General features: G+C 38.7%; 1 protein-coding gene and 1 non-coding gene across 2 annotated transcripts; both read right to left on the reverse strand.

Moving 5' to 3' along the window:
* Positions 1–24,819: 24,819 nt before the first annotated feature.
* Positions 24,820–25,556, reverse strand: LOC120865247 (pterin-4-alpha-carbinolamine dehydratase). The gene has a single exon (XM_040242316.1). The coding sequence runs from the start codon at positions 25,484–25,486 to the stop codon at positions 25,172–25,174; it is 315 nt and encodes a 104-aa protein (XP_040098250.1). The 5' UTR covers positions 25,487–25,556; the 3' UTR covers positions 24,820–25,171.
* A 142-nt stretch (positions 25,557–25,698) lies between these two features.
* Positions 25,699–25,803, reverse strand: LOC120865532. The gene has a single exon (XR_005721440.1). It is a non-coding gene; the product is annotated as a U6 spliceosomal RNA (small nuclear RNA).
* Positions 25,804–72,089: the final 46,286 nt, after the last annotated feature.

Raw genomic sequence — 72,089 nt, forward strand, 5'->3', positions numbered from 1 at the left:
CTAGTTAAATTATCCTAGAGTAGCACAAAAAGATATGTATTTATTTGGGATCAAGCCAATAGAAGGAAAACTTGCCTTTCCAAAATGCAGCGAGTCAAAGGGAAGGGAAGAACTTGGATCAGAACTTGGGTGGTAGCTATGAGAAGGAAAGCATATGAGCCGAATCTTATTCAAATTTAGCTTTTAGTCTATTGGGCACTTTCAACCATAATGGGTGTACAAAGGGAAAAGAAAGGCTATTCTACTCTGGTGTGTTCCTTCTACCCTCCTTTTTTATCACCATTTCCATCTCCTCTGCCAACTCCCAACTCTCTTTTTACAAGAGTTTCTATTTTGCTTTAAAGTCCTGTCCTTTTTCACTTCCAGTGTTTTTGCTCTCAGTGGATGAAAGTTATGGAAGTTCTTTGTTCTCTCTGTTGAACTGATGGTCAGGAAGGCTTCTCAGCCATGTCTCTGTATCTCCTACTAAATTCTCTTTCCAATACAAAATCAGTGAGTCTTGAAACATTTCTTCAAATAATAATGAATGATCTACACTTTTGGAAACAAATCTTTTTTGAAGGTGATAGTGAAAGTGTTATTGCTTAGTTTGTGTCTGACTGTTTGCGACCCTGTGAACTGCTTCTTGACAGGCTCTGTTCATCGGATTCTTCAGGCAAGAATACTCTAGTGGGTTGCTGTGCCCTTCTCCAGAGGATCATCCTGATCCAGGGATTTCTGCTGCATTGCAGGCAGATCCGTTACCATCTGAGCCACCAGGGAAGCCCAATTTTTGAAGATATTTTCAAATATACAAGTATAAATAACCCCCGTGTGTTCATTTCCTGGATTCTACAGGAATCAACATTTTCCCAATCTTTTTTCATCTTCTCCCAACCCTGCTTTTTTTTTCTGAACTATGTTTTTTTCTTTCTTTTTTTTTTTTTAAACATCATTTACAGTATTGCTTTACAGCTTCAGTGAAGTGAATCAGTTGTTGTTCAGTCACACAGTCACGTCTGACTCTTTGCTACCCCATGGACCGCAGCAGGCCAGGGTTCCCTCTCCTTCATCATCTCCCGGAACTGCTCAAACTCATGTCCATTGAGTCGGTGATGCCATCCAACAATCTTGTCCTCTGTCATCCCCTTCTCCTCCTGCCTTCAATCTTTCCCAGCATCAGGGTCTTTTCAGATAAGTCGGCTCTTTGCATCAGATGGCCAAAATATTGGAGCTTCAGCATCAGTCCTTTCAGTGAATATTCAGGACTGATCTCCTTTGGGACAGACTGGTTGGATCTTCTTGCCGTCCAAGGGACTTTCAAGAGTCTTCTCCAACACCCCAGTTCAAAAGCATCAATTCTTTGGTGCTCAGCTTTCTTTATAGTCCCACTCTCACATCCATATATGACTACCGGAAAAACTGTAGCTTTGATTATGCGAACCTTTGTTGGCAAAGTAATGTCTCTGTTCTTTAATATGCTGTCTAGGTTTGTCATAGCTTTTCTTCCAAAGAGCAAGTGTCTTTTAATTTCACAGCTGCAGTCACCATCTACACTGAGTTTGGAGCCCAAGAAAATAATCTGTCACTGTTTCCATTGTTTCCCCATTTATTTGCCATGAAGTGATTGGAATCAGCTATATGTATGCATATATCCCCTCCCTCTTGGACCTGCCCCACCATCCCACCCGTGTAGGTCACCACAAAGCACTGAGCTGAGCTCCCTGCACTACACAGCAGGTTCCCACTGGCTATTTTACATATGGTAGTGTATAAATGTCACTCTGATCTCCCAATTCATCCCCCCGCAGTGTCTACACCTCTGTTCTCTACATCTGTGTCTCTATTCCTGCTCTGCAAATGGGTTCATCTGCACCACTTTTCTAGATTCCACATATACGCATTAATATATATTATTTGTTTTCCTCTTTCTGACTTACTTCACTCTTTATGACAGTCTTTAGGTCCATCAGCATCTGTACAGATGACCCAGTTTTGTTCCTTTTAATGGCTGAGTAAAATTCCATTTTTTATATGTACCATATCAGTAAGAAATGAGCTATCATTTATTGTATTACTTTTTTAAGAGGCTGTTTCATAAGGTCTAAATGAATTTATATGTCTAAGTTTGGGACAGAAGACATTACTGAGTTGCAGATTGACTGCTTTATGGAGTCATAGGATGGTTGCAATGGAAAGTGAAAAGGTATTGAAACTAGACAGCGTGGGTGTACATTCAAGCCCAACTATGACTTTGGGCAACTCATGTTACCTCTTTAAAATTCAATTTTAAATGTGGGATGAAATTAAAAATATTCAGCCTCAAAAGAATAGGAGGATGCTTCTTCAGTATCATGAGAACTACCTGTTTTAATTCTGTTGCCAACATCCAACTCATCATATGAGACCCTATAATTTTAATTAAAAAGGCTGAGTGCCTAGAATTTTAATAACAAAGGCTGAGTGCTTTTGTTATTAAAAAGGTTGATGCTTTTGAACTGCAGTACTGGCGAAGACTCCTGAGAATCTCTTGGACAGCAAGGAGATCAAACCAGTGAATCCTAAAGAAAATCAGTCCTGAATATTCATTGGAAGGACTGATGCTGAAGCTGAAGAAGCTCCAAAACTTTGGCCACCTGATGTGAAGAGCCATCTCATTGGAAAAAACTCTGATGCTGGGAAAGATTGACGGCAAGAGGAGAAGGGGACAGCAGAGGATGAGATGGTTGGATGGCATCACCGACTCAGTGGATATGCGTTTGAGCGAGCTCTGGGAGACGGTGAAGGACAGAGAAGCCTGGCTTCCTGTGCTGAGTCTGTGGAGTCACAGAGAGTTTGACACGACTGAGTGACTGGACAACAGCTAGAATTTTAATATGTTAATCAGTTAAACGACAAGGATATTTGTGCTCATCATGACTTTTAAACATTTTTTGGAAAGTTTTGTGCTTTGTGTCATGGTACGACATATCAAAGAGAGAGAGAGAGAGCATGAGAATGAATTATGGGAAGAAAAGAGCATCCTAAGAGTGACTGAAATGAGAAGTGGGTTGGGCCTATGTAGAGAAACAAACAGGTGAGGATAGGCAAGAAAATGTAGAAAAAGAGGTTGGAGATACTTCTCCTATTAAATACTATGTGTTGTTTCAAATTTACACTGTGAGACCAAGAAGTGACAGATAAATCAGAGGAAGAAAAATAGCCCTGAATCTGATGTTCATCCACTGACTTGTGGAGCACATGTGCTGTGTTACCCTGAAGTAAGTGCTTTCTGTAAGTTTTCTAGCTTAATCCTTACAACAAAACTGTGAGACAGATAGTGTTTTCTCTTTTTACTTTTAAGGAAAAATAAGATTCAGGGTGAACAACGCTTATTCTGAACATTAGAGCTCAAATTGTACCTCAAAGCAGCTACTCTCACAGTGAATCTTGTACAAGTGACCTGGGAAGGAATGAATGATTTTTACTCTGGTGTTGGGGGGAAGGGCTGGGAGGGGGGGTCATCAGAAATCACAGAAGTACTTGCCTCATGCCATAGCTACAATAAATTCTACACAGGTTAAAAAAACAAAAAAGGAACCAAGGGTAAAATGTGATAGACAGCAGAGCTGAAGGACAAGTAAAAGAAAATGTAAGTAGTTATTTCATTGAGATTGAAACTTTGAAAGTGGGGAACTTTCTAAGCATAGAACCCATGGAAGAAACCACCAAAGAAATGATTGATATGATTGGTTACATAAAATTTCAATCTCTGTGCATCAAAAACCATTGTAAGTCAAACCTAAATGCAGAAAATGAGCTGGGAAGGTGAATGAAAATGGGTGTACAATTGTGTTACACAAATGATTAATACCTTTATTGTCTAAGGAGCTCTTACAAATCAATAAGAAAACCGCAAATTTCCTAAGTTAAAAATAGTCAAAAGTAGTAACTGGAGAACTTCTGTAAATTTTAAAAATTTTGTGGGGAGGGGGGTGGGAGGGGGGTTCATGTTTGGGAACGCATGTACACCTGTGGTGGATTCATGTCAATCTATGCCAAAACCAATACAGAATTGTAAAGTAAAAATTAAAAATAAATAAATAAATTAATTAAAAAAAAATTAAAAAATGAAAATTACTTAGAATAGTGATAAGAAGAAATAACTAAAATTAAAGCAGATATTATTTCTGCTATGAAATAAAACTTTTATAAAGTGTTAGGGCTTATCTGTGAACATTTTTAGAAATGGGAACTCAGCTACTCATTGTCCTTTAGGTGGGCAGTCTATAGATTTTTATCTTTTGGGTGTGCAAATTATGGAAAAAGTTTATGCCTTTTCTTCAGAAATTCTATTTTTGTGAATTTCACTTGCAAAAATTAGCCAATATAATGTCAAGATTTTTATGCAAGGGTATCGTTGCAGTATTAGATGTACTAGACAAAAAGAAAAACAAGATGATTTAAATAATAAATATCAGAAAATATTTGAACAAAGTTTGTGAATATGAATATTCAAATGCACAATCTGTTAAGACTGTGTGTGTGTGTGTGTGTGTATTTTAGCCAAGTGGCATGTGGAATCTTAGTTCCTGACCAGAGATCTAACCTGTACCCTATTGTGTGAGCATAGAGTCTTAACAACTGGACCACTAGGGAAGTCCCCAAGATGGTTTTTAAAGACTGTTTTATATATATAAATGATTCGTTGCTAAGGGAAAAAGGTAAGACATACTGTATATGCAGTATAATCCTAAATCTTGTTTAAATTCCATGTGTGTGACTTTGTATGTTGAAAGGGAGCATCAAGGAACCACAGAAGATGTTAATTTCCTTCTAAATGGTGTAGTCATGATTTGTTTTTATTTTCTGCATTTTGCCTGTTTTCTACAATGAATATAATATTGCTTTTATAATTATAAAATGTTACTAACATTTTAGAAGTTGTAAAGATTAAATTTTAAAATATGGCTAAGGATAACGTTTTAGGAATGTTAATTTTATTTTCCTTAAATGGAACCTCAGAAACTTAAAATTTCAGATTTGATTCTTTATGATTTAATAGTGGATTTTTAAAAGCTGACAGATTAATCTTTGTGGTATCATTTTTTATAGGGTTGAATTAACTAATACAAGTGTCATTAGAGCTAAAGGTCCAAAGCAGAATGTTCCTTTCTTTGTGTTCTATGTATATAACCTTTGATTTTTGTTAGAATAGTTTTCATCTTACACATTACAATATCCTAATAGGAAATGAGCTAAGATCTTTTCCCTTGATGGAATAAAGTTAGCATTTTGTAAAAGCAGAAAGTCAATAGTAACCTTCATTTTGGAGTACCTGTATTCAGAGTGGATCCTTAGTTTTCTCTTTTGAGTTTGTAATAATATTATAGGAGCCATGCCATCTTTTGCATAATCAGGCTTTTGGCCTTTACATGCCTCGTTATTCTGGTTCTTGGTAAACAATATTTGGAGTAATAAAGTTTGAGAGAGAAAATGGGTTTCTCATAATAGCTCTGAAGGAAAATGGTATGGGAAAATGTTCCACTATGCCAGTGTTTTCACATAGAGGAACTTTTTTTTGCATTATCTTATTATCACTGTCAAACTTATGTCTCATGGGCATATTCATTTTAAATTCAGGGTCATACTTTTTTTGTGCATTTTGCCCAACTTCATCTCTAAAAATTCTTTTTGGATTATTGATGCCATTGATTGGGTGCATATACTTTGGAGCTCTTCTTGATTGCACAGTTTATCTAAGCATTTTCAGCAGACATCTTTCCTGTAATCCATCATATTTCCTCTGTTTTTCTTTGTGTCCCCTTTTAAGGCACTTTCTTTGTTTTTAAGTCCGTTATTAATAAGTATTTGTTAACTACTGTCCTGATAAATACATGAAATTCTTTCCTATTTGCTAAATGTTGGTTTCTTTGTTTTTAGGGTGACTGTGGATCCTACTATTCGCAGAGCTCTAGAAAGGTGAGCAAAATGAACACTGACTTCAACAGATACAGTATTTTTGGTTTGCTTTCTTTGTTGTAATTGAACACATGAACTCACATGAATTTTTAATGAGATGCTGCTTTTAACTAGTTTATTGCTTTTTAAAAATTAGAGAATAAATTGAAAGCTCTTTATAGTTTGCCTAGTGGGTTACCTGGACATGTGTTCAGACTAAGATGGTACCTTGAAGGTGTTCACTGTGTTCCACATTTGGTCCTCAGCTCTGCAGTCTTGAGGTCTGAGTTTATGGCATGTGAGAGCAGCCATGTCCCCTGGAGACTGATACAGTATCAGTTTCTCTATTTATGGTTCCATGAAAGCCAAATGCTGGGCTTACTTCATTAATATATTCTCTCTCTCCTGTTTAAAAAGCCTGCATGGGAGGCCAGCTATGGTCAGTCATTTGCTCCTAGATCTGGAATTAGAATGAGGAGAGAGGACAGCCATTTTGAAGATTTAGTAGTGAAAGACTTGCTAGCCATGATAACCTGCTGTGTATGTCTGACCCAGAGGCATGTTCTGCTCAGTGGGCTGTGCGGGTACCTTTTCCCCATACGGTGATGAGTACCACACACATTACTTTATTGCACTTCACTTTACTGGGCTTCCCAGATGTTGCCTTTTGTTTTTGTTCTGCTTTTTGGTTGTTTACAAACTGAAGATTTGCGGCAAGTCTGCCCTGAGCAAGTCTCTTGGCGTCATTTTTCCAACAGCGATTGCTCACTTTGTGTCTCTGTGTCACAGTTCAGGAATTCTTACAACACTTCATACATTTTCCTTACTTTCATTGTGGTGATCTGTGTTCACTGATCTTTCGTGTTACTCTGGCCATTGTTTTGGTGCACCACCAATCTTGGCTGCATAAGATGCTGAACTTAGTAAATGTACATGTTGACTGTTCCACTGACCAGCCTTTCCCACTATTTCTCCCTTTCCTCGGGCCTTCCTATTCCCTGAGAACAACAGTACTGAAATTAGGCTAATTAATAAGTTTATAATGACCTCTAAGTGTTCAAGTGAGAGGACGCGTCGACATCTCTCACTTTAAATCAAAAGCTAGAAATGATGAGGCTTAGTGAGGAAGGCATGTAGAAAGTTGAGATAACCGAAATCAAGGCCTCTTGCTCCAAACAGCTGAGTTGTGAATGTAAAGGAAAAATTCTTGGAGGAAATTAAAAGTGCCACTCCAGTGAATACGCAAATGATAAGAAAGCAAAACAGCCTTATTGCAGATCTGGAGAAAGTTTTAGTGGTCTGAATAGAAGATGAAACCAGCCACTACATGCCCTTCAGCCAAAGCCTAATCTTGAGCAAGGCCCTAACTCTCTTCAGTTCTGTGAAGGTTGAGAGAGGTGAAGAAGCTGCAGAAGAAAAGTCTGAAGCTAGCAGGGGTTGGCTGATGCAGTTTGAGGAATGAAGTCATCACCATAACATAAAAACTAAGTGAAGAAGAAGCACGTGCTGATGTCGAAGCTGCAGCAGACTATCCAGATCTTACTAAAATGAGTAAGGCAGTTGGCCACACTGAGAAACCTATTTTTAATGTAGACAAAACAGCCTTTTATTGAAAGCAGATGCCACCAAGGACTTTCATAGCTAGAGAGGAGAAGTCAGTGCTTGGTTTCAAAATTTCAAAGGACAGGCCGAATCTCTTGTTAGGGTCTAATGCTGCTTTTGACTCGAGTTGACAACAGTGTTCACTTACCTTTTCAAAAATGACAGGGGCCTTAAAAATTATACTAGATCTAGTCCGCCTCTGCTCCATAAATAAAACAGCAAAGCCTGGATGACAGCACCTCTGTTGGCAATATGGTTTACTGAATATTTTAAGCCTACTGTTGAGATCTACTGCTCAGAAAACAAACGAAAAAAACCACATTTCTTTTAAATTACTATTGTTCATTGACAAAGTACTTGGTCACCCAAAAGCTCTGATGAAGATGCAATGAGATTAATGACGTTTTCATGCCTGCTAACACAACATCCATTCGGCAGCCCATGAATCAAAGAATAATGTTAACTTTCAAGTTTCATTATTTAAAAACTATATTTTATAAGGCTATAGATGCCATAGATAGGGATTCCTCTGATGGATCAAGGGAAAGTAAATTAAAGACACTTCTATAAAGGATTCACCATTCTAGGTGCCATTGAGAACATTCTTGACTCATAGGAAGAGACCAAAGTATCAGTGTTACTGGGAGTTTGGAATAAGTTGATTCCAGCCCTGATGGATGACTTGGAGGTGTTCACAACTACAATGGAGAATGTAACTGTAGATGTAGTAGAACCAGCAAGAGAACTAGAAATTGAGTCTGAAGATGTGACTGAATTGCTGCAATCTTGTGATAAAACTTGAATGAATGAGGAGTTACTTCTTATGGGTGAACAAAGAAAGTGGTTTCTTGAGATGGAATCTATTCCTGGTGAAGATGCTGTAAAGATTGTTGAAATGACCATAAAGGATTTACAATATTACAGAGACTTAGTTGATAAAGCAATGGCAGGGTTTGGGAGAATTGACTCCAATTTTGAGAGGGTTCTGTGGGTAAAATGCTACCAAATAGTATTGCCTGTTACAGAGAAATCATTCATAAAAGGAAGAGTCCATAAGGGACTTCCCTCGCAGTCCAGTGGTTAAGATTTCATGCTTCCAATGTAGAGGGAAGGCACAGGTTTGATCTCTGGTTGGGGAACGAAGATTCCATATGTCACATAATGCAGTCAAAAAAAAAAAAAATAAAGTAAGAGGAGTCCATCGACGCAGTAAACTTCATTGCTGTCTTATTTTAAGAAATTGTCATCTTTAGCAACCACTTCCCTGATCCATCAGCAGCCATCAGCATCAAGGTAAGACCCTCTACCAGCAAAAAGATTACTGATTCACTAAGGCACAGATGATGGAGAGCATTTTTTAGCGATGGAGTATTTTTAAATAAAGGCATGTACATTGTTTATTTTAGGCATGAAGATATCACACATTTAATAGACTAGAATGTAGTGTAAACATAGCTTTTGTATGTGCTGAGAAACCAAAAACTTGGTGTGACTTGCTTCATTGTAATATTTGCTTTATTGCTATGGTCTGGAACCAAACCCACACTATCTCTGAGGTCTGCCTATAAAAGCTGAGGTTTCCCTCTCAGCTGCCCATCTTTCTCAGTTTCCACCACTGATCTTTCCACATACTCATAACGTCCACTAGTCTTTCTGTTTTTAGTCTGGGAGGTATCATTCTCTCCAACTGTCAAGCAGAGGCAAAAGTCAGAGTTGTATTTGAATGTCAACTCTACTTGGCTCTAGGCTCTTGCACAAGGTCCTGAATGTTTCATTTCCCTTATTTGAAAACATATTAGTAAGAGTCCCTATATCATAGACTTGTTGAGAGATGAAACATTTAACTCAGTGATGTAATAAGAGCTCAGTAAATATCAAACAGTATTATCATGGCTTAGTGTTTATTCTAAGGTGAATTCTGCACACATATGTATAGATTTTATTAGGTTGAACCGTGTGAAATTGCCATTTTGGCATGTCAGAACACCAGCTATTCATATGGCTAAACCCAATAATAACTTCTAATTCTTGTCTATAGAACCTTTAGTTATTTTGCTTAATACATGTCATTATCCTAATTGAATATAAATGCACTTGAATTATCTTTTTAATTCATGTCATTTTGTTGTTGTTCAGTGAAATGGCAGAATAATACTGATTTTGGGGTGTCATGAACTAGTCATCATAATGATAATATTGTCTATTGAGATTTTTCCAAGTCAATCTGTTTCTCAAATGGGCTCATCTTTAAGAAAAAAACTGAAGTATAGTTGCTTTACAATGTTGTGTTAGTTTCTATTGTACAGCAACGTGAATTGGAGGGTATATATTAGGATATATACATATATCCCCTTTCTTTTGGATTTCCTTCCCATTTAGGTCACCGCAGAGCACTGAGTAGAGTTCTCTGTGCTAAACAGTAGGTTCTCATTAGTTATCTATTTTATACACAATATCAATAATGTATATATGTCAATCCAAATCTCTCAATTCATCCCATCTCCCCATCTGCCTTGACATCCATATGTTTGTTCTCTATATCTATGTCTCTATTTCTGCTTTATAAATAAGACTGCTAATACTCATTTTTTTTTCAGATTCCACATATGTGTGTTAATATATGGTGTTTGTTTTTCTCTTTGTGACTAACTTCACTCTGTATGACCATCACTAGGTCCATCCATGTCTCTACAAGTGACTCATTTTCATTCCTTTATATATATATGCTACATTTTCTTAATCCATTCCTCTGTTGGATAGCAATGTTAATAATTGATACCATTTTCAGAATGAGCGAAACACAAATTTTACCAATACTCTGTGAAAGAACAAAAGTATGTGTTGTTATGTTTCAGGATTGAAATATTTTTGTTGATCTTAAATCTTTTATGAAAATGAAACAACTACTCATGAATGGATTGAAAACTTTCTTGCTCTACTTGCTTTACTCTATTTCTTGCTTTACGTAATGCTTATGTATTTGTGCACAGACTGACCTCCTTAATTTAGCCTTTAGCCCTTTAAACAGCTTCTGAAATGAATGTGTGATCAGGCTAACCTTCTGTAGCAATCTTTTACACATGGTTTAAATGTTGCCATTACTGAAGTCCTGACTTTGTACCAGGGATGGTATAAACCAAGCCCTGAGGCAGCTATTGGGAATTTCAGGCTGAAATGATTTCTCTAGAGGCTCCAACAGCATCAGGAATTCAGTTAGGTGAGTGCTCAAAACTGACTGGGGCAAAAAGAGGTTCAGAGTTGATGCCTTGTATGCCCAAAGTGAAGGATTTCTTCTGCTTTACATTTTTGGAATCTTGCGAGTTTCTCTTCTGGCCTTTGGTTTTAGTATGAATTCAACCATCTTGGTGCTTTGGAACCTAACTGGCCTGTCAGCTAAGTTTCAAAGAACATACCAGGAATCAAAGATCTGAACTCTGAAGATGAAGAGGGCCCTCATTACTTGGTATCCACTCCAGCGCCTTCCTTTCTTGCACTCCATGTTCAGCTCACTCAGCCAGCCAGCAGGGGCCCCCAGGAGGCAACATAGGATCCTTATTTTTTTGTTGTTATTGAATCTTCTCACCCAGTTAAAATATCAAAATCTTCCTGAGATTAGAGAATGAGGAAATACGATTTCATGGTACATAAATTGAAAGGGTGGCCTGGGTGAATTCTGAGTTTGAGATAAAAAAAAATGCATCAGTAAAAATGAAAGGAAACTCAATTAATTATGTCTTATTGGACTCTTTCTTACTCCTCCCCCCATTACTTTGATAATGTATTTTTGTGGAATGTGAATCAAATGGCAGCATTTAAGAATCCAAGGTCACTTTAAATCTTGTCTGCCAAAGACTTGCCTAGACAGGCCTTTGATTTAGATGCTTGTAGATGTGACTTGACATCATAGCTAGGTGCGCTGTCAGAACGTTCAATTTACTTAATAGAAAGGCTAGAGTAAAGCTTGAGCCTCTCTGATAGGACTCTCTTGTCTTTGAACTGAGGAGTATGAGTAATCAGGAACAATGCTCCCTGGTGGCAGGTGAAGAATGCATTCTGAGGACGCAGTTCTAAGAACTGTCAGAATTGACTCATGCCCGCTTTAATGGTATGGGTTACAATGAGGCTGACTAAAAATATCTGGATGATTGGTGGTGTTTGCGAGAAAGTGTGTCTTCCTCCTACATTCAGAACAGATTAGAGCTGCCACCATGCAGATGCCCAACTGCCCTGAAGGTCTTTTCAGGGAGAGACTGATTGACATGAGGTTCAGATGTGAAAGCGCTCTGGCTGTTCCTGCTTGTCACTTCCCTTAATTCAGGACTGATCTGAAGGCTCAGACATGTCTCTCCTCTTTGCTCCTTCAAGTGAGCCCTTCTTGAAGGTGTGTGGTCAGTAGGAAGGAAAGATTGGTTTTCAGTCCCAAAACACTTTTTTTGACATTTGAGAAAGAAATGTTTGCTTTGATTACTGTTCTAAAGAGAGTGCTATTGTTGGGCCTTTAAAAAATGTGTCAGGGATATATATGTGTGTGTGTGTGTGTTTGAGAGAGAGAGAAAGAATGTGATAGGGAGAGAGATGGAGGGGTTGTAGAGAATGAAAGGGGGGATTTGGAAGATTAAAAAAATCATATCTCTTATTCAGAATAGTTATAAATATTTATAATTTACCTGTGTTAGAAATCATCTCACAAATGACAAGTCATTAGTTAATACAGAAAAGGCAATGGCACCCCACTCCAGTACTCTTGCCTGGAAAATCCATGAATGGAGGAGCCTGGTAGGCTGCAGTCCATGGGGTTGCTAAGAGTCAGACATGGCTGAGCGACTTCACTTTCACTTTTTACTTTCATGCACTGGAGAAGGAAATGGCAAACCACTCCAGTGTTCTTGCCTGGAGAATCCCAGGGATGGGGAAGCCTGATGGGCTGCTGTCTCTGGGGTCGCACAGAGTCGGACACGACTGAAGCGACTTAGCAGCAGCAGCAGCAGCAGCAGCATTAGTTAATAATGAGTTACCACATACGGGTAACTTATGCAAGTTCAGAATCTAAGAGTTTAGAATCCTGGTATAGCAGATCAGAGTCAATAACCAAAATTTATTAATTTTATGGTTTCACAAAATGATCTTCTCTAGGATCCTTCTACACTATAAGAAAATCCAGTATTTCAGTTGACCCTCAGTTTTCCAGTACCCCACTTCAGAGCTGCTAAAGATTTCAGAAATGATGTCTAATATCACAGTATTTTCTCCCAGACTTCTGATGCTGTCTATTTACTTTCCCTTTGAGGTGCAGGGAATAATCTATATTATTTTTTTCCTGCAGGTTTATTATGCTTTGCTCAAGTCAGTGGGGAAGGTGTCATATTTGCCTTGTAAAAGGACTTAACATATGATGGTGATACTACTAGTCTGGATTGGTTACCAGATTCGAGATTTCGGCAGTTGATAAAAGTTTCATTTCTAAAAATACAATATTATAAAAGAATCTTTCCACAAAGAGGCCTCATCCTTTTTTTTTTTTTCATGCTTAATAAATATTGTTTCATTTTAGTGAGTGAGTTCTTTTCTGAATTGTCTATCCTTGTCTTTGGGTATTATTGTGTTAGAGTATTAATTTTCTTGTCAATTCATACGAGCTTTTTATATATTCATATTCTTAGTCCTTTCACTCTATTTTGGTGGCCAGTAGTTTTCTAGAGTTCCTTTGCCTTCTGTTCTCTTTGTATTCTATTTAACTTGCTAAGTTTAATTTAAAAACTTAGTAAATAAGCTTGTATTTTCCAACTATGGTGTAACTGCTAACTGTAGAATTGTTTTCAAATATGCTAATTTTTAGAAAATGTCATAGTTTGGGGTCATATTTTTGATCTGAAAATTAAAAGAAAGGATAGTGAATGTGGCTGAAAAGATACAGTCATGTTCAGGGCTTTGAATTCTCAGCTAAGGAGGTCATTCTAGTGTTGATGTGCTTTATATCAAATTGGATGCAGTTGTGACCATGATATGGGACAGTATTGAATAGTTAATCTCTTTAAAGCATTGGTGTAAATTCTAAGCCACCTGGACACTAGCTTATTAGTTCATCCTTTTTTTTTTTAAACTCTCATGAATGTCCCTTTGTTACAGACCTTTTTATGGATATTGCGTCTAGATCCATGATGACATCTGAAATGTGATTAATATGTGGATATTAATCCAATATGTGGGTTTAGTACTAATATGTCAAATTGGTACCATGAATTCTAAGGTGAATTCTTACCCTGCAGCTCTCATCTTTATGATGAAAAGTGTGGTCCTAGCTTGGGTAATGGTTTGGTTCCTAATCACAAACCACCTTCTTCCAAAGCACCAAATAATGTACTGGTTCAAGTCTGGCAGACTAGTTATTAGTTAGAAATTGTGAACAAGTGACTTGACTGCTTATATTCCTAATTTTTCTCATTTCCGAAGGGGAATAATTGGGCTTCTCAGGTGACTCGGTGGTAGAGAATCCGCCTCAGTGCAGGAGACACAGGTGATGCGGGCTTGACCCCTGGGTTGGGAAGGTCCTCTGGAGGAGGAAATGGCAATCCGCTCCACTCTTCTTGCTGGGATAGTCTCATGGACAGGGGAGCCACAGTCCATGGAGGAGGGCTACAGTCCGTGGGGGTCACAGAGAGTCAGACACGACTGAGCGACTGAGCGTAAGCAAGAAAGGGGAATAATAACAGACCCATACCTTATAGCATTATTATGAAAATAAAATGAAAACTTACCCTTCTCAAAAAAGTTCTTGGTACATTTTAGTGAAAATCGCTGTCATGTCCAACTCTTTGTGACCCATGGACTGTATAGTTCATGGAATTCTCCAGGCTGGACTACTGGGGTGGGTGGGGACCCTTTCCCTTCTCCGGGGATCTTCCCAACCCACGGATCGAACCTAGGTCTCCCACATTTCAGGCAGACTCTTTACCAGCTGAGCCACAAGGGAAGCCCATGGTACATTTTATGTGTTTGCTAAATGTTAAATATCATCACTATTGACATGTAGATGCTATATCCTCCTTCATTTTCCTCAATTGATGGCGTTCAAAGCCAGTTTTAAGAGAGTGATGGTAATTCCCAGAAAATTATGAGGACTTAACATTTTTAATAGGGTAGTAATGAGACAGCAGGCAAGAAGTTGGTGATAGATCCAGAAAATGATGCTTTAAAAGGCAATTTCAAAATGATCAAAGTGTCTTCCTGTGGATGTTTCCCTGGCCCACATGTCATACACCTCCACATCCATTTGTGATATTCTAAAAGTTGGATCAAAATAGATGAACAGGATTTGAGAATGTTAATCTCATTATGGTCTTTATGATAAATGTTTATCAGTGTCTGTATCTATCTACCTACCTACCTGTCAATATATTATGTATATTATCAGTATATATATATTACTATACTTTATATATGTATGTATATTTAGAGATGTTTATTTGTACACACACAGTCTGTATTTGTATAATGTATATAGTAATGTAAGTTCAAGCTCTAAAAAGCCTTCATGATTCCAGATTCTTGCTGAGCCTCTTGATAAGAGTTATTCTCCTAATTCATCCAGAAGGAGGACCTGGGGAGGAGCCTCAGTGTGATAAATACTGTTTACTCCGAGCTACAATGATGGGTTCCTTTCTTCATGATAGTGTGTAACGCATATCATCCACTGCTCCGTCTGTAATTCCAACTCAAAAATGATTCTGTCTCAGGCTAGAAAGAAAGTAGGACACATATGTGTTCTTTCTCAAAAAATTCTTTTCCATTATGGTTTATCCCAGGATGTTGAATATAGTTTCCTGTGCTACACAGTAGGAACTTGTTGTCCATCCATTTGATGTGTAATAGTTGACATCTACTAACTACAAAGACCCAGTCTATCCTTCTTTGATGAATATCCCAACATATTCATTCTTAGTGTCACAGAAGAGAAAATGACTTCCTGATGTAGTTGGTTGTAGTTTGTCTTTTGCATTGATAAGCGTTTGTTGATACTTTATGACTTCAAATGGTGCAGTAAAGGAAAAGTAAAGGGACTAACATGTATTGGGTGGCCATGATGTGCTACATGATATTAACATTTGATTCTCCCATAAATATGTTAGGCTGGTTTAATTGCCCTTGATTTATTGATAACAAGATGAAACTGTTGGTAATTAGGAGAGCTCTGATCTGATCAGAGGGCTATGCTGTCTGCTGATACATTAGATTCTGAATAGGAGGCCAAGAAAATCGTTCTGTTTCCTGTGTATGATGTTTCAAGTAGTGGCCCTGGCTGGCCACACTCGGAGAAGTTGGTGGGTAGCTGCTGATTGTACGAGCTGTGTGGTGCGGGTTCCTCCTCCCCACAACTCCTCCCTCTCTCTGTTCTCTCCAGCTGCTCTCAGGTTTGGGAGATACAGCCTTGCTTGTCATTCCTCACCTTGGCGCTCTGGCTTCTAACCTACCTCCTCCCTCCCACCAAAGTTTTGATATTCACTAGACTCCTAACTGGTAAAGCTATATTGGTGAATGCTATTTAAGTGAAGTGAAAGTTGCTCAGTTGTGTCCGATTCTTTGTGACCCCATGGACTATACAGTCCATGGAATTCTTCAGGCAAGAATACTGGAGTGGGTAGCCTTTCCCTTCTCCAGGGGATCTTCCCAACCCAGGGATCGAACCCAGGTCTCCAACACTGCAGGCAGATTCTTTACCAGCTGAGCCACCAGGGAAGCCTATTTACTTCACTTATTTATCTCAACTCTGTGTTTTGAATAACCAGGTATAATATGAGGCATGTATCACCTCCTGAGAAGAGTCAGCAATTAAGATGTCAGCCTTGTCAGGATTCCTGAGCATTGTGCTGATAGGTACTTGGAAATGGTATAGATAGAACATATGCTGAAACCTTCTGCCATGTAAATATGTTGCTCTTTATCAGAAAGTTTCCAGAATTCAATAGGGAGCCTTTTGCATTGATTTAGGTATTCTGGTTTGTATTCAGCCCTTCTTATTAATATATTTTTTTCAATAGAAAGGGAGGATTTGTGTGGTGTGGATATGGAGGTGAGCTTGAGTCTGATTGATGTGGACTCAAATTTTAGTCCCATCTCTCACTGCCTGAGTGCCCCCAGATAAATCACTTGTTTTACTTTCTGGCGCTCTGACTACCCATCTGTAAATTGGATGTGATACCTACCTCCTGGACCTCCTATGACACCCAGTATGGGCCCTAACACAGAGCTCTACTGAGAAAATATTAGTTCTTTGTATCTTGACCTGGAAGGTAATGCTTTCGTAAAATTCTTACCTTCAGTGAATGGATATATTTATATGGAGGAAAGACTGATTCAGTAAGTCTTTCCTCTCCTAAAGACTATTTCCTTTACAGTTCTGTATCTGTTCCATTTCAAATAAAGGTTTTAAGCTCTCTCATTTCCCTGACACCTCTGCATGAAATAAGAAGTGAACTCAACATACAACAGCTTGTTGGGTGTATTCCATACATCTGTTCTGTGCAAGTGTTCTTCCTGCCGGATCCAAAGTGCAGGGAGTCGAGAGTCACATTCCCTAGTAGACTTAGCTATTGATGATTCCAGCACATTTATCATGACGTAGGTGATGCTTTGGAGACTGTGCAGGAAGCTGAAATGAGTAATGTGACAGGTCAAGGCTTACAGCCATAGAAGAAAATGCTTCTCGCTGTGTATTGACTGTTTCCCATCTCAGATTCCTCTTCTCTCTTCTGTGAATTCTGTGCTCCCTGCTAAAGACTAGCCTTTCCCACCTGCTTTTGGTATTAGTAAACTCAACAGTTTCTGCAAATGATGTTATTAATATGCCTAAACAATGGTCAACGGTTCATGAGTACACCCTTAGTAAGGTTTCACCTTAAAATAATCAGCTCTTAGATACTCTCCAGTATCCAAATTTAAAATTGACAACACTTTTTTCATTTTTAATTCAATATCTCCAAGGCATAATTTTTCATGAAAAAGTAAATATTTTTAGTCACCCAACAAGGGAAGACTTTTTACAGAAATACATATTTAAGAAAGAATGATGTGTACTTTTTCTAAGTCATCTCTTGAGACCAATTACTTTGACTAATCAGAAGCTTCTAAATTATTTTTAGTTTTGTACTGTTATCAGTGTTCCAAAGAAAAATGTTCCTCAGTGCAGCTTACATTTGTTTTTGCTTTTGTACTTATTCAACCATCAAAAATTTGAGACATGCATCATTTTTTAAATTCAGGAAATAATAGGAAATTGAAGAATGATAAGAATGATTATCTCTTTTTATCTTTCTTTTTAGCTGCACTGTGAATCTTGTACATCCCTGACCAGGGACTGAACCTGGGCCCTTGGTAGTGAAAATGTGGAGTCTTCATCACTGAACTGCTAGGGAATATCCAAATGATTACCTTTTATTTTTTATGTTCCTTTTCTAGCTTTTAGTATTGCTGCCCATCAATAGCTAACACTGTATTTTCTGCTGGCTTATAGTCAAATGATAAATTTATATTTTTATTTTCCCAAGCACTACTTTATAGACAGAAGTAAGCTGAATTACGTTGCCATCTACTAATAACTGGATCTCTGGAGATAGTCAGTACCAGCATGATACTCCTACAACATAACTTGAGGAAGCAGGAAGTGTTGTATAAAGTGAGAAAGAATATTTAGAAGTTGTGTGTGCTTCCTGTTACATTATTTTAATTGATTTTTTTTAGACAATCCTTATATGAAATGGACTTTTTGATATAACTATGTAAACAAATGTAAGCTCAGCTTTTAAGATTTACACAAATCCTTTAGTTGGTCCAGTGCTTTGTTCTATTGCCACTGACTCATTTATTAAAAGACGATAAGCTCCCATTCACATCACTTTCCTATGAGAAGCAGGCATGCCCTGTTCCTTGGTGACCTGGACATTAAACATGAATGGATAGAATCTGTAACTAAGACACTAACACCAGTCCACCAATGAATAAGAACCATTCTGTGTCTCTGCTTTTCTCTTCTCTATGAACATCTGGGTCTGTACTCATCACATCTGGAAATGCGTGTTGTTTGTTTTTTCCTCTTTGGAACCAAGATGGAGACAGACGTTTAGCTGGTCTGTGTCTATCGTTTATGCTGATGTCAGTAAGTTTACTGATTATGTTTACCAGGCTCAAGCTTTTAAGATGAGTCTCTGTGGAAATAAATTGCTTATTTTATGGATTGTCTAGTGCTGTGATCAGCCATAATCAAGGATGGTGGAAGATTCTAAGAGAAAGTTATAATAATGTGTTTATTGGAAAACGAAGATAGCAAACTCTAAAATAAATCTTGTTTTGCTGTTCAATAGCAATCTTGGGAACAACCTAGAGTCTACCATGAAGAGTTGTACTTATGGAGTAAAGCTCCACTGTCTACCTTCTACTTCTTGAACTTGGTGGTTTTATTTGATGGAGCTTGGTTGTTTTGTTTCAGCAATGGGAAACACTTCCTATGGGTGTTGGGGCTTTCCTTCCCAATATGGCAGTTGTCCACTTAGAGTATAGGTGATGAGGAATTACCTTAGAAGGGCTCAAAGTATTGTTAGAGGACCTCCTTCTAGGTCTTGCTGTAGAAACCCCAAGGGCACTTATTCTGTCTTCCTTTTTTCTTTTGCAAACATGGGTAACCTTGAGAAATAGTGGAGTAGTTAGCACTGATTTCCACAGCTCTGGCTTGGAAATTTCTTACAGTCTCAAGCTGCTGCTTAGACTGGTTGCTAAGCAACCAGGAGAAGAGTTCACAAGCTTTGTCATAAGCCAGCAATCAAATGAGAGACAGTATTTTCTTTTGATTATTATTTTTTTTGTCAGCTCTTATTTTTGGTGTTGTGTGTTTACATCCTTTGGGGAGTATTATTTCTAGAAACGCCTTTTCCAAAGAAGCTTTGTTTGTTAAAAGCATTTTGGTTTGATCCTTTTGTATAAAAAGGTGAGCAGTAGGCGTAGAAATTAGGCCTTGAGGCAGATGAAATAGTTTTATGAACCATGATGGAGTCACATACTGCTTTAGCCTCTCCTTTTTGAGAAAACATACATGAAGCTTTCCATTCTTCCACTTCTGGTTTTCTGTTATTGTGCACTTCTATGACATAAATCAGTGACTTTGAATCAGTGGTACCTTCAGCTCTTCTGTCCTTGAAGGTCACCGCTGAATAGAAAATCATTTAATCCTTTGTAAGCAGGATTTATTCTGACAATTTTTGGAGCCATTTTTCATGTAATTTCAAAAATATCTGTATCCTTTATTTTTTTTAATGAACTATAATTAACTTACAGTGGGCTTCCCTGGAGACTCAGGAGATGCAGGTTCGATCCCTGGGTTGGGAAGAGACCGTGGAGTAGGAAATGGCAACCCACTTACAGTATTCTTGTTGCAAAAATCCCATGGACAAAGAAGCCTTGTGGGTTACAGGTCATGGGGCTGCAAAGAGTCGGACACGACTGAGTGACTGAACACTCACTAGCTTACAATGTTATATTAGTTTCAGATGTACAACAGTGATTTGATATATTTATGCATTATGAAATGATCACCATAATATATCTAATAGCCATTTGTCATCATTCAAAGTTATTATGATATTATTGACTATATTCCCTTTCCTGTACGTTACATCCTTGTGACTCATTTACTTTAAAACTGGAAGTTTGTGCCTCTTAACCCCCTTCACTTATTTTGCCCATTTCCCTGCCCTCACCCCCAGTATAAATCCTTGACCCTTACAGATTTTGCCTCTCAAACACTAATGAGCCGTCTTTTAAACAAATGCTTAGGTACGTGTTTGTAACTGTTGTTTGTGTTTTTAATTATACATTGATGTTTAATCAGTGAGTCTGAGTAGTGTGCCTCAAAACAGTAATCTTACAGTTAGTGAAAACGAGATGAGGAGACTGAGATGATATAGATCTTCTGCCTCAGTCCCAAAGGAGGAAGAGATTGTAGAAACTGCATATCAATGAGCATGATGCTGATATCTGGCCAGATAGTACCTTGGGTTATTGAACTAATAGCTTGTGATGACTGTGAAGAACCGAAGATAATTAGGAGCCTAAATGATATCACTCAGAAAAACTCATGTGAAGTTAAACTTGTTTTCTTTCTGATGATTTTAGTGTGCTGGTGATTCATGTTAGTGTATAGCCACTGGATATAGATTTTAGTAACATGTTTGATTATATGTCTTGAGATAATCAGCATTTCATTAATACAACCCGTAGCTTTTATGCTTTAAAATAGCACTTAGCAATTTTTTTTCTGCAGATGCTTCCCTATGTAAATTATTTGAAGAAATGAGACAGGATATTAAAACTGATATAAATGTTTTTGAAATTCATGGATGTAATATTTGCATATAAACATTACTACTTGCATTTTCCCTTGTAATTTGGTCTACTATGGAAAAGATTCTATTTATTTTTTACAATCAGTAATGAGTGTTTTATTGAATGAGGCCATGCCCTAAAATGTGGATTTTAGGACAGAGTAATTGAAAGCATTTAGGATGAGCTTATGTTTACCATTCATTCACTCCCAAAGCAGGTGGGATTCTAGCTCAGCCTTGGTCACTGCCAGGGTTTTGTGTATGAAGTGTCAGTGTATCAGTGACTATCAGAAAAAGCACTGATGCCTTGTCTTAGTTCTATAATAGATATACTTATTAATGCATTAAGTAATAAGGTCTAGCAGACAGTTTACTATCAGCTGTATTTTTCAAATCATGATGAATTTAAGAAATAGATCACAATAAACTGTGGAAAATTATGAAAGAGGTGGGAATACCAGAGCACCTGGCCTGCCTCTTGAGAAACCTATATGCAAGTCAGGAAGCAACAGTTAGAACTGGACATGAAACAACAGACTGGTTCCAAATAGGAAAAGCAGTACATCAAGGCTGTATATTGTCACCCTGCTTATTTAAATTCTATGCAGAGTACATCATGAGAAACACTGGGCTGGAAGAAGCACAAGCTGGAATCAAGATTGCAGGGAGAAATATCAATAACCTCAGATATACAGATGACACCACCCTTATGGCAGAAAGTGAAGAGGAACTAAAAAGCCTCTTGATGAAAGTGAAAGAGGAGAGTGAAAAAGTTGGTTTAAAGCTCAACATTCAGAAAATGAAGATCATGGCATCTGGTCCCATCACTTCACGGGAAATAGATGGGGAAACAGTGGAAACAGTGTCAGACTTTATTTTGGGGGGCTCCAAAATCACTGCAGATAGTGACTGCAGCCATGAAATTAAAAGATGCTTACTCCTTGGAAGAAAAGTTATGACCAACCTAGATAGCATATTGAAAAACAGAGACATTACTTTGCCAGCAAAGGTCCGTCTAGTCAAGCCTGTGGTTTATGGATGTGAGAGTTGGACTGTGAAGAAAGCTGAGCGCCGAAGAATTGATGCTTTTGAACTGTGGTGTTGGAGAAGACTCTTGAGAGTCCCTTGGACTGCAAGGAGATCCAACCAGTCCATTCTGAAGGAGATCAGCCCTGGGATTTCTTTGGAAGGAATGATGCTAAAGCTGAAACTCCAGTACTTTGGCCACCTCATGCAAAGAGTAGATTCATTGGAAAAGACTCTGATGCTGTGAGGGACTGGGGGCAGGAGGAGAAGGGGACGACAGAGGATGAGATGGCTGGATGGCATCACGACTCGATGGCCGTGAGTCTGAGTGAACTCCAGGAGTTGGTGATGGACAGGGAGGCCTGGCGTGCTGTGATTAATGGAGTTGCAAAGAGTCGGACACGACTGAGCGACTGAACTGAACTGAACAGGTGTAATATCTGCCTAACTATAGTGTGTGATAGAAAGTAATTGTTAATTTCTAAAAGTTGCAGGTACTGTTAATACTCTGTGGCTTGTACATGTCTTTATTTATAATGCATGGAGATACCAGATTTCAGTTAGATATTCATGAAAATAAAGATAAGCTTTTCCCTATTCACGAATCCATAGGTCCTTAATGGAGGGGCAGGGTGTCCATATAACCCTATATAAAAAAAAATCCTGTTTACATGTTTACTATTAATTGTATCATAAAACTAGTCTTAGAAACAAAGTAAAATATAATATTGATGTAAGATTATGATATATTCTTTCCAGATGGTAAATTCACTGGGATTAAAATCCTTGGGGATATTCCAGTTTATGTATATATCTCAAACTATATTAAGCATGTGTAGCAGCAGAGGCAAATGAATTTCAAACATATATATTCTCCATGTGGCCTAATTATCAATAGAAATAGAATGGCAGATCTTTACAGAAGATGTCAAATTTTGGGGACTTTGCCAGTCTTATGCCAGGAGCATAAGAAATAAAGCCATAGTTTAAATGGAGAATTCTTCTCTATTGCCTGTGAGAGGCCAAGGGGAAATGCATACCTCATTAGTGAATCTTTTGTATAAATAATAGCACTGATTTCGTAGGTATTTGTGAATTAATACATATATAACACTTAAGAGGGAACTTCCCTGGTAGCTCAGTTGGTAAAGTATCTGCCTGCAAAACGCAGGAGACCCCGGTTCGATTCTTGCTTTGGGAAGATCCACTGGAGAATGGTTAGGATACCCACTCCAGTGGCTCAGAGGTTAAAGCGTCTGCCTCCAGTATGGGAGACCTGGGTTCGATCCCTGTGTTGGGAAGATCCCCTGGAGAAGGAAATGGCAACCCACTCCAGTACTCTTGCCTGGGGAATTCCATGGACAGAGGAGCCTGGTGGGCTACAGTCCACGGGGTCGCAAAGAGTCGGGCATGACTGAGCGACTTCACTTTTACTTTCACCCACTCCAGTATTCATGGGCTTCCCTGGTGGCTCAGATGGTAAAGAATCCCCCTGCAATGTGGGTGATCTTGGATCATTCCCTGGGTTGGGAAGATCCCCTGGAGAAGGGAACGGCTACCCACTCCAGTATTTAGCCTGGAGGATTCCTTGGACAGACGTGCCTGGCAGTCCATGGGCTCACAGAGTCGGACACGACTGAGAGACTTTCATACACACACTAACACTTTAGAGTTATTCCTGCCACATTAATACAGTCATTCCTATATTAATGCTTTTATAACTGTTCCAGTATGTTATTACTACTGAGTTCTACAAATTTATTGTGGACGCCATAGAGCTTTATTTCTTATTTAAAACAACTGTACTGACATATACAACAGTGATCATTTAGAGTCTTATCAGCCCTTGACTGTGAGATGATAATAGGGACGTATTTAACTTACTTTTGGAATGGATAATACATGAGTATAAAATCTTAACAATTCTAAAGTGAATATGTAGTGAAAGTAAATCCTTTCTTTTTAAAAACAGTTCAGTTAGTTTTAGCTGTGATGGATCTCTGTTGTTGCGCTGGTTTTTCTCTGGCTGCAGTGAGCTGGGACTACTCTCTAGGTGTGGCTCGAGGGCTTCTCGTTGCTATGGCTTGTCTTATTGCAGAGCATGGGCTCTAGGGCACTCAGGCATCAGCAGCTGTGATGTGTGGGCTCAGCACTTGTGACTCCCGGGCTCTGGAGCACAGGCTCAGTAGTTGTGGCACATGGGTGTAGTTGTGGCACATGGGTTTAGTTGCGCCATGGCATGTGGGGTCTTCCCGGATCAGGAATCAAACCCGTGTCTCCTGCACTGACAGGCAGATTCTGAGTCACCAGGGAAGTCCCCCTTTTGCTTTCCTTTACTCCAGCCATCCCATTCCTCTTCCTATATCTCTGTGTTATATATATATATATAAATTATTGGTTCATCTTTGAAAGGAGATATTATGTATATACAGGTTCGTGCTCACACAGTCTTTTAAATACAGAAATGGTTGCATGCGATACACCTGTACGTCACCCTGAGCATATCAATAAATACTATATCTTTGAGATTGTTCCACATAAAGTCACCTTCACTTTTTTATTTTTTTTTTATTTTTTATTTTTTCAAGTGAAACAACAGTTTTATTGTAGGCATGAGTGCATGGGTTTCTGTCACATAGGCTAAAGATGGCCCTAGGGTTCTAGCTTCTAAGATAAGACTGTTTATCTTAGACACAGCTTTTTTTTTTTTTTTTTTATTTAGAGAATACTTTATTAGTTTCTGTAATCAAACCCATGTAGATAAGACCTTACATATTTAATACAGTGTGTTACCCCTGTACAAATGGAAAAAATTATGTTTAACGTTTCTAGACCAATATGGCTGTTAATTTCTGTACAATGCCAACCCAACACGGTACAACTGGGATACTTTTTCCAAAGTTGACACAGCTTTTTGGGAAGTGAATTAGAAAGTGAGCAAGACACAGCTTGGAAATAAAGTCATTATTTTTGCTGGAGAGTTGTAATGAAAGAGAAGAGCTTATTCAAATCAGTGTACACATCATAGAGCCTCAAGGAAGATGAAAATGATGTGGGGTAAAACCGGTCTGAGTTCCTGGTCTTAGCAGTGATGTTGGCCTCTCCTTCGAACAGCAGGGACTTGCCCCTAAATGGAGGCAGCAAGGTTGATTTGGCAGTTTTGACTACAGTAGCATCTCGGGGCTCCCCCAGCTCCCTCTCTGGATCCCCAGCTCAGCGCCCTCCCTTTCCCGGAAGAGCTGACAGAAGGGCAGGGTCTATGTCATGGACACTGCTACTTGCTCGATGAAGCTGGCCAGGTTTATGTCCCGTTCTGAAAGGCCCGCACACTCGTGAGTGCTCAGGGTGATGTGGACCTTGTTATACACGTTAAACCATTCGGGATGGTGGTCCAATTTCTCAGCCTGCAGAGCCACTCTTGTCATGAAGCCAAAAGCCCGATTAAAGTCTTTAAAATGGAACTGCTTGAAGATGGCATCCCGGCCTTCCAGCTCGTTCCACCCCACGGCCCGCAGGTTTGGCAGCAGCTGGTCCCTTTCCTCAGCACTCAGCCTGTGTGCTTTGCCAGCCATGCCGGACTCGGGGGCAGCAGCAGCAGCAGCAGGTGGCCGCGGAGCCCACCAGCACGACGCCCGGCGCTCTCGGAAGCCGTCGGGCGGGGCCACGCTCGGGCCGCCCCGAGGCGGGAGCGCGGCCCACCTTCACTTTTTTAAAAATTAACTTTTATTGGAATATAGTTGCTTTACAGTGTTGTGTTAGTTTCTATTATACAGCAAAGTGAATCAGAAATATGGAATGCTTCCTGTATTTGTGGGTCATCTTTGTGCAAGAGCCATGCTGATTTCTGTACTGTTGCAGTTTTAGTATAGATGCTACCGAAGCTGAGCATTTGAACTGCCTTGTCCTTGTAAATAACTTTTAATTTTAGAAGAGTGTTACACTAACTGAAAAGTTGCAAAGATAGTACAAAGTTCCTATATACTCCACAGTAGAGTTCCTCTACTCCAGCATCTTATGGAGCTGGCGGGTACATATGTCAATACTAAGGAACTGGCATTGTTCAGTTCAGTTGCTTAGTTGTGTCCAACTCTTTGTGACCCCATGGACTGCAGCACACCAGACTTCCCTGTCCCATCACTAACTCCTGGAGCCTGTTAAACTCATGTCCATTGAGTCAGTGATGCCACCCAACCATCTCATCCTCTGTCATCCCCTTCTTCTTCTGCCTTCAATCTTCCCCAGCAATAGGGCCTTTTCTAGTGAGTCACTTCTTCGCATCAGGTGGCCAAAGTATTGGAGCTTCAGCTTCAGCATCAATCCTTCCAATGAATATTCAGGACTGATTTTTTTTTAGGATGGACTGATTTCATCTCCTTGCAGTCCATGGGACTCTCAAGAGTCGTCTCCAACACCACCGTTCAAAACCATCAATTCTTTAGCACTCAGCTTTCTTTATGGAAAGAAACGCATTGTTACTTTATTATTAACTAAATTCTGCACTCTGTTCAGATTTCACTCGTTTTGCCCCAGTGTCCATTTTTCTATTTCTGGATCCATGTTATAGTCATCATGTCTTTTACAGCCTCCCCTAGCCTGCAGTAGCTTCTCAGATTTTCCTTGTTTTTAACAACTGAGTTTTGAGGAATGCTGGTTAGATAGTTTTTGGAATGCCCCTCTGTTATTGAATTTGTCTTGCATTTTTCTCATGGTTAGATTGGAGTTACGGGCTTGAGGGGAGCGTTACCACAGAGGGGAAGTGCCCTTCTTATCACCAGTATCCACAGTATATGCTATAGACATGGCTTATCAGTGATGATACCTACTTCAGTCACCTGAACAAGGTAATGTCTGCCGGGTTATGCGCTGTAAAGTTACTTTTTCCTCTCTTTTCATATTTCACTTTTTGGAAACAAGTTACTAAGTGCAACCCACACTGGAGTCAGCCTAAAGCCCACTTTCTTGGGAGCAGGATGGCGTGTATGTGTGTTTAATGACTCTGTAATAGGCTCTGGGACTTTACTTGGCATGTGAAAGTCCATTTTTGCCTTTTTCTTCATTCTCTCCAAAGTAAAACTCAGATCTAGAGTTCTCAAAGCTACCTGACCAAATCTATCCTCTCCTTACAGATTTCTTACTTAGGGATACCTCTCCTTAGTTGCCAAGAGACTGCTTTTTGTCTGATTATTTTTCTCTCTCATGCTTGTACAGAGAGCTTAATTCAAAATAAACAATGTGCTACATAATTGATTTTGTTGTTATTCATAGACAATAATTGCTAAGCTACTTACCTGACAACAAATTATTTGCTCCAGGTGACCAAATAAGCAGTTCTCCATAGAGCCACATTTTTGAAATTATTAATATCTAGAGATGTTGCTGTCTTAATCACACGTTGAGTGCATGCATACTGAGCCATATCCAACTCTTTGTGACCTCATGGACTGCAGCCCACCAGGCTCCTCTGTCCATGGGATTTTCCAGGCAAGAATGCTGGAGTGGGTTGCCATTTCCTCTTTCATGGGGCTTCCCGACCCAGGGACCGAACCAGCATCTCCCACGTCTCCTACATTGTTAGGTGGATTCTTTACCTCTGAGCCATGTGGGAAGCCCTATCACAGGTTATGTGTAATTTAAAACTTCAATGAAGAGTCACGTCTTTTAAGATTCTTATTCAGTTAGCAGGCATTTATTGAGCTTCTGCTATGTTTTGGCCATGGTTTGGTGGTGAGTTACACAAATCAGGGGCTTCCCTGATGGCTCAGATGGTAAATAATCCTCCTGCAATGCAGGAGACTCAGGTTCTATCCCTGGGTCAGGAAGAACCCCTGGAAAAGGGAGTGGCTGCCCACTCCAGTGTTCTTGCCTGGAGAAGTCCATGGACAGAGGAGCCTGGTGGGCTACAGTCCACGGAGTGCAAACAGTCGGACATGACTGAGCGGCTAACACTTTCAACTTTCACTTTACACAAATCAGGTGTCTGATGTAAGGCAGATGATGTTTCAAGTAGGTGATACAGACAATAAACACATTAAAAATGAATGGAAAAGGTCATTTTAGAGAGTGATAAGTGCTTTAAAGAAAATAACCAGGGTGAAGTGCTGGCATGTTACTTGGTCATGGTGGTTCCATACATAAGGGTCACTTTCATTTTGTGGCCATGAAATAAGTCCTCAGGAGAAGGCGGTTGAACTGAAGACAGAGAATGCAAGAGGACCAGACATTTGAAAACCTGGAGTTGGGAGGGGTTTGATAAGGTCTAGAAATAAAAAGAAGGCCAAAATTAGTTTAAATGAGGACAGAGTAGAAGAGAAGGACGTGTGGAAGTAGACAGGGCTTCATAGGCCGAGTTCCGTTTTCAAGGAGGTCTCTGGGTGGTTTTAATCAGAAACGTGACATGGTCTGATATCTGTGGTTTAGAAAAGCCTTCTAGTTGCTTTGTGGGAAATGGATTATAGGAGAGAGAAGAGGAAGCAAGAATATAGTATGAGTTAGGAGACCACTGTAAGAGTCCAAGTGGGAGATGGATTGTGGCTTGGACTAGCAATAAGATGTACAAAAGTAGATAGCTTGGGATAAAGTGGGGGGCATAGAACTGCCAGAATTTGTAGTTAAATTGAAATAAATTTTTAACAGCAGATGTGAATCAACAGGAAAGATAAGACGATGATGTGATATAAACTGTCTCAAATACAGATCATATTTTCATGCAAGTCTTTAAAAGAAGAGTGGTATCGAGTATGCACATTAGTGAATTAGGCATAAGTTAGGGAGCCAAGTCCATTATAACCTAATTCACACATCAGGAACAAAAGAGGAAACTTGCTTACCAAGTTAATGCGCTCTTAATACTTTATCTAATAAGTCTGTCATAACTACCAAGCGCAGAACAGTAAAGAGATTGTTTTTAGGGGTTAATAACAAACTTCAGGGGGACTTAATCATCCCATTTACTTGATCATTACTCCTCAGGAAGTTGTAATCTTAGGAATAATATTTTTGATGTAATGGTTACTATGAATCACTTTTATGTCATAATGATTATAATGTTTGGCAAAGCAGAACACATTTCAATCATATATTGATTTTAGCTTTGGAATTATGGAGAAAATATTTCATTTTTGTAGCTATTACTTACATGTAAAATGCCTTTTAATAAAGGGTTTTACAGAGCTTTCTTTGGAATAAATAACTAAATGTAGTCATAGTTTTGATATTTTGACTTTTATATCAAATGCAGCAATTCATTTTATGAGGGCTTGGAATTTAATATTATAACATTTGGTTTGTTCTAAATTTTCAACATATTTTTATCTTATTTTTTATATGAAGAAAACATTGCTTCATAATGTTTAATAAGAATCATATAATAAAAACCTCACTAGTTGGCTCAATTTAGTGTTTTGGGGTAAAGTAGGCAAGATAGGGATGATTTATTTTTATAGTCTAAAAGTAAGGGTTTGCTAAGAAACCGATGAGGTAAAGAGAAGGAATATAGATACCTTCTTAATAAACTTCTAAAAATTGAAATATAGTTGATTTACAATAGTTTCAGGTGCACAGAAAAGTGATTCATATATATATAATATTTTTTCAAACTATTTTTCATTATAGATTACCACAAGATATGAATATAGTTATCTATGATATACAGTAAATCCTTGTTGCTTCTCTATTTTATGTATAGTTAGTTTGTATCCATTAACCCCATGGTGTTCAGTCTCTCTGTTGTGTCTGACTCTTTGTGACCCCATGGACTGCAGCATGCCCAGGCTTCCCTGTCCTTTACCATCTCCTAGAGCTTGCTCAAACTCATGTCCATTGAGTTGGTGATGCCATTCAACCATCTCGTCCTCTGCTGTCCCCTTTTCCTCTTGCCTTCGATCTTTCCCAGCATCAGAGATTCTGTCTTTCCCAGAATTGGAGTCTTTTCCAATGAGTTAGCTCTTAGCATCAGGTGGCCAAAGCATTAGAGCTTCAGCTTCAGCATCAGTCCTTCCAATGAATATTCAGGATTGATTTCCTTTATGATTGACTGGTTTGATCTTCTTGCAGTCCAAGGGACTCTCAAGACTCTTCTCCAACACCACAGTTCAAAAGCATCTGTTCTTCAGCACTCAGCTTTCTTTACGGTCCAACTCTCACATCCATACATGACTACTAGAAAAACCATAGCTTTGACTAGACAGACCTTTGTTGGCAAAGTAATATCTCTGCTTTTTAATATGCTGTCTAGATTGGTCATAGCTTTTCTTTCAAGGAGCAAGCGTCTTTTAATTTCATGGCTGCAGTCACCATCTGCAGTGATTTTGAAGCCCAAGAAAATAAAGTCTGTCACTATTTCCATTGTTTCCCCTTCTATTTACCATGAAGTGATGAGACCAGATGCCATGATCTTAGTTTTCTGAATGTTGAGTTTTAAGCCAGCTTTTCACTCTCCTCTTTCATTTCATCAAGAGGCTCTTCAGTTCCTCTTTGCTTTCTACCGTAAGGGTGATGTCATCTCCATATCTGCGGTTATTGATATTTCTCCCAGCATTCTTGATTCCAGCTTGTGCTTCATCCAGCCCAGCATTTTGCATGATGTATAAGTTAAACAAGCAGGCTTAGAGAATAGATAATCTGGAAAATTAGTTTTGACATAATATAAAAACAGGAGTTTGTTCAAATGGAGTCCATGGTAAGCTAAGGACTGTGAATGAGTTTAGGTCTGTTTCTACATTTGATGAGAACAAGCATTTTTGACAGAAAATATGCCTCATGTTAATGATCATGACAGTGGATTTTGGGGGCAGATTTTAATTTCATCATTGGTATTTCATTACATTGTGTGTTCAGCCACTTCACAGCTTGTTAGAGATCTATTCCAAGCATTTATTTTTCCTTCTGAACAGTTTCCCAGCATCTATTTACTAAGAGGACACGCAGTATATAGAACAAGTTCACATGTGCAAAGCTGACAATCCCACAAATGTTACATTCTCATTTGCATTACGGTTTTATTCATGTTGGGTACAATCCATATATTTCTCTAAGTTTCTCTTCCTTTCCTCACAGAGCCTCTTAGCAGGTATGCAGTACGTGATATTGCAGGCATGCTGTCAGGAATATTAAAAAGGCTAAGAACGTCATGCTGAAGAATTATGTGGAATGAAAAAATTCAGCATGAATTGTCAATCTGTCTTCTCTGGCCTTTAAGGTTCTTTGACTTTCTTGTTGGCAAAATGTGGGGCTCTTTCACTTGCCATTTTAAAAAGCTTGATCTTCTAAGTATTTGTTCGACAGGCCCTATGCTTAATATCAAGGTCTGAACATTTATTTCTTTCTCTAGAATGTTCCATTCTCTCGTATATCAGAGCTTTCAGTGGGTCCTTACCTTGATGGAAGTAGTCACAATCTAAGGAATGCCATTTAGCCAGCATCAGCCTGCAACTGCTAATGATTACCTAAAAGGAGTGATTACCATTCCCTGTAAGGTGATTGCAAAGAAACCAGAGAGCATATGAAAAAAAAAAATTCAGGCAAAATCAAGGACTAACCCTGTAAGCTTCAAAAATGTCATCACCGTGAGGCTATTGCTGTGTCATTGTAGTCCAAACAGAAGTATGCCTGGAATAAAAATAGGCTTGCTGTGAATATGAATTTTCTGCAGATAAAATACAGACCACAAAATGGCAAAGATTTGTTAAAAGTTTTCTCTATTTGCCTTTACTTTTATAGATGTGTCTTTATCACAAGAGGCATATATCCTTATCCTACTAGGTAAAATGCAAAAGGCATGAGAGTGAATAAGTTAGTAACATTGTTTCACAAAATGTGGAATAATGAATGACTTTGAAACATAATTTTGAAAGAATGAGATTAAAACCATGATGGACCCATTGTGATCTATATTTTGGAAGAAGTCAGTAAAGTCTTTAACTGAAAAATGGGTTTATTTTTAAAGAAAGCACTAGAAGGACCAAGCAACATACACTGGATTCCTAAATGCTGCTGAGCCTGGTAGAAGTGAAAGCAGGCATCCAAGAATTAGCCTTAGATTGCACGAGTCTTTCTGTGGCTCTTGCCCCTTCTTTAACTGTCTTCAGATGGAAAGATTGAGAGGATTTTAGGGAAAGAAACAGAAAGGTAGGTAGAAAGTGTTACACAGATAGATGGACAGGAAGAGAGAGAGGGAGAGAGGAGATAAGCAGGTTATTTTAATTATTCTCATGTTTCATATAAAAATGAAACTAGATAATTCCTTGACAAACTTGAGTTATATAAATCTCCTTTGTGGCTTTTGGTCTCTTACCCAATGCCAGGATGTAGGGAAGAAAGCCTCAAAGGGACTATAGCAACATGTGATTTATCCAAATCTGTACTTTATAGAGTATGAGGAAAGTAGATATTGGTTCCAGGTCATTTATCTTTAATGTATAATGTAAAGCACTAAGTAAATGCTTTCACTGTAATAGCCTTTGAGTCAAAGGTTACAGACATTTCACTTACAGAAATCCATGAAAACACTTGCATTTTTTTCAGTATCTAGATTTTATGTCATCAGAAAAATAAAAGGGTTAAAACTTAAGTGAAGAAAGTCTATATAGTTCATGATACTTTCCTTGAGCAAGAGTATTTTTCTTTGCTTTCATCAAAGTTACTTCTAGTACATATTTAATTTTCTTGTAGTAAACCCACATTTGACCAGCCAGCTTTAAAGATCATAAAGGGAATTAATAAACAGTGTTCATGTTTGTGGAAACATGGACAATGGCCAGAAATCAAAAGGAGCCTAAAGAAAAATGGTAAAGCATCTGCCTATGATGCAGGAGACCCAGATTCGATTCCTGGATGGGGAAGATCCCCTGGAGAAGGAAATGGCAACCTACTCCAGTACTCCTGCCTGGAAAATCCCATGGACGGAGGAGCCTGGTGGGCTACAGTCCATGGGGTCGCAAAAAGTCGGACATGACTGAGCGATTTCCCTTTCTTTCTTATATCATTTTCCTTTTTCCTGATTATTGGTTAAAGAATTTTCTTTGTAACATGAAAAAGATTTGGAGCTGTTGTTTGCCCTTTATCTGCATTTTATACTTCTATTGCACCCTCTAGTACTTGATTCTCTCTACAGTGAGATTTTAAAGATTAAGACAAGACATCCTCTGAAAAAACCTAGTAATAATATTTTGCATAAGGCAATAGTTCATATGGTTTGATTAAACATGTTTCTTTTTTACTTCTTGACTGTAAGATAGGCACAAAATGTTTTAAGAGGGTAGGAAAAAAATTTTCATCAATTCCTTAGATTTGGGGGTAACTGTAATGGTGAGAGTTACTTGACAGGTACATAAAACTCCTCAAGATCAGTTGTTGTGTTTACTTAAGTTATCTTTCTAGGCACTGCTGTAGCCATTGGCAACTCTAAAGATTTCTATGTGCTGTTGATCTCAGCAAAGACCGAGGGGTCATGCATATAGGTTGATGAACAGAAATGCCAAGCACTATGGTTTCCAAAGAGAGAGAAACAAAGGGGAAAGAACCCATTTCTTTTCCCTTCACCAAGCCTTTAGCAAGATCAGAGGGTGTTTTCCCTGGGCTGCTTGTAAAATGCTATCTTCAGCCAGAGCTTCTTAGGTCATTTAGCCAGTCAGCCCAGAGAGCCTATCAGAGCTGTTGGAAGGAATGTGTCAGGGGAACACTCTCAAACTCTTGTCTGTCTTGAAGTAGTTCAGTCCAGACTTTGAGTAGCTTGGCTACTCAAGTATTCACTGGACTTCCCTGCAGTCCCTCTGTGCATGCTGACTGAGTACCACGTGCACTCAAACACCATTATGCACACTCATCTTTGTGCTTAACTCTCTAGTTCATAGCCCTATCGATTCTATAATCTAAAAGCATTTAGTACCTTGTTCTTGGTTGCAAACAGCAAACTGATTCTAGTGAACTTCAGGAGAAAAAGAATCTACTGAAAGATGTCAGACAGCTTGCAGAATTGAAAGAAAGAGTGGGCAGCAAGGCTTGGAGTTATGGCAGAAGCCTGGGAATGTGAACAAGCTGAGTGAGACAGCTAGTCATGCCACAGAAAGTGTTCTGGTTAGGACTTAACTAATGGAATTTGCATGATCACTGCTGGACATTAAGCCCTCTCATCCCTTCTGTGACTAACCTGTTCTGCCCCTATCTGTGGCACCCGTGGGGCTTATGAGGCATCCAGGATGACTGCTGGGTCTTCAGGAACTCTCAGTATGCTGTCATCACTGTCATTAACCACTGTAATATCCTGTACCTTGGCAAGATGGTCAGTGGTCTTGAAGACTGAATGTTGGAGCACAATCAGAGAGTAGGGGTGATTCTAGGACAAGGCACTGAAGGTGTTACAGCATCCTTAATAAGTAAGGCAGACTGCTTCTGGTGTTTCTCCTTTTCAGGATTCAGCATTTGCACAGCCAGTGGTTGCCTAGTGGGTTTCAGCGGCTGAATGAGCTTCCTCTGGTTAGCAGACCATGACTGGCATGGTTGACACAGGTCCCTTCACTACCTGCCTAAATCTCAAAATCTGCTGCTGTTGTTCGAGATCCATTTGTTCTCTGCATCAATGTGGACTCCCAGTTCCTGCATCTCTCAGGTCTCTTGTGCTGTTAGAAATCCCTGCCATTCTTTCAGGGATGTTGTATTCCTTTGATTACAGTTTCGATCACTAGGAAACGAAGTTCACAGGACTTCCACTTGGCTGTTCCTCCCAAGATAACCTCAAACTCTTGGTTCAGTGGATTTTCTTCTTACCTGAGAATCTAAGAAATAACCACAGTGTGGATGTGAGGTACCACTGGTCTTCATGGGAGGTAAATTGGGTCAAAACTTCACTTATAACTTGACCCCAGAAAGCTCCACCCTGACTGTTAGACTGTGGTGTTACATGCCAAGAATTAGTTTTGGCTCAGAGCTCGTGCCTAGCACTTCCTAAGGGACCTGGGTGTATTTCCTTCCCCCACATCCATATCTGCTAAACAGCTGCAAGGTCCTTTGAGGAAGACAGAATGAACTATGTTTATGATATTACTGAAGATATATAAAAAATATATATCTTTTGTTAATTACATTCATCACTGTAAAGTTGACCTTAAAAATAGAGTAAGACAGAACCATTGAAATCTGAGATACTCAGTTCCCAGTTTTTTGTGTGAATGGACTGGCATTCCCATTAATCTTGGGAATATCTTGGCCAGTTTTCTTTTCAAATAGTTCTTGACATGAGATCTACTTTCATTGTAGTCTAGGAGATGTTGAAAAGTATAGATGTAATTCTTACTTCCAAACAGGTTGGTGACAATAACCTTCTGGGGGCTTGGGGTCAGGGTGGTGCTTTCCATTTCTAACAAGTGAATAAGAAACCAGTAGTAAAGAAGATGGAAAACTGCCTCACTGTCCCATGGTTAATTCTTTTGAGTTGCGCCTGCACAATGTTGATTTACTGTTTCTTTTGACTTACTTATTATCAGCATACTCAAGCCTTAGACTTGAGATGCAGCATTTCATGTGGCTAAGAACAGGACTGAACCACCTGGCTTTGAACACCAGTTCTGCTGCTCTCTGGCATTCCCTGGTGGCTCAGAGGGTACAAAATCTGCCCAGAATGCAGGAGACCTGGTTTGATCCCTGGGTCAAGAAGATCCCCTGGAGAAGGGAATGGCTACCCACTCCAGAATTCTTGCCTGAGGAATGCCATGGACAGAGGAGCCTCGTGTGCCATAGTCCACGGAGCCGCAAAGAGTCAGACACGACTGAGCAAGTAACACACAGACCTTAGACAAGTCATTTAATGTCTGTAACCCTGTTTCTTCATCTGTGGAGGCAAGCGTGCTTTTGGTAGAGATTTGTTATATGGAGGTAATCAAGTAATTATAACATGTAGTGACCATTGAATAATATTGACATTGACATTGATAAGTCACTCAGTTGTGTCCGACTCTCTGCAATCCTATGGACTGTAGCCTACCAGGCTCCCCCGTCCCTGGGATTTTCCAGGCAAGAGTACTGGAGTGGGGTGCCATTTCCTTCTCCAATGCAAGAAAGTGAAAAGTGAAAGTGAAGTCACTCAGTCCTGTCCAACTCTTAGCAACCCCATGGACTGCAGCCTACCAGGCTTCTCCATCCATGGGATTTTCCAGGCAAGAGTACTGGAGTGGGTTACCACTTCCTTCTCCAGGGGATCTTTCTGACCCAGGGATTGAATCCGGGTCTCCTGCATTGTAGGCAGATGCTTTACTGTCTGAGCCACAAGGGAATCTATCAATAATATTAGCCAGTATATTTTTAAAAGCTTATACAATTTGTAATTATAGAAACAAAGACCCAGTAATACCAAATGTAAATGCTTTTAACCTCCATATTGAATCATTTGTGCTACTCATTTTCCTAAGAGTTCATTTATCTGGTGTCTATTTCTTAAATACCTATACAAGCGAGGCTCCATGCTGATTTTTCCATCATTGTGCCAACCTTGACGGGTTGCTAGTTAACCATTTTCAGAGGGCGCAGAGTAGTGGGAAGCTTTGTTGATACAATGCTGGGGACGTAAAAAGTCATTCTTTTTATTTACTCCCTTCCTACCCTGACTTCCACAATACACTGAGATTTAGCCTATGTAAAATCATCAAACACTATATCAGGATTATTCAGTAGAAATACATTGTAAGCTACAAATGTCATATATATAATTTTAAATTTATGTAGCCACAAATGTCATATATAATTTAAAATTTTCTAGTAATTGCATACAGAGGTAAAATAAATGAGATGAAATTAACTTTAATAATGTGTTTTATTTAGTCTGCCATATCCAGAGTAACATGATCTTCAGTTCAGTTCAGTTCAGTTGCTCAGTCGTGTCCGACTCCTTGCGACCCCATGAATCGCAGCATGCCAGGCCGCCCTGTCCACCACCAACTCCGAGTTCACTCAGACTCATGTCCATCGAGTCAGTGATGCCATCCAGCCATCTCATCCTCTGTCGTCCCCTTCTCCTCCTGCCCCCAACCCTTCCCAGCATCAGAGTCTTTTCCAATGAGTCAACTCTTCGCATGAGGTGGCCAAAGTACTGGAGTTTCAGCTTTAGCATCATTCCTTCCAAAGAACATCCTGGGCTGATCTCCTTCAGAATGGACTGGTTGGATCTCCTTGCAGTCCAAGGGACTCTCAAGAGTCTTCTCCAACACCACAGTTCAAAAGCGTCAATTCTTCAGTGCTCAGCCTTCTTCACAGTCCAACTCTCACATGTGATAAATATAAAGAACTGTTGATGAGATATTTGACATTCCTTTTTTCATACGAAATCTTTGGAGCCCAGTGTGTATTTTATGTTTCACATTTGTTCACACTCACCACCTTTCAAGTGTCTAATCTCTCTACATGTAGCAGCAAGTGGCTACTACAGTGGACAGAGTAAGATTAAATTTTACCAGATTCTAAGACTCAGCCATGAATTCTTCAGTAAACAGCTTTGGGTTATTCTCAGATCCTCACCTGGGAGGAAAAATACAGAAAGAGAAAGAATGAATTGAAATTCTATATAATCCATTTTTAATATGTACTTTTATATAAGTTTATTGATGATAAACATAAAAAAGAGTTTGTTGATCAAAGATCATGTCCACTATTTGCAGAAATGCAAGTAGCAGTTAAGAATTGTTAGGAAAGGGGACTTCCCTGGCAGTCCATTGGTTAAGACTCTGTGCTTCAACTGTAGTGGGCATGGGTTCCATTCCTGGCTGGTTAACTAAGATCCCACATGCCAGGTGGTGAAGCCAAAAAAAAAAAAAAAGGCAGAATTGTTAGGGAAGATCTAAATGTGGAAATTTAAAGGAAGCTTATATCTTTAGCTAGTGGTTGGAAAGAAAATCAACAGGTATGTTGATTATGATGTTGCAATAGTAATATTTTTAAAAATGAGTGTGATAATAGTCAATGAGAAAGTACAGTGTTTTTTGGTTGTGAGTTACCAGTGTCTTTTTTTTTCTTTAAACTAATTATATGATCTATGATGGACTAGTTACATGGTCTATGTTGGAATGAAGTCAGTTGTGTAGAGATTAAGGCACCCTTTCCTTCAGTGCCGTCTATTGCCAGAGTGTTTTCATGCTTCATGCCACAGTCATCTGGGACTCGTCTTTCAGATGGTTGATGACCCAAGTCAACATGCCACCCGAAACTTTAAAAAGTGCCCCTCTCAGGAACTTAATTTATGTTATAAACACCATGCTTCTGTGTTGACATTACATATAGAGAGCAAAAACTATTTATTAGACATTTGCATTTTTGCATCACAATCACCAGGGATTTATGTGAGATTAATATTACTTTTTAATTTATCTGAATTTTTTATTATAGAAAATTTCATACGTATGCAAAATTAGATGAGAGTGACGAAGCTTGATATAACCTTTAGTCCCAACTTTAACAGTTATTAACTAATGGCTAATCTCCTTTTCATCCATAGCTCTATAGCCAGTTACCTTGAAGTATAATTTCAGAATCATTGGCAATTCATCAGTAATTTTACCTTCAATATTACATTCGATTGATAGGCCTTCTTCTCTTCTTTTTTCCTATTTTGTAATATCATTATTGAGGGAATTAGATTCTGTAAGTTTCTTACAGTCTGGATCTGGCTGATTGCATCCCTATGATATTGCTTGTCTTGTGGTGCCTGTATCCCCTGCGTTTTTTGTAAAATGGTAATTAGATTGTGAGTTTTCACCAGACTCAGGTTTATTGTCTGTCTTAGTACAAATTTTATCCCCTGCCTTTTTTGTAACATGGTAATTAGATTGTAAGTTTTCGCCAGACTCAGGTTTATTGTCTGTCTTAGTGAAAATTTTCCCAGATGCTGTTGCGTTCAGCACATGATGTCTGGCTGTACCTCTTTTCATCATGCTAACACTGATGGGCGTGTTTGTGTGTCAGTAGCCTGAGCCACTACCCATTAGGAAGTTCTCTACTTTTCAGCAAATAGGTTTAGCAACAACTCAGGATCATTGCTTTGAGTCATCATTTCATGAGGGATTGCATAATAATGATGCTCTAATTCTGTCATTTCTGCTTAATTTATTAGCTGGAATATTTCCATATACAGAAACATTCTTTTATCAACAATTTGGTTAATTTGAGGTACAGTTTGTACAGCAAAGACAGGTTTTATCTTTGATTCTTTTCCTTTATTTAGTAGTTTTCAGAATGAGTTGACCCCTAAGGTATCCTCCAAAGGTAAATAATGTTCTTTTTTAGTATCAGAATTCATGGATTTAAACATATTTGATGTTTTTCAAGCCATTCTATTTATTACTCTTTTTGATGCCCTACTTCTGACCAGTGGAAGCCTCTTGAAGTTGGCTCTGAGTCCTTTGAACCTGACTCCAGTGGACTTTGATAGCTTCTTTGCTTTCTGAAATGCCAAGATATTCTAGGCTCACCTTTCATTTCTCTGTCCCAGATCTTAAATCAGCTATTTCTCCAAGGAGTCCTGGTTTCTTTAAGTGAATAAATGGTATTTAGAGAGAGTACCTGGGTACCTCAGATTTTACGCTTAAGAAGTTTTCAGTCTGGAGTCTTTATTAGTTAGGAAAACTCTAGTGAAAGTAGCTCCAATCTCAGTGGCCTAGGGCAGTCCAGGCTCACCTCTGCCTGGTGCATTGGCAGGCAGTCCTCCAGGCAGTGATTTGAAGACCCAGAATTCTTTTGTCTTTTAACTCCAACAGCCAGTAGTGCCTTAGAAGATGTAAAGAGGAAAATGGAAAGTTTCCTAATTTTAACCACTTTGACCTGGAAGTGATACACATTTCTGCTCTCCTTCTACCAGTGAAAACTAGTCATGTGGCCCTGTCTCAAAGCAGCATAGCAGTAAAGGCAGTCTCTGGCTGGGGAACTTGCACTGCAGCAGAGCAACATTCTCATTGAATGTCAGGCTGCCTCTGCTGGAAACCAAACCAGAAACCAATGCTTTACCATACGAAATCATGAGCTCTCCCCAACTTTCTCCAAAAGGACAATCCAAAGTCTCAGTCAGTCAGTGTGTCCAGCTGAAGTACAGGCGCACCTCATTTTCTTGCACTGTGCTTCATTGCACTTTCCCAGATATTCCTTTTTTCTTTTTTTTTTTTAACAGATTGAACATTTGTGCAATGCTTCCTCAAGCAAGTCTGTTGGTACCATTTTTCCAATAGCATCTCCTCACTTCACGTCTCTATGTCACATTTTGGTAATTCTTGCAGTATTTCAAACTTTTTCATTCTTATATTTATTGTGATGATTTGCGATCAGATGAGTGATCGTTAATGTTACTCTTGTAGTTGTTTTGGGACACCATGAAGCATGCCCACGTGAGATGGTGAACTTTTCCTCAAGGAAGGGCTCATGTGGCTGCAGTGCAGAAAACTGATAAATAACCCTACAGTGGATTATTAATTAACCCACGTTCAAGGGAAAGGAAGAGGCGAGTGACGCCATAAGCTTCATTGTTATCTTTGTTTTTTAGAAGGCTGATGTTTGTTTATTTATGGCCATGCTGGGTCTTCATTGCTCCATGTGGGCTTTCTCCAGTTGTCGTAAGCTGAAGCTACACTCTGGCTGTGGTGCATGGCTTTCCCCTCGTGGTGGCTTCTCTTGTCATGGAGCAAGGGCTCTAGGGCTCTGGGCTTCAATATTGTGGCTCACAGGCTTAGTTGCCCCGAACACGTGGGATCTTATTTCCTGGACCAGGGATGGAACCCATGTCCCCTGCATCGGCAGGCAGATTCTTAACCACGGGACCAGCAGGGAAGTCCCTGTTGTCTAGTTTTAAGTAATTGTCACAGCCACCCCACCCTTCAGCAAACCACCTTCCTGACCAGTCAGCCCCCATCAACATCGATACAAAAATATTAGGACTCTCTGAAGACTCAGATGATGGCTTGCAGTTTTTAACAATGGAGTGTTTCTTAATTAAGCTAAGTACACTCTTTTATTAGATGTAATGCTATCGCACACTTAATAGACAATAAAATTTAAACATAGCTTTTATTGTACTGGGAAACCAAAAAAACGCGTGTGATTCACTTTATTGCAATATTTGCTTTATTGCAGTGGTCTGGAACTGATCTGCAATATCTCTGAGGGATGTCTGTAGAGTGTCTTCCTCCACCCTAATCAGTATATAACAATGGACCATAGGCAAGACAACCATAATAAACACTCACATTTGGAAAGGAGAAGAAGGATGTGGAGCACAGATTGATGGCCTGTAGGAATTTTGTATTACTCTTGTGTACACATTATAAGGTCTTTTTGCACTGGCATTGGATGAAATTCCTTGATTAAGCTTGAATTCTCTCCTCGATTGCTGCAAGCAATTTCTTGTCCACTACTTTTCTGTGGCTCTTTCCTCCACTTTCCCGAATGTCTGTCTTTATTCATTTTCATACCTGTCCACATTTGAAGGTTATTGGAGACTATACCATCCCTGGGAACTATATGTTTTTTTGCAGTCAGCTTCCTAGTCTTGTAAATTAGAAGGTAACTTTGAAGATTGAAAGGGTTGTTTTTTTTTTTCAAGACTCAAACTCTCTCTAAGGTAATTTTTTAAAAAATTGAAGTAGATAAGCTTCCCGTGTGGTGCTAGTGGTAAATAACCTGTCAGCCAATGCAGGAGACTTAGAGACATGTACTCAATCCCTGGGTTGGGAAGATCCCTTGAAGGAGGGCACAGCAATCTACTCCAGTATTGTTGCCTGGAGAATCCCTTGGACAGACAGTCTTTGCAGGCTACAGTCCATGGGGCCACACTGAATTGCACATAACTGAAGCAACTTAGCACATAGTAGATTTGCAATGTGTTACTTTCAGATGTACAGCAAAGTGATTCAGTTATACACACACATACATTCACACATGCACACACATATGTGTGTGCATGTGTGTGTGTGTGTGTGTATACATATATAAAATTTCTTTAGCATATAATTTTTCAAAACCTTGGTAGGGTCATGATTTATACTTACTTTCATGTGCCAGTAACCTCAGCAAAACAAAGATCTGTCAAAGTGTAACTGTAAGATATACTTTTATTTGCTTCCTTGATTCTTTGGTTCTCTCTCTCATTTGAAAGTGCTGTTAAGAGGCTGCCTGTAATCATCAGGAGAGCGCCACATTCTTTTTTCTTCTCCCAAAGCTTTTTTGATGTGGACCATTTTTAAAATCTTTATTGAATTTGGTAAAATGTTGCTTCTGTTCTGTGTGTTGGTTTTTCTGCCGCAAGGAATCATAGCCCCTTGATAAGAAGGCAAACTTTTAACCACTGGACCACCAGGGAAGTCCCCTGACCCACATTCTTAATCTTATTTTTTGCCCCAAGGCTGAATCTCAGTGGGCCTTGTTCTTAAAGCTTTTCTCAGTCTTCTCATATACTGTTTAGGGTCCTTGTATTTTCCATCTTTGCAAGTCCCCAATTTCTGGGTTTTCTTTGTCCCATTTTTTTTTTCTCATAATTTTTTGCCTAGGCTTATCTCTTTCTTACAAAGCCTTGCTAGATGCTGCCAGGGACAACCAACATGTGCAAAGCATGCAGGCATGGCAAGCTCGCCATCTGCCTTTTAAGTCACCACAGGCGGGATTTACCCAGTGTTGTACCATCATGTACACTGAGGAACGCCAGGTTTCCAGCCTCCAGTATCACTTCCCTTGCTGCCTGCTGCCTGACTGGGAGACCAATTTTAGATTTTTGTTATGGCAGCACTTCACTTGAAGGTACTAATTTCTGTATTTATCTGGGTAATGCTAGCTGCTGTAAGAGAGACTGTCACAGAACTAGAGAATTTTGAGATCTTGTAGTACATCCACTTCCTCATTTTAAGAATCAGGTACCAAGACAAGAAACAATGAATCCTGCCCAGAGCCACGCAGCGAGCTGCGGCTTTAAGTTACCAGCCAGACTGGGCCTTGGCGATCGATCGTTGCCCCTTCAGCCCTTAGCTCAGCCGGGCACGTGCTACAGGCTTAGCAGGTATCTTCAGCTGAACTGCAAATGTGTAGTCTGACTCTATCACAGCATCACTGAGGTTCAGACAAAAAGAGATGAAGGAAGAAAAATTCAGGAAACAGAACTTCAGTAAAACCACCCCAAGAAATGTATAGATTAAAAGAACTGTGTGACTTTGCTATGTATCTTTTGTAGATTTTCATGCTTTTAATCTTAATCACATTTTGATAACATTGTTTTGAGATAGTTGTTTTGATAGAGTGTTAAGAATAAGCCATTTAATATTTAGCTTAAAAAATATTGCCAAATAGTTGGCCCAGGGTATGTCCCCTTAGCCCTGGTTCCCATTCTTGCTTTCACCATCTCTGAGCTATGAGTGAAGGATGGGTGGAGAGGGGTCATACTTGGGGTGAGATGGGCCAAGCTTAAGGAAAAGGATGGTTTGGGGAATTAAACACTACTATCTTTCTATTTTGATGCTATGTGGGAAGCGGCCTCCTGAAACTTACGTGTCACTGCCCTCTGCCACACCATACCAAAATGTAAAGGCAGAACTGCAGAGTGTAGCCAGCATGACACTTTGAGTGTGGGACGATGCCTGGTACGCCGCAGGGCTCCATAGTTCTGTCCTGTGTTAACCCAGATGCTATTTATGGAATACCTGTTCTGTACAAGGCCTGTGCTGGCACCTTAAGATATACATACAACGTGATTCACGTATTGTGCCAGGATCTTAAAGACAATGTAATCGATTAAATTTCAAAGACTTGTACTGGACTGTAATATTGGGCGTCATGTTTTCGATAGTGATAAAAATTTGCACGGACAAAAATGTCACCCTTTTGAATCCTCTGTTTTTTCCCACATAGGTAGAGAAGATAAACTTGGAGTCAGTTTTTTATGGAATTTTCTTTGTCCTTCAAACCTAAAAAAGGCCTGGTCAGATCATATAGGGCAGACTCCCTGTGGAGGTGTTCTTTCCATCTACTTGGGAACATTAGCAGAATCTGGATGAGCATCTCTCTGGTTTATAAATCAAATTCAGTATAAAAGTTGAATTTGCTTTTGTGGGCTTTTTTTTTTTTTTTTCTTAAAGAACAAAGGGTGAGTAATAAAGAATGTATTTACTGAGGTTGATTGTTAGGGATGCTTTCTTTATACTGTAGGGTGTTGTAGTGAATCATCCTACAGAATAAATAAATTCTCATGTGGAATCATTCTATAAAGATTAATTATGTCAAGCTGACCTTAATTTATGTGAAAACGTCCTTGTTCTTTTAAAAACTCTTTTATAAAGAGGAAAGAGTAGAGTGTGGACACGTTTGTTATTGCAATGCTAAGTTTGAGTTAAGTGTAGATGGTATGCCAAAGAGTGGGTTGTGTATACTGCTTGTCATCTGAACAAGACTTTTCAGAATCTAATTTAAATATCAGTTGAGATTCTTTCATCATTTACTTATTTTTCTTTTTGATTTAGAGGCTATGTGTTTTCCAGTACTCCATTTCTTAGGCACAGAAATAATTTTATCTTCATTGGTTATCTGGATAAACTTGAGTACAGACACAGAAACCAAACACGCAAATTAGAAAGAAAAGTGGTTAGTAAACATGAAGTAATTCAACTTTTTCGTTGATCAAAGAAGTGCAGCTTAAAATCTAGCATGGTAATTTTCTCTTGTCAATTTGATAAATATTACAAAAGGTGGATGCTAACCTATGTTGGTGAAGGTGTAAGTAAACACACATCTTTAGACATTGCTGAGGAATGTTTAGATGAATAACAAACAATAAACTCTCGAGAAGTATCATTTTACTTATCCTCATGTGATTTTCTTTACTTTACATTTTTTTTAAATTGAAGTGTAGTCGCTTTACAATGGTCTATGAATTTCCCCTCTTCAGCAAGTGATTCAGTTACACACAAACATATATATATATGTATATAATATACACATTTAAAAATCCCTTTCTATGATGATTTATCATAGGATATTGAATATAGCTGTCTGTGCTATACAGTAAGGCTTTGTTGTTTATCCGTTCTTTGTATAAAAGCTTACATCTGCTAACCCCAAGCTCCCACTCCATCCCTCTCCCAACCCGTTACCCTTGGCAGCCACCAGTCTGTTTCTGTCACCAGGCTGTGATTCTGTTTCTGTTTCATAGATGGGTTCATTTGTGTCAGAGTTTAGATTCTGCAAATAAGTGAGATCATATCATTTGTGTCATTCTCTTTCTGACGTACTTCACTTAGCAGATGATCCCCAGTTGCATCCATATTATTATAAATGGTATTATATCCTTCCTTTCCATGGCTTAGTGGTTTTCCACTGTGTCTGTATGTGTATATACATGTATGTGCCACTGATGTGATTTTCAGAATAATAATCTTACCATGTCTTAAATATATAAACGATTTTAAACTAGAGGCATATTTTTGTGTCAAAAGCATCAATATTAAAAGTACTCCAAGGGTGATTGTAAAAGGATGGATGTTTCCCTGGAGTCCCTCACTTCAAGGGGAATCCGTGTTCCCATTTATTTGGTTGGAGGAATTAAGGTCAAGGACTATGATGGATCCAGAGTACCGTACGACAATTGATATAAACTTATTTTGAAATTAAGGATATTAGCTTAAGTTTATAATTCTTACTTCCAACTAATCTGAGGATTAATCATGACCTGATGAAAACATCATTGCTTAGCTTAGGTCTGGCTTTAATCTATCATCATCTTTGACCAGAGGACTAAATGAGGCAACATCCTGGTTTCATAGGTGTGTGGATCCAGGGAGGCAGGAGGCCCTTCGACCAGCTGTCATGACCTTCATTCCACAGCCCCTCCACCTCCATAACCAATTCCTCTTTCATTGTAGTTTTTCCTTTATTTTGTAATTTTTGCTTCCAGAGAAATATCTCAAGCCCGTTCCTTCTCTGTTCCTGAACAAATGATTTCAGGCAGTTGTGCCAACAGAACAAAATAACAGGTAGGAGGTATGCAGACATACTCATCTCTAAACCATGATGGTTTAAGTCAAGGTAACATTAACCTTAGTATAAAATTTTAAGGTACTGTGAGTTATTGCTTAAGATAAGGTTTTTTTAAATCTGATTTTTTCCTAGTTCCTTTTATTTTGTAGGTAAAAGAATAAGGGTCTCACTATTACTAACTGGATTGGGATGTGGAGAGTGAGAAGCTGCTATTTTGGGTGAACATTTGATGAAAAGAGATACTAACAGAGTTGTGTCTAGCTCTCAACTGCATGACTTTTTTGCAATAAGAAAAGAAAGCCCACCACTAACTCTACGCATTTGGGTGCAGACCCAAACGTAAGCTCCATACTGCTCAATCAATTTAATAGCAACTGCTGGAGACTATCTTTTACAAAGCAAGGGAATCTTTAGAATCTGTCACCATGGTTCTTTTAAAATCATTTAGCATCTCTATTGTTATTAAATAAAACACTTGGATTTAGGGAAGATCAAAGAAATGACTCATCAGCCCATCACCTCACAAAAGGATGTATATCCAGCATCTGAATATCACCGGGCCTCAAAAGAGATTGTTAGCCTAGTGAAAGAAAACTACCCTGCTCAGAAAATCATGCTGATGAAAATGCAAAGTTTCAGCAAAGAAAACAAACAAAAAGCAAACCACCCATTTACAGGCTATAACTCTTTGAACATTCTGTCTCTCCCTGTTTTACTAATCCACTTTGATTATATCATTATATATTTAATGGGCACCCGGCTGAATAATGGGGAGAGAAAGAACACCCAGAACAAAACAGGAAAATCCTGTCCTGGATCAGCCTGGAGCATTCCAACGTGTTGTCAGAAGTGGAACTACCATATCAAAACTGTCATTTCACAGATAATGGTGCTTAGAGCAAAGCTAGGTTAAAAAAATTGTTTTAGCAATGTATTAATGAGTAGTACAGATGGCCACTGACTATGGCAGAAATCCCCATACTTGAAATGGGTATTTGAAAAATGGGCTGAAAACTGAGACTCAATTCACGGTCTCATTCTCCTGCCTCTCATGCCCACACATGCTGAATTTGCAGTTGCTCTAAGCAGATACGCAGATGTCACTGTGTGTCATTGTTCAGCATGAAGATTTAGGAAGATTGGAAGCTTGAATACCTAGAGAGTGTTTCCTGAGATGTTTTCACTCACATTAGTGTTATCAAGATGATTGTATAAAGCATTATGGCTGTATACATTATGGCTTTGATACACCGCAATTATATTGTGGTGGTGTTTTAGTTGCTAAGTTGTGTCCGACTCTTGTGACCCCGTCGACTAGCCTGCCAGGCTCCTCTGTCCATGGGATTCTCCAGGCAAGAATACTGGAGTGGGTTGCCATGCCCTCCCACAGGGGATCTTTCCGACCCAGGAATCGAACCCAGGTCTTCTGCATTGCAGGCAGATTCTTTACTGAGTTAGCAATGAGGAAAGTTTTTTCATATAAGTCATAACCAGGGATGGCCCAGCATTCACACAAAATAGGATGAGGTAAATACCAGAACCCCACAGTGAGGATTCTATGAGATATACCCAATGAACCCTAATTATGTTGTTTTTTTTTTTTAGTTTAAAGTATATGTGTAGCTATTGAGGAGAAGTTTGCTTACTGCTGAATATTATCTCCAATCTCACTGTGGGTTCATTTTACCTTCTCTGAGAAATACTTGTATACTGAATAGAAAGTCCTTCAAAAGAGGAATTGGTTGAACTGCCTCTGGCCCCAGTTCTGCTTTTAGCTGGCCCTGTGACCCCAGAGAAGATCTGTTAGGGCCACAGGTAGGTGAGAGGAGAGAAAGACATTCAACTTTTCACTCAGCTCTAAAGATTCTGTATCCAGAAAAGAGCTTATTTGCTTGCAGTTTTGTCTTTATCATTACAATTATTTTAAACATTGAGGACTAATGAATGGTATTAAGGGAATGCTATTAGTAAAATTTAGCAACTACTTAGCTTGCCAACTAGCAGTGTAACTTACAGTAAGTACATGACGTCCAACCTTAAAAATAAAACTAGTCTATTCATATAGGTATTTCCTCTGAATTTAAATAAAAAGTGTTTTTTTTTTACTTTTAATTTGATCTACTTTAATTTTAGCCAAGAAATTATGTTCAGTGTTTTCAAGTGAATTTTATTCAGAATGTATCTTAAATAATTTTGCTTCCTAATAATCCCATCCCTCTCATTTCTCCTATGGTAAGCCACTTTCATTTTAAAAATAGACCTGCTCTACGAGACTTCACTTGGCCCTAGTTGTTGTCCTCTTATGCGAGTTGTTTAATTTAAAAATAGAACTGTCTCAGTAGATCTGTATCAACTAGTTTATGATCGTTTCTATCTGGAGTAAACTCTAATTAGGCAGGCAGTTCTGTGGAGTCATGTTTGGGAGCATTATAATCCAGTTATCTTTTCCTCCTTGGTGATCTGACAGAAGGCTTTTGTGTCCAAGTTGATGATTTCAGTGTATTTAACTTATAAGTTTTTTTCTTAGGCTAAATTTAAGTCCCTCAAGGGCTGGGGGAATTTTATAATTTGGATGAAAAAGAGATTACCGTTGGAAAGTCATTAACATTTAGCATTTTTGTAACAAGTAATCACTGCTAGACTTTTTTAGATCAACCAAATTACTTTTTAACCTAGAGCAATTTTAATTAAAATTCAGTTGTACATTTTGGGCATATTAAAAACAATCAGTATTTCTGTGAGTACATATTTCTAGAGTATAAGTGTATGAAATACCATTAAACAATAATAAGGAACAATTTTTCTATTTGTTGAGTTTAAGTTGTTTTAATTTTTCAACCTTTAAACAAAGTTTGATTTTACAAAAAAATCTCATATTGTTATAAATTAAATTACTATTGATTTAGTGATATTTTAAGGCCTTAATTCTAACAAGAAATCCTTTGCCTTACACTTACACAGAGATGTAATTATTTGTTCCTTCCAAGAAGTCTGGAACTTAAGTTATAGAAAATGAATGTAAAACATGTATACATAACATACTTTTATTATTAATTATATATATTAACCTAATACATTTTGTTACTTTAGCATACAGTTTGATACATTTTATGATTATTTTTTGAAACTGGGCTCTCTATCAGACCTCATTATACAATAAAATGTCTTGAAGTATTGTTCAGTCAGATTTATGAGTTCATCATCAGCAAAGATAAGTGCTTCCTCAAATGATCTTTTGTAGAATTGTGCTATATGATCTCATCTCGAAAAGTCTTGTTTTTTCCTATCCAACCAGCAGAGAGCACTTTAGCTTGTAATATGAGCATTATATATATAAATGAATATAGTCAAGATCTTGCTTTATCAAAGAAATGGGCCAGATAGTTATCTTCTTAACTATAACCTTACTCTTTTCTGTCAATTTCTGTTTGTTTCACTAATTTCCTAAATTTTGCATTATTTAAACATACTTTCACAGTGTAAAAATGTTATTATAATGACTTTGTCCCTAAACACAGTCTTGTTATTTACTTGGTCAAAAATTTCATGTTGGTTGTATTTTGTGTATTTCATAATCCTAATTAGTTTGTAAATTTTTATGTGAATGGATTAAATTTAGTCTCAATTTCTTTACACCTTTGTCTTTTTATTTTTTAGAGTCTCATACTCTGTGAATATTCAAATACTTGTTGATAAAGACTTTTCTAGAGAGATGATTCAACTCAGTAAGTGTTTAGACACTAAGAATCAAAATGTCAGAAATCTACTGTAAATAGATATACTATCTTTGTTGCGTGACTAACGAAGAATGCAGAGATGTTGGTAGCCTGGTTGGTTGTCCTGCTTACATCCTTGATTGTAATCGGAATTTGTCTAAAGCATCTGTTGATTAAGTTGCTCAGTCGTGTCTGACTCTTTGCGACCCCATGGACTATAGCCTACCAGGTTCCTCTGTCCATGGATTTTCCCAGGGAAGAATACTAGAGTGGCTCGCCATTTCCTTATTCAGAGTATCTTCCTGACTGAGGAATCCAACCTGTGTCTCCTGCATTGGCAGGCGAATTCTTTACTGCTGAGTCCCCAGGGAAGCCTGTCTGAAGCATCTGCTTCACCTTCTTCCCTCTACAGGGCCACAGCTAAGCCCTGGCTGATCCGATTGAAGTAAATGAAAGCTTGAGGTGGTATATGTACAGCCAGTTCCCCTAGTTTCCTTGTTTTTTGAACATGAGGAAGGGTTGAATCATAGGAGTTGAAAGGTTGATTCTGCTGCATCATGATTTTCTACTTTTCATTGCACGACAAGAGGAATATTGAGAAACAGTAGCAGAAAGTGGGAAAGGTGGATAGGTAGCAGTTCCAAGTCAGAGCAGAAACGGGTTAGATGCCTGAAGCCATTCGGAATTCTGGCCACACCAGACTTACTGAGATGTGCATTACTGTAATTAAATAATGTGGAACGTCACCGTGGAGAAGTAGCCCGAGCAGCTAACCCACTACTGGTAGAATCCATGTCGCTCTTTGCAGATCACTCACACCCATTTCCCAGCCTGCTGCCATGGGGCTGCCATCTCAAGAATCCCTCATTCTCAGCTCTTTCCAGGGGACTGGTGGTTCGACACGTAAGAAAAGAAATGTTAGCTGCATGTAGACACAACCTTTTTTACAAGACAGGTAAAAAATGGTGAATATTTTAGCATAAATATCTGTCCTTTTGTTCAATATTTTAGCATCATTTCCTCAAACCAGTGCTAAATCTTTCCACATGCACCCCTGAAAACTGGCCCTTGTGACATGTTTTTCCCTGTAAGGCTGTGCTTTACATTAATTTTAATCCAGTTTCTCCCAAGTAAATATGTTAATATTAATTTTAATCCAATTTCTCCTGGATAAAAATCTTTGAGTGAGGAAATAATATGATTTATTCCTAGCTTGTGGGCCCCTACACATGGATCCGGCCTTGATCTCCATTGTGTTCTCCCCTTTGTACTTGTTCCTGCCTTCCTACCCTGCACCTGTGTCTGTTACCTGCCCAACAACAAGGTCCATCACAGTCTTGGTGGTCACCCACAGTAGCTCATAGAACCTCGTTCCTTCCTGAGTTAGTACGTGAATCTGGCACTCTCCAAGAGACACTTAAGTGACAACTTCTGATAGAAATTCAGCTATATTTAAATGGATAGAAGGCCTGATGAGGGAGTTTCCATCTAGATGTGAAGCCCCCAGATACTCAGGAAACATCCCGAAGCCTTGGGCTCAGGATGGCCTTCACTGGGGCGTGTGTAATGTGTAACCACGGTCAAGAAGCGCAGAACGTGTCTGCCACATAGACAGCAGCCTTCCTGTTAGTAGTTTCTGACTATTCTGGAGGACTTCTAGTTGGGTGGTTGGTGTATTCGTGGAGGGACACCAATACTTAAAAATGAACGGTTGTAAATTGGGGATAGGGCTTCCTGTAATTAGCCTTTCCTTAGGAATCTTTAATTGAAGGTTGGCTATTTGCCCATCTTTTGGCTTATCCCATTAAAAAAAGGTAATCATGGAGAAAGTGTAACGTGTGGTTTTTCTACTAGTAGTAGGTCTCTTTTATTGTTTGAATCGTTGAGTGTTTCTTAAGAACCAGTAACCCGATCTTTTATCACTCCCGGGACCGCCTCCTCCTCTGCTCTGCCGATGCATTCAACACATGTGTTCGCCTGGGAGGCCCAGCAGCACCAGAGCAATTTACATTCGGTTTCCCAGCCTGCAAGGAGCAGCAAATCAGCCTCTGGGAAGGCATCGGAGACTTGTCAGCAGTCTGTAGCTTATTTCTGTGAGGCTGTGTGTATGTGTGTGTGTGTGTGTGTCTTTCTCTCTCTCAACATTTACAGGCTGGAATTACCGTGGAGGAACAAGCAACAGAGTGTTGTCAAGATTTTATCTCAGGGTAATGATTAGTTAAAAATGAAAGGCTGAGATCCTGATTTTCGGGAGAGGAAGAATTGACTGTTTGATGTAGAAAACCCCCAGTTTTCTTCCTGAGGCAAGCTGAACAGGGCGACTGCAGCCCGTGGCTCTGACAGCAGCAGGGGCTGGGTTTCAGCGGTGGCTGCTGGTCTGGAGAGCACCCGTAAATGGACTTGGGGCTCAATGCTGTGACTCTTTGTCGTGGCTTTGGATGTGGGAATACCGGTGGTGATCTGCTGTCTTTTATAAACTCACCTGATTTAAAGGAAAGATGAGTGAAGAACCAAAGGAGAAAACTGCAAAGCCTGCTCACAGGAAGAGGAAAGGGAAAAAGGTAAGAAATGAATAAGCAACATGTTCTCTTGTATTGTTCTCTGGCTCCGGGGAGGGTGATCTCTAGGCTGGATTTTTCAGAGATGGGATTTTATGAAGCTGCTAGAATCAGAATGCTTTTGTTTTCCTGGGCTATTAATGGGTGTGTTCTGTGTTAGGGGAAAGCATCACAACTCGGATACATTGCTAAAATATTTCCACAGTTAAATATAGTCATTTAGGTTTCACTGAAGTGGTGTGTTTTTAATAGTGATATTCAGGATTATTAAGTAAACACATGTCCTAATTATGTGGGTGGGTTTTTTTTTTTTTTGCCTTTAAATTTTCCAGAATGCTTGTTAATCAACAGGGTACAATTACTAATGAATATTATTACGATATAGATGTTAACTTTAATACGTATATTAAGCCAACTGAGGGAAACCTATAGTTATACTTTAAAATTGCAGCATGGAGGTGAACTCCATTTTAATTATTGATCAGATTATGGCTGACAAATCTCAGGTTTGCAATTGACTCTGCAGTATTACAGACCTGTGCCAAATTTGTCCATTGTAATTTACAAAATCAATTTTCTTTTCCATATAAATTGAAGAATCTTTGAAATAGTAATAGGAGGTGATTATTGTAAACCTGTAGATTCATTTTGATTTTCTTGCCTGTGTATATCTTGAAATGTTCTCCTAACTTTTTCATACATTTTTGAAATGGGTGGGGATTATAATTCCCTAGGTCTGACATTTGCTTTTGATCCACTGTGGTTATAAACTGGCTTCCATAGGGCGTGCCACTGGTGGAAAAGACAGTTGTATATATGTAACAAAGAAAAACAAATCCTTAAAATAGGATTCTAGTTTATAGCTGTTGAAGAAAAATGTGGACGATATTTTTCTGATCTATACTCAAAATTTTCAGATGTTATTAGGACAATTATATATAATTAGCACCATTATATGTGATTATGACTCTTTAAATGCTTCCTTGACCCGATGTAATGTATGCTGAGCCAGTGGACTCACAGAGCATGGTTGTTATAGTGGAGAAGATAAAGATTTCAACCTCTCGTTGAATTGTCAGGCATTTAGAATTTTTTCATAATCTCTTCATTATTTATGAAAAGGTTCATTTGAATATGGTGTTCTTGAAAGAGCTACACTCAGCAGACTACTCTGAGGACACGCTGACCAACATGCCAACCTTCTAGGGCAGTGGTTCGACATCCTACAGTCGGTGAAGCTGTGCGCGCTGACTTGAAGTCAGCCCCGACTCCTGGTGCATTGTCTCCTCGGGGGTTGATGATGTTGCAAAGGTTCTGTCCTGATTTCCCAAGGGAGCAGGTCGCAGCTGCTCAGCACATATGATTTGTTTAATGCCTGGCAGAATGGTTCTGGTCTCCAGGAAAGGTGTCAGCTTTGCTCATGTTTATGAGATATGGTCTTAAGTGTCTGACGGGCTCCACCATGACTCTGAGCACAGTGTCACAGGGAGCCAGACAGACATCATGAGGCCTGACAGTGCAGCCCAGACTAAAGTGAGCAGTGGCTGGGTCAACTGTGCATCACTGAGCTTTTACGTGGAATCCTTTAACATGGGCACTTTTTTTCTCTCTTCCTTGAGATTTTTCCAGCCATGTTCCATTTCTCCTCCTATTAGGTTATCCTACTCAGAGCACAATGTAAGTCAGTTACTTTGAGCTCTTCCATACTCTGCCAGCTGCTGCCAGGGCCCTCTTTCCAAAAGCCTTCCTCCTCACTCTGCCCCAGGCTCTGCCCTAGGACCTTCCAACCACCTCCCCACCCCCGCCAACCTGCTCAGTGAAATCCAAATTCCTGAACACAGAGCTTGAGGCCCTTCCCAATCTTACCAGCTCCCACATCCTGGGCTTTTTCCCCCCGTTCACCACTGACTTCATTCACGTCTGATTCCATCCACTGAAGTTCCTCTAGGTTCTTGAATTAACCCATCTCTTCTGATGCTTATCTTTTCTCTGTGGAGAAAACATTTCTGTGCCAGCCCACTTGGTGATATCCACCTATCCTTGCAGGTCCAACCTGGATCTCATCTTTTTTCTTGAAATCTGTTGATTCACCCTAGTTAGAAGTCAGTTGCTCTCGTGGATGGACACAGCACCAGATACTATCAGGACACCTGACACAATTCTACTTTTTTCCCCCCCCAAGTTATCATGTTCCTTTGATCACATTAAACCTACTGGTACTCACCTCAGGAGAGACTCAGCATATTCCTTGTATACAGTTGACACTTAATAGATTTCTCATTGAAGCTATCTCTACCGTTTGCTGAACAGACTCACGAAGAATTTTTAGTGTTAGGACAAATGCATGTCTATTTTAAATTAATAGGCCTTTTCTTCCCGTATTTTCTGGATAAAGGGTACAATAGGATTCGTTTCTAAACAAACACACACGCAAATATGTGTGTGTGTATTGTAATCTCCATTTCCTTCTAAACCAAATTTTTCTCAAGGTCTCTGGGTGTTTCAGATGACCTACACTGCAGCATTGGTGGGTGTGGTCAAATGAAAGCATTTCAGGTGGGAAATACATGAAACTTGCCAAATTACATTGCAGTAAGCTACCCAAGTATTTAACATTTGTCCTAGTTATTTATGGAATTATTTTAATATAAAATTTAGTGTGGAATCTTTTTTTATATAGGAATATATCTCAAAATGGTCTTAAAAATTAGGTTGGTACGGAGTGTTTTCAGAACAGATCACATGCTTAGGGCATTTGGGTATAATGTCTCTCATGAGATGTTTAATATTGGAGTCGGCCAGATAACTATGATGGAATCATTATATTATTCCTTTGTTAGCCCATAGTGAGTATTTTGTATTTTGCTCAGGAACATAAGGATTGAAAGTGATGTTAAGAAATGATTTTTCTGATAATTTTTATATTTTGTGTGAAGAGGATGTGTGTGTGTGTATGTGTGAGTGTGTGTTGGTACGTTTTTCACATTCCATTTCCTATTTCTCTTCATGCTGGTTACAAGAGAAGGATTTACTGCCAGATAGAAGACCTGGGCCCTAATGTAGTCCTGCTTCTAACTTAGTATCATGTGTTGAATAAAGCAATCAAACTCTTTACTGATAAAATAAGGTTTGTATACCTGTCATAGCTATTGCGAATATTATGAAAGTAAAATAAAGCTAGTAGGATTATATTTTCAAAGAGGTTTTGAAATGGAAGCATCCAAATTCAAAGTGGTTATCATCATGGAATTTCAAACTTGCTGAAGAATGGCTGTTTCTATAGCAGAAATGTGACAAGTGAGGACGTATTATTCCAGCTGATATTATATTGCCAGAGGTGCTTGGTTTAACTAGACACCAGAGAGTAAGTGTAAAAGTGGCATGTAATGATTTTATTTATTTACCACCTGCATTAGCCAGCTCGGGCTGACATAACAAAATGCTGTAGACTGAGTGGCTTAAGCAACAGAAGTGTATTCTCTCACAGTTCTGGAGAGTGGAAGTCTGAGGTCTGGTGCCAGCATGATGGGGTTCTGGTGAGTCTCTTCCTGGCTCGTAGATGGTGGCCTTCTCTCTGTGCACACAATAGCCTTTCCTTGGTGTGTGCAAATGAAGGTCTCACCCTCTCTCCTCCTTCTTATAAATCCACCACTCCTGTTGGGTTAGGACCCATCCTTATGACCTTGTTTCACCTTAATTCCCTCTAAAAGCCCAGTCTCCACATATAGTCACTTAAAGGATTAGGACTTCAACATGTGAATTAGAGAGGTGGGGAAATGCAATTCCAATCCATAGGAGCATCCAAAGATGGTTCCAAGGAAGTCTGGGTTCTCAAATATGCTTAATAAAGCATGTGATGGTGATTGAAGCCCTTTCAGTTATTCAGCAGGTGTTATATAGTGGAGATGGTATGTATTGGCCTGGAGCAGAATCCAGGCACAAAGAGTAAGGGTATCAAATAAAGCTGAGTTTAGGTTCTGCTGGTGCAGAAAGGAGGGACTAGTAAATCCACTTGAGGATGACATCAGGGAAGGATAGACAGGGGAAAGCACGCTCAAATTGACGTTTAAAAGATATGTACTTTTCAAGTGTTCCCCAGAGGGTAGGAGGCTTCCAGATAGACAGTGGGGGATGAAAGAAAAAGATCTGAAGTAGCCTGGTGTGCTCAGGGATCTAAACAATAGTACAGTGATGTGTTATCATAAGACATGGGAATGGAGGAAAAAAAAACAAGGAACCTCTCGAGGAGTTGAAGCTAAATACCTCTTTTTTTTTTTTTTTTTCCAGTCCTGTTATTTAACAAAAGGCTTTAAGAGATGAGTGATCAAAGTAAAATTTGCTTTTTAGGAAAACATCCCTAGTGTTTGGTAGACATGCTTGGTCTGTATTTTACTCCATTATTCCATCTGGTAGGAATACATGTCATTATGTCATATAGTTTCATTGCCAATGATTAGTGTAGAATTAGTCCCTTGAGTCTTTTCAGTAATTATTATTATTATTTTTTTTAGTGTCAGATTGAAGAAAAATGCTTATTTAGGCCCTAGTAGGTAATGAATGCAGAGAGTTTACTGTTTTCTAGGATATTTCAATAAAGGGATTGTCATCATTTTAGTTCAGTTGCCTTTTTCATCTTCAGAATCCAAAATAATTTGCTCTGTGTGAATTTTTATTTATGTTTTTTTTTTCTTCTGAGGGTAGACATCACAACATTCTCTCTTTTTCTCTTATGCCATGTCCTTGCCTTATGTGTGAGAGCCGTCCTTGTTTCTTCTCTGATGTAGCTTAAATTATCTATGTGTACTCATTTTTTGAGGGATAGTCAAGGGAATGTTCATTTTTGATTTTCATTCAGTATTCCTAATGCTCCTGAATTTTCATTGTTAATGAGATGAGAGTCTCTCATGAGAGTGCTTTGAATACCTGCTGCTGCTGCTGCTGCTAAGTCTCTTCAGTCGTGTCCGACTCTGTACGACCCCATAGACGGCAGCCCACCAGCTCCCCCGTCCCTGGGATTCTCCAGGCAAGAACACTGGAGTGGGTTGCCATTTCCTTCTCCAATGTATGAAAGTGAAAAGTGAAAGTGAAGTCGCTTAGTCACGTCCGACTTTTAGCGACCCCATGGACTGCAGCCTACCAGGCTCCTCTGTCCACGGGATTTTCCAGACAAGAGTACTGGAGTGGGGTGCCATTGCCTTCTCCTTGAATACCTAGCTCCCTCTTTTAAAGTGATGCTGTGCTGTCATATCAAAAGCATATGATGACCCAGAGGGATGGTATGGGGAGGGAGGGGGGTTCAGGATGGGGAACACACGTATACCTGTGGCAGATTCATGTTGAAGTATGGCAAAACCAATACAATATTGTAAAGTAATTAATCTCCAATCAAAATAAATAAATTTATATTTAAAAAGAGGAAAAAAAATACATTGCACGAAAAAAAAAAGAAAAGCATATGGCAGTTATTTTGACCTGTAATTTTTATTTGTGTGTTTGGACATTGTTCAATTTGCTCACAACTGCTCCACGAGCAAATAACCTCTTGAAGTGTTTTGTTGGTGTTTGGGATGAGTTATTTGAATTCACTGAGCTGAGCATGATCATGTGTCCAATGCATTGTAACTTCTGAGGAGCTAATGACACACTCCCCCTCAAGTGGTTTTCATATCTTTTATATGCATTTATATGCATTAATATCAAATGTTTTTTCTCAGTCTTTTATAGTTAGAAATTAAATTGTTTTAGTCTCATAATATTCTTCCTATTGATTATTAATCTTTCTATCACAAATGCTATCAACTTTATAGTTCAGAGGCCCTTCAGATGTGTCAGAAGCAGAAATTTTGACTCCTCCAATAATTAATTTATAATGGTATTTTCCTGAACTTAGCATTGGAGTTTATTCCTTTTAGTACACAGATTTCCATGTTGTCTTCATTCAAGTTCTTTGTGCATTTGAAACTTTCCTTTTGTAGGGAGAGATTGAATGGATTAAGAGAACCTGGGAAATTACTTCTTGATTTCAGAATTTCATAAATTAATAGACTGTACTGCCTTTAAAAAATCAAATATAGTAAGGTAGGTTACCTGGAGTTTTTTTTTTCAAATTTTTTGTTAAAGCTTGGTATAAATGTCTTTTATGTATAGCAGCAGCCCTGGGGCCCAGGCTCGAAGCATGGCTTTTAAAGCAAGAGACTATCATTCCACAGGTTTACAATCCCTTCCCCATAATTTCAGAATCCAAAACAAAAACCAGAAAAATTTTTCCTATCTTCTTTGGCGGTAAAATCTAACCTAAGCTGAACTCATTTGGCAACAAATCTGTACTGACCTTATGTGAAGCTATTTATAGTGTTTATTTATCCCCCTTAGTATGAATATTCATATGTTTTGCTCCAGAAGTAAAAATCCTTTGTTTATGGGGTGCTGCCCAAGATGCTGCTGGGGCTGTCTATAGTACTGGTATATACCGTTCTAAAATCTGAAAGATTCTGAATTTCTAAGTGTTTCTGGCTGCAAGGAGTTCAGATGTGTGAATCTGTACTGACTTCTGAGCTGGGGCTGAGGATGAGCCAGTACGACTAAAGGTTAGCTTGGAGTGTGGGGGAGGGGGCCTTTTGTCCTTAATAAATTCCAGATAGAATGGAGCTCTGTAAGGCTGGGTGCTGTATCAAAGGTCCCTAATGCAGTTTTCAATCTTGTAGGAAAAATTATTTCCAGGCGCGTTCTAACAGACACTGGCTTGTGTAGTAATAAATCTGAACAGTTGGACAGGGTGGGGGAGGGTTTTGAAGATGTTTATAAAGCATGGTTTTCTTTTCTTTTTTAATTTTTATATAGTGAATTGTGGTTTGTCAATAAGAAGGAAAAAGAAAAGGTCCGAATGTGTTGTTTAAATTGTTTAGGAAATTTTCAATTTTGTATTGTTCATCACCATTTGATGAGGTGATTTAAAATAACCCAGTTAATAATATGTTCTAAAAGAAAAGATACATACTTTGAAGAAATTACTGTTTAAATTGTTATGCCTACTTGTCAAGAAAATACTGTTAATTATATGAAGGATAATTCATTTCCCACAATGAGCACATAAAATGACTTTCTTTGTCATCTATCTTAAAGAAAAATTTCCATTTATGGGCATATTTTTACCATAACTTAAATTTTTTAAAGTTTTCATTCTATTTTTCCTCTCTGTTTCACATAATTGTAAATATAAAGCAATTTATTACATGGCTGTGCTAATAGCTTAAAATCTAGGCGTTTCTCTTGATTGCTTTTCCTCTGTTTTGTAACTCTCATTATGGATTCCACTGGTACTTCCTACACCTGGGAAGTAGTAGAAACAAAGCATACTTAAAACATGCTGTCATAAGACATCTCTTCAATATTTTAGAGATAGCAGATGATATACTGACTTTTACAGTATTCTTAAGAAAAATAAAACTCTAAATCATTTGTGCAGTTTTAATGCTTGTGTAGAGTTTAAATTGGGGAAGTCAGTTTGCTGAAGGCGGGCTGTCTCTGTAGACAGTCTCAGAACTTTCATCCTTCACAACTCACTTGTTTTTTAATTACGTGTTCCACAGCACATGAGAGATGTTGGTCTGGCATTTCTGCCATGTGTGTGTTTAAAATAAAGTATAATTTTTCCAAAAATATGAGCAAACTCTGGCAGATAGCAGAAGACAAACAAGCCTGGTGTGCTGCAGTCCTTGAGATCACAAAGAGTTGGACCTGACTTAGTGACTAAACAACAAATAACCTTGAAAAAGCTGCTTTATAGATTTATTGATAGTTTATCATTTTGGTCCTGCCTTAATACCATACCATTTGTTTTTTCAGCAAATATTTTTTGAGCACCTATTGTTCTAGGTGCAAGGGATTCATCAGGGAACAAGAGAGACAATAAACAAAGTGGATACTAGCAGTAAGTCAAAAGAAAAATTCTGCAAAAAGCAGCTATTAATAAAAAAATCAGGGAAGGGACAACTCCTATAGCCAGGGTGTCAGGAAAGGCCTCCCTGAGAAGGTGACCCTTGAGCCGTGAGCTCAGTCACCACAGGAACTTGGTCGCTCTGGAAAGATAACATTTTAGGCAGAAGGAACTGTTCGGGAAAAGGTCCTCTGTGGTGTTTGGGTCCTGAGGAAAGAGCATCACTTTAATGGACTTATGAACTTTAAAGATTTCTACACACAGCTCTCAAAAAAATTTTTTTTTCCCTGCCTGGAATTCAGTTAATGTTTTGTGTTTTAAGGGTAAAGGATAATAGTTTAAGGAGTCAGCTTTGGCTCTCTGTCATCTGAATAGTATAGCATCAGGTGAACTTGTGAAAAGGATGAGCTTTTATTCCACTTTTCACTTTCTGTTCAGTGCTACCCATTGTTAATGATTTTTGTCTTAAGTACAGTGTAAGGAAGTTAAAAACTACTTGCAGAAACCCACATCTCTCTTTTTTATCGGAGTATAATTGCTTTACAATGTTGTGTTAGTTTCTTATGTATTGCAAAGTGAATAAGCTATTTATATATGTATATATATATATACACGGAGAAGGCAGTGGCACCCCACTCCAGTACTCTCACCTGGAAAATCCCATGGACAGAGGGGCCTGGTGGGCTGCAGTCCATGGGGTCGCTAAGAGTCGGACACGACTGAGCGACTTCACTTTCACTTTTCACTTTCATGCATTGCAGAAGGAGGTGGCAACCCACTCCAGTGTTCTTGTCTGGAGAATCCCAGGGACGGGGGAGCGTGGTGGGCTACCGTCTATGGGGTCGCACAGAGTCGGACACGACTGAAGTGACTTAGTAGTAGTAGTAGTATATATATATACACATATATCCGCTTTCTCTTGAGTCTCCTTCCCACGCCCCATTCCACCCTCTTAGGTCATCACAGAACACCAAACTGAGCTCCTTGTGCTTATAGCAGCTTCTCGTTAGCTGTCTGTTTTGCACGTGGCAGTGTATATATGTCAATGCTACACTCTAAGCTGGTCACACCCTCTCCTTCCCCTGCTATGTCCACAAGTCTGTTTGTATGTCTGAGTCTCTATTCCTGCCCTGCAAATAGATTCACCAGTACCATTTTTTCTAGATTCCATATATATGGATTAATGCATAGTATTTGTTTTTCTCTTTCTGACTTACTTCACTTTGTATGACAGACTCTAGCTTCATCCACATCACTACAAATGACCAAATTTTAATCCTTTTAATGTCTGAGTAATATTCCATTGTATATTTACACCACATCTTCTTTATCCATTCATCTGTGGATGAACATTTAGGTTGCTTCCATGTCCTTTATATTGTAAATAGTGCTGCAATGAACACTGGTAAAACCCATATCTCTAAGCCTCCAGTTAACAATTACTTTCCTGCTGGTACACAATCCACTGGATAAATTAGAAATACAAATAAAGGCACACATCAGAAACTGAATTTAATAACCCTTGATATGATTGTTTATATACAATACTTTTTGCAAGGCGCATGTAGGGAGTGTATGAAATATACATTGCCTTAGAATATAGTCTCCACAATATTATGTCATATTTACTGTCAGCATTTTGTGGATACTTAATGAAAAACTGAGCCCAGCAGAAGGCACAGTGGTAAAGAATCTGTACAAGATATGGGTTCAATCCTTGGGTCAGGAAGATCTCCTGGAGTAGGAAATGGCAACCCACTCCAGTATTCTTGCCTGGAAAATTCCATGGACAGAGGAGACTGGTGGATTGTAGTCCATGAGGCCACAAAGAGTTGAACATGTCTGAGCAGCTGAGTACACACACATACACATACGCACACACACACACACACACAAACACAATGAAAAATTAAGCAATGATTGTAGCAAACCAAGCTCATTCCTTGACACAAAGCTTAACCTCTAGATAATTAATCCAATAATATTGTGTAATTTCCCTTTTTAATTTTCATGATACTAGCTTATTTAGTCTTTACATTCAGTGATTTCATCACTAGATAATTTACATTGGCATTTTACAAAATTGAAAAATCTCTATGGAACATTATGATGTTATCTTTAATGATGATTTCACTGTTTTTCAATCTAGTTTGTTTTAACATAGTTGTATTTCAGTTGCTAAGTCATGTCTGACTGTTTTCAATCCCATGGACTATAGCATGCCAGGCTTCCTGTCCTTCACTATCTCCCAGAGTTTGCTCAAACTCATGTCCATTGAGTTGGTGATGCTATCTAACTATCTTATGCTCTGTAGCCCCCTTCTCCTTGTACCTTCAATCTTTCCTAGCATCAGGGTCTTTTCCAATAAGTCAGCTCGTCACATCAGATGGCCAAGTATTGGAGCTTCAGCCCTTCCAGTGAATATTCAGGGTTGATTTCCTTTAGGATTGACTGGTTTGATCTACTTGTAGTTCAAGGGACTCTCAAGAGTCTTCTCCAGCACCACAATTTGAAGGCATCAGTTCTTTGGCACTCAGCCTTCTTTATGATCCAACTCTTACATCTTACATGACCGCTGGGAAAACCATAGCTTTGACTATACAGATCTTTGTCGGCAAAGTGGTATCTCTGCTTGTTAATATGCTTTCTAGGTTTGTCATAGGTTTCCTTCCAAAGAGCAAGCTTCTTTCAATTTCATGACTGCAGTCAGTATCCACAGTGATTTTGGAGCCCAAGAAAAGAATATCTGTCACTGTTTCCACTTTTTCTCCTTCACTTTGCCATGAAGTGATGGGACTGGATGCCATGATCTTAGTTTTTTGAATGTTAAGTGTTAAAGCCAGCTTTTTCACTCTTCTTTTTCATCCTCATCAAGAAGCTCTTTAGTCTCTCTTTGCTTTATGCCTTTAGAGTGGCATTATCAGCATATCTGAGGTTATTGTTATTTTCTCCTGGCAGGCTTGATTCCAGCTTGTGATTCATCCAGCGTGGCATTTCACATGATGTACTCTGCATACAAGTTAAATAAGCAGGGTGACAATATACAGCCTTGACATACTCCTTTCCCAATTTTGAACCAGTCCATTATTCCATGTCCAGTTCCTTGTGTTGCTTCTTGACCTGCATATAGGTTTCTCAGGAAGTAGGTTAGGTATTGGCAATTTGATCTTGGGTTCCTCTGCCTTTTCTAAACCCAGTTTGTACATCTGGAAGTTCTCAATTCACATACTGCTGAAGCCTAGCTTGAAGGATTTTGAGCATAACTTTGCTATTTCAACATTCTTTGGCATTGCTTTTCTCTGGGATTGGAATGAATCATGAACTTCTCCAGTCCTGTGGCCACTGCTGAGTTTTCCAAATTTGCTGACATATTGAGTGTAGCACTTTAACAGCAGCATCTTTTAGAATTTGAAATAGCTTAGCTGGAATTCCATCACCTCCACTAGCTCTGTACTTTGTAATGCATCCTAAGGCCCACATGACTTCACACTCCAGAATGTCTGGCTGTAGGTGAATGACCACACCATCATGGTTATCTAGGTCATTAACACCTTTCTTATATAGTTCTTTTGTGTATTCTTGCTACATCTTCTTAATTTTTTGTTTCTATTAGGTCCTTACTGTTTCTTCCCTTTATTGTGCCCATCCTTGCATGAAACGTTCCCTTGGTATCGCCAGTTTTCTTGAAGAGATCTCTAGTCTTTCCCATTCTATTGTTTTCCTCTATTTCTTTGAACTGTTCACTTAAGGAAGAAACATTAAAGAGGCATACAGATGTTGAATCATGATAATCTGATTATTAATGAAAAAGATTTTGTGTATAATTATGGCTAGTTAAGGGAATCATGTATTCAAGCAAATATTTATGAATAACTTCAAAGTTTCTTTTTAAAAACAAAAGCAACTGCAGTTTTGATTTTATGGATTCCCACCCCACTGCCCCCGCAGAGATGTTTATCAGAAATTTAATGAATTGCCTCCTACTATACATGTGGGGTTATTTCGCTCAATCTGTTGTTTTGGAAAAATAGAGAAGCACAGGAAACAGCTTGGTTTCAGATATTCAAAGTTCCCTGTTCTCAACCATTAATCAAGGCTCATCGTCCTCACCTGTTCTTTATGTCTCAAAACTAGAAATACATGTGGATGCCTTTTATAGGTTCCAGGATTCCAGCCTTTCTTTTTAAAAATTTGCTAATAAGTGTTTTGATGATTTATGTGAGTGTGCTTGAAATAGGTGCTAACGACTTGTGTCAACACATTTGTGCTTGAGAAGTTTTCACTGTCTTTCACAGAATTTTGCTATTTTAGGGGATCTCTAGAACAAAGCTCTAAAAATTAAGGTCTTCCATACTGTTGAAGTGTAAAAATTATGAAATGTCATTTTAATTGCTTACATTGACAGGATATCTTTTCATAATTCAACCTGAAGAAAATGCATTTAACACTGATCCCTTATCTCTGTATAGAAAAGGTATTTGGGGGTAATCTTTAGGTATTGTATTACCATTCTTGATGTAATTTATAAACATGCCAATTACAGTTTTCTCTTTAGAAAGAAGATATACTAATGTAGCTGTATATTAAATGAATGGGTCAACATGTGCTTCTATATTCCACCTTTAAAGCTTTTTTTGATGATCTTTAAAGTGGGAGTTTCCTAAAAATATTATGATCGTGGCTTTATGGTCAAAGGAAGATACTCTTCCTAGTGAATTGGCAAGAGATGAGAACAGTCACATACACTTGAGTATGAAAGCCCTTGTTTCCTAGTTTGTAGAATGGGGATGTTTCGCTTACGTAGAGGTTTAATGTGATGATAAAAATTGTATATGTCAAGTGTCTAGCACAACTCTTGGCCCAAAATACGCATACAGCATAGAGTAGCTGTTGCAGCCATTAGTGTCAAAAGCATTGCTAGTATTGGATTAGTTTGAGTAATACTTACTACCTATGAGTAAAAGCAAAATTTGACAGATATAACTATAGTTTGTCATCTCCCCATATCAGAATTCTTTTCATCGTTTTCATATGACTTGTTCTCTTTTCTTCTTTACAAATCAGGATAGCTTGTTTCATGATGGTAAAATTAATTTGTAATGTCAATTTCCTACCACTTTAATAAGAAAATGGTAAATTGGTCTTCCAAACACAATGATCTTTAAAAAAAAAAAGATCTTTTGACTTGTTTTCAAAAATTACTTAGTCTATCTTTAGTGAAATTTTGATTTAGAAACAGATTTATGGAACATACTGCATTATAATCACAAAATGGGCAGAGTTTTCATTATATCTTTGTATAATAATGTTAACTTCTGATGGCAAATGTTAAATGGGGTTTCGATTGTTAATATTTGTATACTGACATGGTAGTGTATGCTTTACACTTGTGTTTGTGGTTAAAAATCCCCCACTCTGCATTTAACTTAACTATTTAGGATGAGGGAACAGGGTGGTATGGAAGAGAGGATAACATGCTGAGGATTTTCTTCTTGTCTCTGGTGTAACAGCAGCAAGAGGTGGTGTGGTGGAAGGAATATGGGATTCAAGATATTTACATTGAAGACATTTAAGACAATTTATACGAACGTAGAAACTTGCAGTGAATTTATCTGTGTGACATTAAACTGAAACCTCCCCTTTTCTAATGTCTGAAATGTAATTGAACCAGATTGTACCTATGACACTTAACATCGCTTTCTACTAAAGATACCGAATTCATATTTTCAAAGCTGTCATGTGATAGGCGAGCTTTGGGGTGGTGCCCCTTGTGTTGGCTGGAAGAAGGCAGAGGCCTCAGAGAACCCTACCCCCTTGTAGTTGTTTTCTTCTAGTGGACACCTCTAATGTTATTTTGCCTCTAACACTATAGACCCGTTATTTCCCAAAGTTGCATTCCAGTTGTTGTGTTTTTAGAATTGAAGTGTCAAGAAAACAAGGAGCATCTCCTGATCTTTCACCTTTCAAGTAGAATTCCAATTGCCATTCCATTAGTGTATTCAACAACATCACCCCCATGAAACATTCTGAAGTTAAAACATGGCATCTAAGTCAATTTTATAAAGAACACACTATTTGATAACACAATGAGTAGTTGGCTCTTAATTTCTAGGCCTTTCATTGAAATCCATTCAGGGACAGCTTCTTCATGGTTGACATCAAGATGGTGGACACTTGGTCATTCTGACTTTTTTTTTTCCCCCAGTAAGATACATACAACATAAAATTTACCACTACAGCTATTTAAAAGTGAGATTCAGTGACATTCACTCCATTCAAAATGTTGTGTAACCATCACCAGTACCTAGTTCCAGAACTTTTTTATCACCCCAAATGAAACCCCTGTACACATTAAGCCGTCATTCTATATTCCCTCTGCCCCCAGCTCCTGATGGCTACTGATCTGCTTTCTTTGTCTACGGCTTTATGCCTGTTCTGGATATTTCATGTGAGCAGTTTATATAATACATGTCTTCTTGTCTCTGGCTTCTTTCACTGGGCATATTTTTAATATTTATCTGTGTTCTTACATGGATCAGTACTCATTTCCTTAGCTAAATCATATTCCATTGTATGGAAATCCACATTTTGTCTATCCAATCATCTGTGGATGGATGGAAATTTGAGTTGTTTTTATTTTTTGGCTAATGTGAATGGAACTGCAATGAACATTTGTGTATGAGGTTTTGTTTGAACATCTGTTTCCAGTCCTTTTTTTTTTTTTTTTTTTTTGGTTTGTTTTTGGTCACACTGCGAGGCTTGCAGGATCTTAGTTCCCCAACCAGGAATTGAACTCAGGCCCTGGCAGTGAAAGCTCTAAGTCCTAACTAACCACTGAACTGCCAGGGAATTCCTGTTTCCAGTTCTTCAGGGTATATTCCTAGGAGTAGTTGTTGCTCATATAGTAATCCCATAAACATTGTAAAACCAACTGAAGAACTGTCAGAATGTTTGGTATCTATTGTGTTCATATTTTGATTATATATTCAGTCACATGTTATATTATTCTTTTGCAGTTTTGAGGCTAAATTATAGTGAACATTTCTGTATCTTTATTATATATATAGAGATAGAAAGCTTGTAGAGAAAGACATTCACACTCACTCACAGTCAGTCTGTTCAGTCGCTCAGTTGTGTCTGACTCTTTGCGACCTCATGGACCGCAGCACACCAGGCCTCCCTGTCCATTACCAATTCCGGGAGTCCACCCAAACCCATGTCCATTGAGTCAGTGATGCCATCTAACCATCTTATCCTCTGTCGTCCCCTTCTCCTCCTGCCCTCAATCTTTCCCAGCATCAGGGTCTTTTCAAATGAGTCAGTTGTTTGCATCAGGTGGCCAAAGTATTGGAGTTTCACACTCACTGATCTGCAAATAGAGAAAAGCGCCCCTATTGGACTTGTAGTGAATGGAGCAGGTATACCCTGGAGCACTGGAGACAAATAAAATCATCATCTTGGGAACATTCCTGCTGAGAACTTTTACTCAAAATATGAAGTTTGAATAGTGGCAGTACCGAGAAACTTTGCCGTTTGTGTTATATCCCATAGCACAAATCCTTGGCTGCCCCAGATGAGAGCATGTGAAATGGAATCTCCACATGAGGACAGAAAAATACATGGTGCATTTAGCCTCATCTGGCTTCAGGTTTCTCCCAAAGACAAGTAATTTAGAGGCTTAAAATACCAGGCGACCTGTGTATTATGTATGTTTATGATTAACTGTGGGGCAAGCAGTATATAATTTTCGTTTTGTAGTGTAGCTTTAGTCATTCTCAGTTGTTGTTCTGGCAATATCTGGAAACAGAGGTTGCTGCTGGAAATGTCCAAAGAGGTTTCTGAACCAGGTGCAATGGGACTGACAACTAGAGTCACTGTTTTAGCCAGCTTTTGGGGGCAAAATCAGGTGAGCTGTGGGCTTCCCTGGTGGCTCAGATGGTAAAGAATCTGGCTGCAATGCTGGAGACCTGGGTTCGATCCCTGGGTCGGGAAGATCCTCTGAGGAAGGGAATGGCAACCCACTCCAGTGTTCTTGCCTAGAAAATTCCATGGACAGAGGAGCCTGGCAGGCTGTAGACCATGGGGTTGCAAAGAGCTGGACATGACTAACATACACAGGTGAGCTGTACCACTGAGAGTTTCCTCCAAGAGCTACCTAATAATGATTATAAGAGCTACCAAAGGTTGATGGCAAAATAAACAAGTTTTACCTGTTTTGCTCTGTGGTAAACACTGCAGGCGAGAGAGAAATTTGGGAAAGATATTTGCTTGTGGGTCACATGATCTTTATAGAAGAAGCAGGAAAATCCCCGAGGTATTAGATTTCTAAATCTCTTCTAGGTAGCATAGGTATTTTGTTGTTTTTCTTTTCTTTCTTTCTTCCTTTTTTTTTTTTGGGTGCTACTTAACCTTATGAAAACATGCACTTAGTCAAGTTATTCCTGTCTGCTGGGCAAAACTAATGTTACCCTATAGATCATGTTATAATACTGAGGATTTAAAATTAACTATTCTGGAAAACCTTAATTATAACCAGAAAAGTTTTATAATTTGAATTCTAAGAGGATAGATTCTAATAAAATATGGCCCCCTTTTCTAAATGTTTTCTTAAAATTTCTTGTTTTAAATTTATAACTGGAAATTTTTTTATAGTTTCTATTCTTACCTTTTTTCTTTTTTATTACCTACCCTCCTCTCTAAGAATTTTAAGCTCAGATCTCACTTAATGATGGAAGGAAGACAAGACTGAAAAGTTAGAAATATTCTTCCTAAGAGACTCAAATTAGAAGTTATTTTGTATTGTAATTTCAAATAAAAATTTCTCTAAGTCTCTTCTAGGGTCTTATATGATACAACTATATTGACTCATGATTTTGATGTGATGTTATAACATATAACTTAGAAAAGTATGAAATAATTATGAAAACTGTATGTAATTATAAAGCTAGTACTATAAAGTCAAATGGTAACCTTTGATTGATTTTTATCAGGAAAGTAAGCTTATTAGTAAGCAGATATAGGAGAAAAATCCACATTGGAATGCACCTTGATACATATCATTGAAGATGTCAGTGTCTATTAGGTGGATTTTAGTTTATTTTAAAATGAGATTCACTGTGGTTCTTGGCTTGTCTATGCACTTTCAAATGTCATTTAATCCCTTGAACATTGATTGAACTATGAAACCTTATGGTAGCTTAGTTTCTGGCTTCATCATCTTGAAACTGGTGGGCGATAAGCAGGTAATGTTAGTAGAAAGGTCCTCCAGGGAAGGAAGGCTTAGGATTCAGCACGAGAACTCAAACAACCCAGGCAGAATCACCTCCTGTTACCTGCACTCCTGGTGAGAGAGACATTGTGTCGGGCTCCATAGGACCACCTGTCTCTCCTCTCAGGGACATTGTAATCGCATGGACGATTGTTTTAGAATTTCAGAGAAAGAGTTCGAGGTATTATAGTGTGAAAAGGGAAATACAGGTAAAAAATTAAAGAATAACATAAGATCCATAGAGACACAGACCTAAGTATATTTTGTGCTATGGCGTGTGACCTGAAATTTTCACCTGAAAAGGCTTTTCTGGAGAGAGCTTGTCTGGGTGTCAAGCTCATATGATTACAGTCAAGGAAGTAATATAAATTAATAAATTGTGACTAGCATGGCCAGATTTAGTGATTAGTCAAGAAAAGCTAGAAGCCTAGATTTCTGTGAGAAATCTCTTGATATTAAGATATTCAAGCTAATTAATAATTTTTAAAAAGACAAACCTAGACAGCATAGACATGAGCAACCTAGAAAGCATATTAAAAAGCAGAGACATTACTTTTCCAACAAAGGTCTGTCTAATCAAAGCTATGGTTGTTATATGGATGGACTATAAAGAAAGCTGAGCACCAAAGAATTCATGCTTTTGAACTGTGGTGTTGGAGAAGACTCTTGAGAGTCCCTTGGACTGCAAGGAGATCCAGCCAGTCCATTCTAAAGGAAATCAGTCCTGAATATTCATTGGAAGGACTGATGCTGAAGCTGAAACTCCAGTACTTTGGCCACCTGATGAGAATAACTGACTCCTTGGAAAAAAAAAAACCCTGATGCTGGGAAAGATTGAAGGTGGGAGGAGAAGGGGTCGACAGTGAATGAGATGGCTGCTGTTGCTGCTAGGTCGTTTCAGTCGTGTCTGACTCTGTGCGACCCCATCCAACTATGATGGTATCCATCATGGCTTGATGGACTTGAGTTTGAGTAAGCTCCAGGAGTTGGTGATGGCCAGGGAAGCCTGGAGTACTGCAGTCCATGGGGTTGCAAAGAGTCGGACACGACTGAGCAACTGAACTGAGCTGAAAAAGACAGAGATATTATGTAATCCAACAGTCAGTCTCCTGAACTCCACGTTTGTACCTTCTTTTAAACTGTGTTATGAAGGGTTGGATACTGTCTTTGGTTCTCTCTGGGTAGAACCTTAGAACTAAGGTCCTATGTAGAGAATCACTGTGGCAAATATTTATCTAGTGTAAATCTATCTTCCTTTATTTTACTGGTTAATTTTTTTTTAACTCTTTTGATTGTTTAAATGCTAATATTGGGTTTTACACTACCCCCACTCTGGACAATAATTAGAACATGATCCTTAAGGCAATTAATAGATTATTTCAGGTGGTAGAAGCAATAGAGAAGTTGCTGGAAGACTCTGGATGACTTTGTGAAACTTGGGAGCTTTAAATGGAGGCTGAAATTTCAGATTTCCAAATTAGTTTGTGTCAGATAGAGGTTTATTTTCTTAAAAATGTGTTGTAAATCAACTATTTCAGAAAAATAAAAAATAAAATTTCTGAATCTTTGCCATATACCAGGTATAGTCTATATGATTTACACACTTCATCTCCTTTTCTTAAGTCCTGCAGCAAACAAGTGAAGTGTTTTCTTTTATTTCATGACTGATTATCCTCCATCTACGAAAGTTGTCTGAGCTCACCCAGTGAGTGTGTTGCAGATCCAGGGTTCCACCCATCCAATGCCTGATTCCTTCTCTCCTGCCTTTAGGACTTTCCTGTTTTGAGGAAATTTTTGCCATTTAGGTGGTGAAATTAAACTTCGGACATTGTAATTTATCAATTAATTGGTATTAAGATAGAGCAAAGGAAGCAGAAATACCTGTCTTACTAGATTTAGAAAAATAATTCAGTTCTTTATACTTTATTACTACATAGAGCAAATTTCTAGGATTCTACCACAAACTAGATGCATAAAACATCTGTGTAGTTTATGAACGGTAGTAGCAAGTACATCTATCTATTTTCACCAAAGTGCCATAGCAAATTAACAAGGTGTCCAAGATTTTTAACAAAGGCTTATGTTTTTACTATGTATTATACATAAAACTTTGTAAGTGATGTTTATATTTATAGTAATAAAAGCATATTGTTAAAGCCTAACATATGTATATTTTATTTGGTTGTGAAAGCTCAGATGTGGATACTTAAAAGGTGTTATGTATCCAGTCTTATTAAATACCTAGTTGAGAGCACAACAGTTAGTTTAGATTTTATAATTATAGGATAGAAGATATATGAAGACTCCCATTTATAATTGCAGATTAGCAAGGAATGAAGATGAATACAATATTTCCTCAATTATAAGGTTCGTATATGTTTTAACATCTCTGAAATTGGCGTGTATCTTACCACTGAGAGTCTTATTTTTGCCGTTAGCCAGGCAGCAACGATGATGTGACTGCCATTGTCTGCATGTACACACTTGGTTGTCATCTCAGGTGATGTGACTGCAATAGCTCAAATTTTAAGTCAACAAAGTATTTAAAGATCCTTTGAGTGAAGAATTAGCAGAAGGGGTGATAGTGGGTTAGAGAAAATTCTGGAGACAGCTGTGGAGCATCTTAAGAAATGCTGTGTCAGCTACCATCTTGATGGCACAGAGATTGATCATGTATGTGAAAACACGTTAATGACTCAGCCTCAGGCACTGAATGTGCAG

Source organism: Oryx dammah, unplaced genomic scaffold (assembly GCF_014754425.2).
Source record: "Oryx dammah isolate SB20612 unplaced genomic scaffold, SCBI_Odam_1.1 HiC_scaffold_6, whole genome shotgun sequence".
Taxonomy (NCBI): Eukaryota; Metazoa; Chordata; class Mammalia; order Artiodactyla; family Bovidae; genus Oryx; species Oryx dammah.

Bases quoted from the DNA above. Each gene is read 5' to 3' on its own strand.
- LOC120865247 (XM_040242316.1), bottom strand. From the start codon at position 25,486: ATGGCTGGCAAAGCACACAGGCTGAGTGCTGAGGAAAGGGACCAGCTG.